The sequence below is a fragment of the Elephas maximus genome, chromosome 19 (genome assembly GCF_024166365.1).
Source record: "Elephas maximus indicus isolate mEleMax1 chromosome 19, mEleMax1 primary haplotype, whole genome shotgun sequence".
Lineage (NCBI taxonomy): Eukaryota > Metazoa > Chordata > Mammalia > Proboscidea > Elephantidae > Elephas > Elephas maximus.
The window spans coordinates 33,847,758-33,901,303 of NC_064837.1; the positions used below are offsets into that span (position 1 = coordinate 33,847,758).

The following is a 53,546-nucleotide window of genomic DNA, read 5'->3' on the forward strand; positions in this document are numbered from 1 at the left end:
GCGTTTAGAATCCGCCAGGCCCTCCTTGGAAACTCTATGAGGCAGTTCTACTCTGTCCTATAGGGTCGCTATGATGTTCAAACACTGGTGCCCCACAAAAACAGAACCTGACACAGCCTCTCAAATTTAAGTAACTAGAGTTTGAGGAGGGGAAGGTTCCTGGAGCAAGGGATGAGAAGAAGGCAAGTTGATCTGTTTGTCTTAGTTTTTTTCTACATCTTCTCAAAACGTCAAAACTTGTAGTCATAAAAATAAGTTCTATCCTTTCACCTAATAATCTCAGTCCCAGAAATTTATTCTAAAGTAACCTAAAAGTGTTCATACCTCAGTTGATAGTAATGCATATTTGTAATGCTGAAAAAAAAAGATAAACTTCCCAGAATAGTGATGGTGAGATGATTGTGATTATGAACTCAATAGATTATAAAGCCAGTAATTATAAAAGCTAAACAACTTGTAGGGAAAAATTCCATGTAAAGTTAAATGGAAAAAAGCAGACTCTAAACTGGGCATTAGGAATTTAGTTATGTGAAAATATGTATGCATAAACAAAGATGAATGGAAAGTACAAAAATGTAGTTTACCGTTAGGCCAGTGGAAGAATAATGCCATTGATTTATAATCCATTAAAATACCTTCTCTGCTTTCATAAATTTTTTATACATCAAATCCTTTAAATAACTATTCCAGGTAACTACTATAATTTTCCTTTCCTAAATTCCTAAGGCTGTCAACTGGCTTTAACCTGGTATTGCCATTTAATGTATGTGGCATAACGGAAAGAATACACATAGGCTCTGAAGGCAGACAGTCCTAGATGCCGGTCCCTTGAACTGTGCTTTCAGGTTAACAGTAGTGGAATTAAACACAACAAAATTACAAGTTCATTGATAAAGAATATGAATGTTTATAAATCAATATTCAAAATAGCTGCACACATCTGTTTTCACTTGAATAAAAAAATCACATTATGACAAATTTTATAACCTTAACTTAAAATACATGAATATTAACATTTACTAACATATTTACATATTTTTACATCAACAAATCTGAAGAAAAACAGGATATGTTACTATTTTAACACAGCTGGTTTTGACCAGTCTTGGAAAGTTGATCCAGGAATGTGCACTGCATTTAGTTAGAAAACATACTTCAACCTGTTTTGAACTCCTAGAGGACACCTACTCACACAGAATATTCCAAGGCCCCAGTTTAAAAAAAAAGAAAAAAGGAGCAGTTTTATTTAACCTTAAGGGACTACAAAACTGCTTTGTTTAAAAATATGAAAAGTCTTATGGTGTTTTTTAAGTGTATGCTTTTATTTTTCCCATAAAAATTAGTTAATTGAACATTAAACATCTACTAAAAGCTATAAATATTCTGTCATGTATGATACTTCATGATTTGAAACAGCTACAAACTAGTTCTTATATAACACCCTTATGAGGTAGGGCCAGTAGTGATCCTATTTACAATGGAGTCAAGTAAGATGTTACTATTCACTAGTTTAAGGTTGAAGTTAAATTTGTTTTCCTAAAAACCACATTTTCTTATTACCTGCCCAACTTACTTACTTACTGTTATTTTCAAAACAGTGAAGAGATTTGGTTTTTTTTGGGGGGGGGGGTCATTAAGGTATTTCTCAGAAAGCAAAGTACCTGAAACACTGGACACCTAATTTTTTTTTTAAATGAGGATTATAGGTTACCTGAATACCTCTACTTAATCAATAGAAGTTACCAGCAGAGGACTGCAAAATCTATTGGCAAGACGGTATTTTCCATATTTTAATTTTTCCTGAGGTTCAACACTATATATATTTTCCTACTCAAAGACCTTATCAAAGTAAGATATGAATTATAATCCTAATGACAAACCAAGAGCTCTTTAATCCAATGAGTTTTATTGCTCTAAATTGTTTATTTTCCCTCTCTGAACATTAGATAAGTTAATCATTATAAAAATAATTAAAAAAAAAAAAACTAAATGAGATCTTTCAGGTTCTTTGCACAAAGATGATTCTTAAAATCCCAAATTATTCAAGTATCTCCTTAAACCTATGGCTTCATATATTAGTAAACTTGAAGCAAATATGTAAAATCTTTAAGTTCTCATCTGTAATTCCATGAAAATCATTATAAAAATTATTTGCCTTCTTTAAAGCCTTCTCAACACTGTTTATTGAGAATTGGAATTCCATCTTGCATTACTATAACTTGCACTGAAAGTCTTGGAGACTTCCATTTGGGTGTTTAACTCCTAGTTTTTCCTGAATTCTCCCTTCCCTTGATCCCTTCTCCCTGCCATCACTGCAGCATTGTAGCACTCTGTTAGAAGCTGAAAGTTAAAATAAACACTAGGGCTACCCAAAGACTCATTTTTATAAGAAATCAAATTAAAGGCATGGAAGTCTTTCTTCACTTCTAAATCTAAACATGCCAGATTCACTTTGCTGTAATGAGTTTCTTAAATGTGCTCCCAAGGGGGGTAAAAAAAAAGAAAGTTCAGCTGCTACAGTATAAACATACCAGCAAACTAGATCCAAAGAACTGTCAGTCATATACAGGCAAGCATAATTCTCAGAGAGTTCTATTCATGTTGAATGGAATCATTTTAGTGATTCCAAGATACTACTATTCCCATCCAGTTTAACATTTGTTACAAGATGCAGACTCATGTGGGTATATGCAACAGCTTCATTTTTTGCTTTAATTTTTTTTTTAAATTCCACTAACACTCATGTTTATTATTTCAATTATTGTGCTTTCAATACAATGACAGAGCTGCACATCAGGATCCATGCTTCCAGTGTCTCTAGATCCATTTTTATAAGATGGATCTTTACAGAGTCCAGACCATCCACTTGGTTTCTCCTTTATTTGTTGAAGACCTAAAAACATAGGAAAGAAAAATAAATTAAGGCAAGAAATCTGGAAATGATTTTGGCCCTTTTTTTTTTTTTGAGATATTAAGCTAACTCTTGAGAAGAAGTTACTACTTACGTGTAATAATTGGATCGATGTCTCTTGTCTGAGTGGCCACATCAGAGGCACAGACTTGCCCTATTTGGATCAACAAAGACATAATATCCTCATACAATGGAGGAAATGCTCGACAGAAAGAAACCAAACTTGGCAGAGTTGGCATGAAAAAAGCGTATCGCTTGGCTTGTGTTAAAACTGTTGGAAAGAAGTGAAACAGAATTTTTTACTTTACAGATATCTATATATACAGATATATATACAATATACTAAGCACCATGCTCTGTGCTGAGGATGCTCAGTTTTCTATGACATGAGCCAGCCCCTACCTTCAGGGAGCACAGTCTAAAAACCAAAAAACCAAACTCGCTGCCGTCAACTCCAACTCACAGTGAGCCTACAGGACAGAGTAGAACTGCTCCACAGGGTTTCCAAAGAGCTGCCGTCAAGTCAACTCCAACTCACAGTGAGCCTACAGGACAGAGTAGAACTGCTCCACAGGATTTCCAAAGAGCAGCTATGGATTCAAACCGCCAACGTTTTAGTCAGCAGCCATAGCTCTTTAATCAATCATCATCCAACATACAAATTCTTATTATGTACAAGCACTGTGATAAGTGTATCACATGCATCATTTCACTCAATTCTCAAAATTTTATGAATGAGGAACGTACTATTGTGACACCAATTTTATGAGATGACTCTTAAACTTCAGAAGTTAAGAAATTTGTTCAAGGTCACACAGCCAGTTAGTAGTAGAACAGGGATTGAACTCAGACACTTCAAGATCTTAATGACTACAAATAATTATAACATAGTGAAGTGAATACAATGGAAAGAAAAATGAACAGGGTATTATGGGAGCACTGAGAAAGAATACTAGATTAACTACGCCTTAACTCAGAAGGACTGAATTATAGCTCATATCTTTTAAAGTAGTATATTTTTATACCATTTTGGTCTAAAGACCAGAGTTGGATAAAATGTTAAATATGCTTTAGAACTTAAGGAAACAATATATTTATCTCTTATTTCTACATATAATTATGTTTTTATGGAACTTTAAGTATTTGTAATAAATCACAACTTATTTTTTACTGAGATAATTATATATAGAAAGATTTGGTTTTCATTATAAAATGTGAAAAGCTTATTACATTTACTAGAAATCAATACATATTCATTCACAAAATGAAAGATACAATATGCCTACCTATTCACTTTCTCTACACTAAAAATCACACTTATAAATACGAAAACTTTCAAAAGAAGACTAATTCACAAGATAGCATAAGTTAAAACTAAGAAAAAAAAAACCAAACCCATTGCCACTGAGTTGATTCCGCCTCATAGATAATACCCCACAGAACAGAGCAGAGCTGCCCCATTGGGTTTCCGAAGAGCAGCCAGTGGACTTGAACTGTGAACCTTTAGGTTAGAAGCTGAGAAGATACATGTACTAATTTATGTTAGAAGTTGTTGATATCGGCTGGCTACACACCTGTTAGCAAAGTTCCCATGACATTGACAGCTAAGCGAGCCACACTGAGTGACTTCGGTAATGCATACTGGATACACAAGTGAGAGAGCAACTGGATAGCAAATATCTGCAATACAAAATCCAAATATTACATGTTTCTGAAGAATATTTCTAGGTATTAAAAATACAATTATAATTTTTTTTAAGTTTTAATTATAATTTTTTTATATAACTAGCAATACTGGAGGGAGATAAAAAAATTTTCTAAAGTTACAAAATGCTTATTACCTGTTTCTCAAGTTCTGGCTGTGCAATAAGCTCAGGTATGAAATCCAGACAGATGTGCATAGATGGAATACCTGCAACCGTCAGAGGCAAAAGTTCACATGGATAACCCTATCTCAACAAGAAGGGAAGAAGGGTTAGAAATAAAATAATTTTAAATCAAATACAGATAAAAATATAAAGTTTCCACTGCTTTTCTATGAAAGTTGCTGAGAAGGCTGCAGCATCCTACATCTATCCTGGCATTTCATTTTTCTGATGCGCTAGAAAAAGGATAAATTATCTGAAACACTTCATTAGATTTTTTTAAAAGTCTTTTAAAAATCTGGATTTTCCTCCAGATTGCATTTGTGTTTTCTCCGGTTTCTATATGATCTCTATTAATTTAGTATTCAATGCCCTCAAAATTAAATTCAACCGTAAAGCCTCATTCTTTGAAAACAGACCTGAAAGTGAACAAGCTTAGCAATGTTTGGATCTGCAATATACATCTGGTGCAACAGACAACAGATAAGGCACTGAACTTCTCGAAGGTTACAGAGCAAATTATCTTCTCCTTCCTCCATCTCCTTATTTGGACTGCTGGCAGTAATAACACTTTGTACATTCCTCGGCAAGCTGTCTGGATTGACACCCCTTGCTTTCTCCTCTTCAGTAGGTAAGCAAATCTCTAAGAGAATCTGGACTGCCGCACTATCCTATAAGCAAATAAAACACAGCAAATGTAAGATGTTTTTGAGAAGCTTGTCTAAGAACCAAATCTGATTTTGTTTTCACATTAACAGCAATGATAAAATAACTAGTTTCGTAAAAAAAAAGGGGGGTACTTCTAAGTGCAGAAGTGAACAATCTCTGAGGCAATGGTTCTTACCTTTTTAGAGTCATGAATCCCTTTAAAAATCTGAAGAAAACTACAGGTCTTCTCCCCATAAAAATAAACATATGTAATCACGCCCATCTAAGCAGGAAGGACTACAAAAATGAATATATGCATCTCTGAAGGATGACCATTGCCTGGGCTATAAGAAAGCAATTACTTGACCTAAGTTTTCAAGAACTTGATGATTATTAAGTAAGGCTAACCTTATTTTACAAGCATCATTCTTGGGTTGACGAGTTTTTGGTTGTTGCTACTGTTTTGTTTTTATCTGCAAACTGCCTAGGCTTGAATCCTAGATCTGCCATTTACTAAATGTGTAACCTTGAACAAGCCATTTAACCTCTCTGAGTTTCCTTCCTAATCTGTAAAAATGGAAAGGATAATACTCATCAGTTAATTATAAAGATTAAATGAGTTAAAATACATTATGAACTTATAATAGCACCCGGGATATAAAAGCATTATATAAATGTTAACTATTATGGTCCTCAATCCCTTATCTGAAATTCTTAGGGCCAGTTATGTTTTATAACTAGGAATCAAACATACTAAAGTTTTACAGCAAAACATACCACTATTCACATTAAATGGGATCCCCCCCAAAAAAGAACCAAACCTAGTGCCGAAGAGTCGGTTCCGACTCATAGCGACCCTATAGGACAGAGTAGAACTGCCCCATAGAGTTTCCAAGGAGCACGTGGTAGATTCGAACCACCAACCCTTGGGTTAGGAGCCGTAGCATTTAACCACTACGCCACCAGGGTTTATTAAATGGGATAAAAATCATAAATAGTTTCATCAATTCAGGCCAAGCCTTGCCAACAAACAAGTTTTTTCTGCCATCAGGTCAGGTTTTTCTGCCGATTGAATTACCAAAAAAAGTATCCGTTTTCATAGCTTTTTTATTTTCTGTATGCAGATAAAAGAATTGTGGACCTGTATTATTGCTCCTAGTTCCACTTATTACCAATAAGATTTCAGAAAATATATTCGAATACTAAGAAAACATTCTACACTGAGGACCTCAAATTGCTTAATATTTTATCATCTTACATCTCCTGCATTACTAAAAAATGACTACTTAAGGCTTCAGTAAAATGCTACATTGTTACAATATCGTGAAGATTATTCTTGATTTTACTAACAGTCTATATTCAAAAGGAAAGATAACACCATTATAATAGGCTCTGTAATAAAAGGACTACACAATGTATCACCCTGGTACACAGAGGGCATAACATATCATCTATTTAACTGATTTCATTAATAGGGAAGCCCTTGTCCTTTTATGGAAACCCGGGTAGTGTAGTGGTTACGAGCTACAGCTGCCAGCCAAAAGGTCAGCAGTTTGAATCCACTAGGCGCTCCTTTAGGGTTGCTATGAGTTGGAATTGACTCAACGGCAATGGGTTTTTGTCCCTTTTTGACTAGAATTTAGTTTATTACCTGAGCAGCCAGTAATGCATTTTTCAATTCTTCTCTGGTAACTTCTGGGGCATCAGTTTGTCCAACTAAACCTATTGTATTATTCTGGGAAGGCCTATCTTGCTCTGCTGTTTCCTTCAGATGAGCACTAAGGTAGGCTTTAGAAGCAAGAAGATATCCATTCAACATGTGTAAAGTAATATCCATTAGTGGGGGGCATCTGAACGCAGAAAAAACAAAAGAAAAATATATAAGAACATAAATTTATAAATTAGCCAGAATATGACCAATCTAGTTTAAGCAATTAGAGAAACCTGAATAATGAAGTGTAGTAACGCTTTTCCCACTGAAATGTTTATTCTCAAAAATAAAAAGTGTAAAATACATTTCTTATTCTCTATATTTCAAGAGGGTCTTCGGGTGCTGTAAATGGCTAACATGCTTGGCTGTGAAGGTTCGAGCCCACCCAGAGGTGCCTCAGAAGAAAGGCGTGGTGACCTACTTCTGAAAATTAGCCATTGAAAACCCTATGGAGCACACAGTTCTACTCTAACACACACAGAGGCACCGTGAGTCAAATCAACTCGACAGCAACTGGTTCCTGGTGTATTTCAAGATTCAAATAATCACTGTGATCTAATTAATCTTCTCAGCTACAGTCAAATATAATGTATACCCTGGAAGAAAGATTTGCCTTTTTAAAGAAAATGGCACTACCAGTAAATCTCTTAGCTATGAGCTTGTCAAGCAACTTTCCTCAAAGAGAAATATTCTATTATCGACAAGATGAAGGGGGCTAGAACAGAGTATTTATTCTTTTTACTCCTAACTGTTCCTTCTCAGTTCCTTTGGAGCAAGGTGGCTCCATACAGGCAGTCCCCACCTTATGAACAAGATTTGTTCCTAACTGTGCCTGTAAGTCAAATCTGTAAGTCAGTAACAGGTGCCACAGTGGTTAAGAGCTCAGCTGCTAACCAAAAGATCCGCAGCTCAGATCCACTAGCCACGCCTTGGAAACCCTATGGGGCAGTTCTACTGTGTCCTGTTAAGGGGGTTATGAGTCAGAATCAATTCAACCCCAACGGGTTTCGTTTCTTGGGAACAGGTGCTAACCTTACTTAGTGCAAAAAAGGTGCCCTGGTGGCACAGTGGTTAAAGCACTCAGCTTCTCGAACCCACCAGCCACTCCGTGGGAGAATGATGTGGCAGTCTGCTTCCGTAAAGATTTACAGCCCTAGAAACCGTATGGGGCAGTTCTACTCTGTCCTATAGGATCACTGTAAGTCAGAATTAACTTGACAACAGTGGGTGGGTTTAGTACGTCAAAAGGTCTACATGCAGGAGGTGAAGATGATTGTGTGATCTGTTGTGAGGGCAAATTTACGTAACATTAAAGGGCAAGTATAAGTTGTCCGCAAGCTGGACATTCATAACCCAGGGACTGCCTGTATTCTAAGAGTGATTCATTCAATTGTCCTGCAGAAGTTATTTACTGAGCTTCAGTTTCCTCATCTGTAAAATGGGTGTACAGTTACACATTCCTCAAAGGTTGTTATGGATTAAATTTAAATGAGACAAAAACAGATACACAAATTAAATGTAGGAAAGAAAACAAATTAAATTAGTAACCACTACAATGTCAAGCCCTTAGAAAAAGAAAAAGGAACTCCACTCGTAAGTCTCTTTTACGGAAAAAACTAGCACTCGTGATTAAATAGGCACTATAGCTCTATAACTGTGGAACACTGAAAACAACCGAAATGTCCATCAAGACGTAGATAGTAAAATGAATTGTGGCAATGTTTCTCAAAGCTGAAGATAGGAATCACCTGGAGTGTTTGTTTAAAAAAAAAAAAACTCCCAAACTCCAAACCTGTAACCCACTGCTGTTGAGTCAATTCCAACTCACTGAGACCCTATAGGACAGAGCAAAACAGCCCCATAGGGTTTCCAAGGCTGTCATCTTTACGGAAGCAGACTGCCACATCTTCCTTCCTCAGAGCGGCTGGTGGGTTCAAACAGTGGACCTTTCAGTGAACAGCCAAGTGCTTAACCACTGAGCTACTAGGGCTCCTAAATGTCAACCCAGACATTGTAAATTAGAGTTTCAAGAGCATAGGCCTGGTAATCTATATATAGAAGACGACGCATTTAAGATTTATTCATTTAAGAAAATTTGAAGAACCCTCCATACTAAAACAGAAAACATGTTGAGAAGAGTAAGTTTTTAAAAGAGGAAAATAATGCTTTTAATACTACTAATTTTTTAAAAACCATCCTAAAAGAACAGAAAACTAAATATTTCTAAATTTATAAATACATAGAAAAGTAAAGCTACATATACACACCATTATAATAGCTGAAGTTTCCTCTGGAGATGGAACTGGGATTGATCAAAAGAGATCAAGGAGGAACTTTGTTTTAGAGAGGCAGACTAGCAGATATCAAAGAGGGCAAGCCTTTTCACTTCACACATTTTCTTGTTGTTACATCTTCTATGTTATGAAACGTTTACTTATCAATGTACATTACGAAAACTTTCATACATATGTAAGAAGGAATAGTGTAACGAACCCCCAAGTATTCATCACCCAGCTTCAACAGTTATCTAGCCAGGGCTAGTCTTGTTTCATATATACTCCCACTCACTTTCTCACCACCACCACTGGGTTAGTTCAAAGAAAATCCTGGACATTATATGATTCATATGTTTATAACTTTCCATATTGTTTGGTATTTTTTAAAACCATGTGAATGATACCTTGGTGAAAAAATTTAAATTTAAAGAAATGAATAAAATTAAAAGATAACACAAAGCTACAGGGATACAATTGCCATATATGTACAAAAAGCTGATATGCTATATAGATGAAGAGTTTTTTAAATCAATAAAAAAGATAAGCATTCCAATAGAAAACTGGACTAACGTACAAAGAAGAGATACCAACAGCCAGGAAATATATAAAGATGTTCAATCTCATAAAAATATAAAGTGGGAATCCATTTTTTACCTATCAAATTGGAAAATATTACATAAAATAGTGTAGGAAGGTGTAGGAAAGAATTCAGTATCAAAGACTGCTATAAAATGGTTCAACTTTTCTGGATGGCAGAATGAAAATATGAATCAAAAGTTTTTAAAATCAGCATGTTACTTATGCCCCAATAATTCCAGTTTTCAGAATCTGTTCTAAGTAAAGACCCAGAAGTATGGGGAGCTGCACATGGAATAGTCTGCACAGCACTACTGATAACAGCAAAAATCGGGGAGAGGAAAGTCTAACAATAGAGGATTGGGTTAAGAGCAGAGCGTACCTATAAAATGGAATACTATGTAGCCAATTAATATAAGAATATCTATTAACATGAGAAACAGTTCACAAGCTGTTTAGGAAAAATCCAGGCTACAAAAACATTACATACATTATAACGGCATAATTTAGATAAAGAAAAATATGTAAATGTATAAATGGAGCTTTGTGAACCAATTTTGAGCAGATGTTCTGAGAAAATACTTAAATACCAAATTTTAAGAAGCAATTGTTCTCATGTTTGCTTGATTCAATTCAATTCCTTCAAGCAGGGAAATTAGATAATAAGTATCGTGCCTCACTCTAGTACCCTGAAGGTGGGCCAATGGACTAACATACGGAGAGGAATTCTGTTTTTTATTTCACCCCCTTGGTATGTGGCTGAACAACTAGGCACAGAAAAACATACTCTTAAGCATTGTAATCATTTGTGAAAAGGCCAAGCATTTTGTTCAGACTTGGGAAAACAAAACATGATACATAGACAAACAATTTCAAATCAATACAAAACCTTTTTTCAAAATTCATAAACTCTATAATATAAAACTTATAAAAGAATCTGCTTCCAGAACAACTGGAAGTAATTCAGGGGAAAGGGGATTCTGAACAATGATGAACTGCATTTTAGAAGTAGCTATTTTCTAGAAGTGTTATTTACTGAGTTTTACTTTTACTTTTAGGTTTAATGTCATTTATACTGATCATTCTCTTGATTCCTGTTTTCTAAGAGACCTCGAGTTCACCAACCATATCTGACTCCTTTTGCCACTTCAATAATGCCATCCCTATGGCTGATGACAGTTAAGTACATGCATAGAGTGTATCCTAGTTAGTTTTCCTGATTCCAGTTTCATTCTCCTCTAACCTGTCTAGCACAAAGCCTCTCTTCCTAGATTATCTCTAAAGTCTGCTCTTCTCAAAAATTAACCCTCCATTCCAAGCCTTTTTCATTCCAGCTTCCACACTTTCACTCCCACTATTCTTTTTCCTAGAATACTTTCCTAAATTCCTTGCCCCACCATGTAAAATCTGGTCATCTAAACCCTATCCTTCAAATTACTACTAAGGTCCCATCTCCTCCACATCTTTCCTGAACTTTTAACAGCACTCACTGACTGTACTATTCAGCCTCATATAACCATATTATTTAACTTTTCATGTATTTCTCCCAACAAGTGTATTTCTCCACGCACATAATACTCACGTTAAAGACAAGCCCTTCAACTCTGATATTGCTTAAATATAAAAAAAAAAAAAAAAAAATTTTTTTTTTTTTTTTTTTTTTTTTTTTTTTTTGCTTAAATATAGAAACTAGAAATTCAAATACAAATTATTCGAATTAACTCTGCCTTTTGAGATGAACTCACTTGAAAGCAATTGCTTGAATTTGGCAATTGGCAAGAGTTACAGCCAAATGCGAAATCAATGACACTAATCTCAGAATTAAAGATGCCAAAGTGGTTGCTGTTTTAATGCATGGAATGATTCACAATGGATCAATTTTTTTAAAAAGTCCTTTTCCACAATGCTAGCAGAAACAGTGCCATGTTTACTGGTCGTGACCCTGAGAGAGAGAACAGCCACTACTGATGGTTGCCAACACCAAGAATAACATTTCTCTTTGGGTTTAAGGCTAGGTTTCATTAATCACATATCAAATATTATACTGAATATAGAGTTCATGGATATAAACAACCAAAAAAAAAAAAACCTCCACAGGCCACACTACCAGTTATCTGCAAGAACACTAAGATAAACGTTTAAACTGAATATCTTCAATTTCTTTTGATTCTCCGAAGCAGAGCTCTATAATAAAAATGAAACTCAAATGACACATACCTGTGAACCCTCTGATCACACCTGAGGACGATGAGAGGATCTATCATCAGATCATTCTGAGTATACTTTTGTTGTCGTACAAACTTTATTGAAGGTTGCAGTGCATTGACTGTCATTACCCACAGCCTGATGAGGAAATAATCACGTTCATGAACAACTGTATTATAACTGAAACACATTTCCCGTAGCCACCCTGTCCTTTCTCTCTTAGAAAAATATACTCGGGAAAAAAATCGGAAAACAGGTGTGAAGGAACTTTGAAAATTTCAAAACTATAGAAATCTAACCTATTATTGTGTCTCTAACACAAATAACGATAAAACAGTAAACACAAAGTAGTCTCAGATTCTTCACAGTGGAATTTCATGTGGAATAACCATGGCATATAAAATAAAAACTTGAATTAGAGCCTCAGTTATACCATGTGTTATGGATTGAATTGTGTTCCCTCAAAATAAATATTTGGTGTGCATGGTATTATGACTATTATAAGTGATATTTATAGTTGAGCTATGTGATAATCCTTTGATTAAATTTTCTGTTATACACTTCCACCCAACTATAAATAACACTTATATGGTCATAATAACATGCACACTGAATAAATATTTAACAAAAATATTTGGTATAACAGCTTGGGAGAAATGAGGGAAGCGGAAGTCTATGTTGGAGGGATGAAGATGCACGGGGAGGAAGTAAGACGCAGTACTAAACCTTCATCTCGTGTAACAGGAAGTCAACAGATAACTCCTGAAATTGGAAAATCAGATGCTGCATAAGCATATTATTAAGAGAGATGAGAGAAGGGTGCATAAATGCCAGAACAAAAAGATAAAAGGGTTGAAAACAGTTGTCTCTGGGAAGCTAGAATCTAAAATGGGAAAGGAAACCTCATACACTATTTAACTTCTTAGATTATCTGCATTTATTACTTTATAATAAATTTACAATTTAAATAAATTATAAAAAACTATAAAGGTAAATTAAATTTGAATGAACCCAAAACCAAACCCACTGCCATTGAGTCAATTCCAACTCATAGTGATGCTATAGGGCAGAGAAGAACTGTCCCGTCAGGTTTCCAAGGCTGTAATCTTTACGGAAGCAGACTGCCACATCGTTCTCCCATGGAGCAGCTGGTGGGTTTGAACAGCTGACCTTTCAGTTAGCAGCTGAATGCTTTAACCACTCCGCCACCAGGGCTCCTTAAATTCTAACACTAAGTAAAAATTAAATTTAAAAGTAAAAATATCCCCAGATCTGCTGAATCAAAATCTCAGACAGTCAGGCCCAGTATTCTTTGTTTTTCAGAGCTGTCCAGGTGATTCTGATGCAATCTATGGGCCGACAAAGACTCATTTCATTAAAGACAAAATAATCCAGCGTTTCCCAAATTTTGACACACTTTGGAATCATGTGGGGAATCTTTAAAAAAATACTAATGCCTTACTCACACTCACTGACATTCTGATTTAATTGGCATGAGGTACAACCTGGCCATCAGGGCTTTTTCCTTTTTAAATAGTTCCCCATTCCCTTTTCCCCTCAGCACCTGGTAACCACAAATCTACTTTTTTCTCAATGCATTGCCTATTCTAAATATTTCATATAAGTGGGATCAGGCAATACTTGTCCTTTTGTGTCTGATTTATTTCACTTAGAGTAATGTTTTCAAGGTTTATTCATGTTATAGCATATATCAAAACTTCACTTCTCCCCCCACTGGACATACTTTTAACTCAGTACTGAAGTCATTCCTAAGGTTCACCCTTCAGCCAAAGATTAGACAGGCCCATAAAACTAAGGAGACTAAATGGGCACACCAGCTCAGGGGCAAGGATGGGAAGAAGGCAGGAGGAAACAGGAAAGGTGGTAACGGGGAGCCAAAGGTCAAGAAGGGGAGAATGTTGACATGTCATGGGGTTGGCAACCAGTGTCACAAAATAATATGTGTGGGGGAGAGGGAGGGAGGGTGGGAGAGGGTTTTTTACTGATTAATTAGTAGATAAGAACTGCTTTAGGTGAAGGGAAGGACAGTACTCAATACATGGAAGGTCAGCTCAACTGGACTGGACCAAAAGCAAAGAAGTTTCCAGGATAAAATGAATGCTTCAAAGGTCAGCGGAGCAAGGGCAGGGGTTTGGGGACCATGGTTTAAGGGGACTTCTAAGTCAACTGGCAAAATAATTCTATTATGAAAACATTCTGCATCCCACTTTGAAATGTGGCATCTGGGGTCTTAAATGCTAACAAGCGGCCATCTAAGATGCATCATTTGGTCTCAACCCACCTGGAGCAAAGGAGAATGAAGAACACCAAGGTCACACGACAACTAAGAGCCCAAGAGACAGAAAGGGCCACATGAACCAGAGACCTACATCATCCTGAGACCAGAAGAACTAGTTGGTGCCCGGCCACAATCAATGACTGCCCTGACAGGGAGCACAACAGAGAACCCCTGAGGGAGCAGGAGATCAGTGGGATGCAGACCCCAAATTCTCATAAAAAGACCATACTTAATGGTCTGACTGAGACTAGAGGAATCCCGGCGGTCATGGTCCCCAAACCTTCTGCTGGCCCAGGACAGGAACCATTCCCGAAGACAACTCATCAGACATGAAAGGGACTGGACAGTGGGTAGGAAAGAGATGCTGATGAAGAGGGGGCTAATTATATCAGGTGGACACTTGAGACTGTGTTGGCATCTCCTGTCTGGAGGGGGGATGGGAGGATAGAGAGAGTTGGAAGCTGGCAAAATTGTCACGAAAGGAGAGACTGGAAGGGCTGACTCATTAGGGGGAGAGCAAGTGGGAGTATGGAGTAAGGTATATATAAACTTATATGTGACAGTCTGACTTGATTTGTAAATGTTCACCTGAAGCTCAATAAAAGTTACTAAAAAATAAAAAAATAAAAATAAAAAATCTAAATTAAAAAAAATAATATGTATATTAATTGTTTAATGAGAAACTAATTTGCTCTGTAAACCTTCATCTAAAGTACAATTTAAAAAAAACTTCATTTCTCTTTATGGCTGAATAATATTGTATGTATACACCACATTTTGCTTATCCACTCATCAGCTGATGGACACGAGGTCATTTTCACTTGGACATCAGTATTTTTAAAAGCTCACCAGATGATTTTCATGTGCAGCCAAGTTTAAAAATGACTGCAATGATGCAAGACATAATCTATACCACAATCAGTCCCAAATGACTATAAATGAGAACCCACTGTTAAAAGAATTTTATCAAGTTGGAAATGCTTAGTTTCTATTTCTTAAGATAATGCTTTATTCTTTTCCTTAAAGTTGTTAACAATGTTTTAATCAGTAGTCTTCAAAAAGGAATTATATTGTCCAATATTCAATGACTGATATAAGTAGTCTTGTGAAATTTTTTTTCAACAATTAACTTTGGCTTATTATATACTATCATTGCTATACATTTATCTATTACATGTAACAATACACTGGAATTACCTTCTAGGCATCACAGTATTAAGAACCATCCATAGTTTATTGACTGTTTGAAGAATTCTTCGTGGAACCCCTGAATTCAATAGCTGGTTCATATTGGATGTTAATACTTCTGCATATGGTATAAGTTCACTGGCAGAGAGCAGGGTCAAATGTTCTAGAATCTGCATCACTTGTGTGTAACTTACTGGGACAGCTGAAAATGCTAAAATGAAAATTTGGCAGTCACAATCTAAATTTTATAAAGCTTTCAGAGCTGGGGATAACATTGCTCTCTCGGACTATAGGCCAAACAAAACAACATAACTACGTTAATAAAAAATAAAAGTTTCATTTCTAGGAATAGTTTTAAATAAACTTACAAATAAGGGGCTTTAAGAAAAATTCATATAAGTACAGCTGTCACTTCATGAAGATCAACAACAAAAAAAATCTCAATTTTTAAATCACATCAACAACCCAAGATGTCATTTTCTTGGTGGTTCAGTTTGATTTTAAAAATCAACTCAGAAAAATACACCCATGTACTGCTTTTGGAAGTAATGTTATTTGAAAGATTCAAACTTTTTAACTTAAAAACTACCTAGAATTGTGCTCTTCAATGCAACAGCCACTAACTATATCTGCTACTGAGCACCTGAAATGTAACTAGTCCAAACTGAGATGTGCTATAAATGTGAAACACATACCAGGTTGCAAACACTTAAGTGTGAAAAAAAGAAAGCAAAATATCTCACTCATGATTTTTATATTGATTACATGCTGAAATGATAAACAGTTGGATTATTAAGTTCAAAAAATTATATTATTAAAATTAATTTCACCTCTTTTTACTTTTATAATGTGGCTATAAGAAAGTTTAAAATTATATGCATAGCTCGCATTATATTTCTGTTTGACAGCTCTGATCTAGATGTTGCTCTATTGTATTTACTCCAGAGCAATTTAGGACCTTCCTAAAACCACACTACCTGTACTTAGTGATACAACATAGCATCTATGATGGAAAGGATATGAGCATGTCAGAAAAAAATGGTTAAAACTCCTTAAACTCAACAAGAATTACTTAAAATATATTCACCAGAGACTATTATGATAGCCCCAGGAAAATTCTGCATAATTTTAAGATTTCAATGAGCTTAGTATCTCTTTGTACTACTAACAAGGGAAAAGGTAGACTGCATGGAATAAAATCTATACATGTACTATACCTTCTTGGAGTTGTTTGGGAGAGTGGTTTTTGGCATTATTTGTCAGGAGCATTCGCCTTAACAGGGCATCAGTCCCGGTGATTTCTTCTTCACAGATCCAGTCATCCACAATACATAAATGTGGGTAGTTAGTTGCAAGAAGACGCAATAAAGCAGAATGCAAACCTTGAAAATTTACAACAAGTCAATTGGATTCTCCATTCTTAAATACCAAAGGCTTTCCCACTTTCCTCCCAATTCAGTAGTTAGGGCCAGGGGATTTGCTTAAATAAAGATGCCCAAGATATGATTCACAGTGAGTTGGCAATTACTACCTATAACAGAAGTTCTCAAGCTTTCTTCTACCCCATCCCAACATGAAAATCTCCAATCAGGTAAACCTATTTAATATAACAGTGGTTCAGGAATTGTGCAGGGAGGAAAGATTAAGGAAAAAAATGTCCATTTGGAGTAGATCATATATGGTGTCAAAAAAGGCCTCACTCAGAAATCCTGATATGCCTCTGTAGGAGAACATGCCCTCTCCTCCAACCCAGTTGCCCACTTTTGAGTGCCTAAAAGGTCTCAGGCACTTTATGTGCATTTTTTTCATTTCACCCTAATATCCTTCAAGATAAGCAATATTGCCTCCATTCTACTAAGGGAACTGAGGCTGGAAGACATCTATTAACTTTCCCAATGCCCACAAGAGGGCATATTTGTCTTCCTTCAAAAAGAGTTAATGATTAAAAGGAATGGGAAGCCTTCCTTTCAATAAATCAAAAGCCTTGTTTCTAACATTTTGTTTTAGCATAGTTTGAGTATTATGACTATTACCGTATAATATCAATAATGAGAAAATAAATGATAGTACAGTACTGTAAAATGCCTCTTTAGTTACATGAAGCACCATTATGCTAAATGCTTGGCCCGTAAGTACCCAATAACTGTTGTTGCTACTACACTATAATCATCACCATCATCAGAATAGTAAAAGAGTAGTAATCGCAGTTAAAAAAAACAAACCAAAGCCACTGTCGTAAATTCCAACACATAGCAACCCCATAGGGATTCCAAGGCTGTAAATCTTTATGGAAGCAGGCTGCCACAGCTTTCTCCTTCAGAGTGGCTAGTGGGTTTCAACTGCTGACCTTTTGGCTAGCAGCTAAGCACTTTAACTACTGCGCCACCAGGGCTCCTAGTAATAGCAGTAATAGAAAGTACTGTAGATCTGATCATCCCTTTATTATGCAACTTAGATCAAATCATACCATCGCTTAGTCCCAATAGGGATAATATCTGCTTCCTTTCTCACAGTAACTGCTTAAACATTAATGTTTCTATATTTGAAAAATCACTAACAATCAAAAGTGGTATTATTGTAAAGTTCAAATCTCTAAATGCACACAGAAATGCTACATTTACATTTAAGATTATCACAAAACAGTCACAAAATATTAGTGCAAATTAATCTACATTTCATAATCTTTGCAATTAAACATTTTAATTGACAAATGCTGTCAAATATAACATCTTCTTGAAACCAACCAAAACAACGAAAACGAAAATTCCAACTTAAAATAGAAAAAATCCGTACTCCGAAAAGTTACAAGAAAAGGTGGTTAATTCAGGAAAAAAATCTAGTTCAAAAAATATTACAGTATTTACATACTATGGGGCCCTGGCGGTACGTGGTTAAGAGCTACGGCTGCTAACCAAAAGGTTGGCAGTTTGAATCCACCAACTGCTTCTTAAAAACCTTATGGGGCAATTCTACTCTGTCCTACAAGGTTGCTATGAGTTGGAATCGACTCGACAGTAATGGGGTTTACCCATACTATGGAATACTACGGAGCAATTAAAAACAATAAGGTAGAGCTACATTACTATTATGAAAAAATCTCTAAGACAAGTGAAAAAAGCAAATCTACAGTTAAAACAAATTTACCGGTATGTGTATCTATTAGGTTCAACCACATCAAATTGCTGTTTTAGTAGGTCAAAAACAATTGCATCCTTGTAATTTCATACAGTTCAACCTATAGGAAAAAAAAGTCTGAAAAGATTTACCGAACTGAAAACAGCTGGTGTCTGTTTTTTTTTTCCCCCCTCTTTGGGGGAGTGGAGGGAGTAGGAAAGAAAAAAGACAGTAGATTTAGTGAGGGAGGTGATGAGGAATTTTACTCTTAAATTCTCTGAATTTTTGACAATGAGTACCTATAACACTTTTATAACATTATAAACAGTAAGTTTCTTAAAAATTAACTTTAGTGGTAAAAGCAAGTAAATACCTCCCAACTCCTGCTGTAGCCCTTGAGCCTGTCGAATAAGGAATTTGATAGGGATCTGATCCATCAAAGAAGAAGAATATGATTTGGGCTTTCTTTGCATGGCAGCTGTTAGTCAAAGAAAAAGTGTGAAATACATAGTCAAAAACAAATGAAATCTTAACCTTCGAACCAAATGGAAACAATGTCAAACTACTCTTAATTCACTTAAGATGTAAATATAGCACATAAAGGATGAAGAATCGCTACCAAAATAGTGAATACACAGGAAGAGCAAGAACATACCCTAAGGCCAAGATTTGTAAAGTGCCCTGAAATTGAAACTAGTGGGCAGAAAAACCATGAGTGAGAAAATCATCTGCACTAGTGTCTTACACTAAAAAAACCTGAGTCAAGACGTGCCCATAATGGGGAAAACCAAATGCAGTCAGTCACATAGCTTACAGCTTCGTGATTCCAATGTTAACTTACAAAAAAGAGCCTTTATTTAATCATATTATGTACTACAACGGTGACTGACTCTTTCAAAGTTAGGCAATATGAATTTGACTTCCTTCTCTCATACCTCCTACCTTCAGCCAGCCAACAAGTCCTTCTTAATTCTAATTCAGTGCCTACTCATCTTCTGTTTGAATACCTACTACAGCCCAGTTTCCCTGCCTCCAATTTCTCACCTCTCTAATCCATCCTTCACACTACTGCCATAGTTCTCTTATTTAAATACAGATTAGGCCAGATCATTTCTCTCTGACTCCATATCCAAATCCTTCACTGGATCCCTAGAGTCCACAGAGTAAGGATCCTTGCCAATCAACATTATCTTGCTCTGTCTCATCTCCCACCATATCCTGTATGCTTGGTACCCTCATCTCATTCCAAGGTACTCTGCTTATACACCACAGGGATATATGAGAATCTCAGGAGGGTATGTGTAATTTGGAAAAGCATACCCAATACAGTTATTCTTTTTAAATTACAAACCACAACATGTAAAGCCTGACAAGTTTTTTCTTTTGGCTGAGGACCAAGAAAGCATTTAAGAAATATTTAAGTACAAATGTTTGGATTGAGATTGAGAATCACTGCCTATACAGGGCATATACCTCTTGATTAGATATGCTGTTGTGGATATCGACTCATGGCAAGACCATGTGACAGAGCAGAATTGCCTCACAGGGTTTTCTTTATGGGGCAGATCGCCAGGTCTTTCTCCCACAGACCCACTGAGTGGATTTGAACTGACAACCTTTCAGCTAGCAGCCAAACACTAAACCATTCATGCCACCAGGGCACCTTTGATTAGATATAATGCCCCTTTAAATTAATAAACTAGCATTCTAGTTTTCCACACCCATCTTTTATGAATTGAGTAAGAATGTGTCAGAATGCAGTTGAAACAACAGTTAAGAGCATAGATCCCAGTGATAGTCTGCCTGGGTTCAAATCCCAGTTTCACCACTTATTACTTAGAGAAGTTACTTAACTTCCCTGTGCCTCAGTGTTCTCACCTGTAAAATAAAGATAACAATAGTACTCTCCATAGAATTGTTGTGATTACATTAGTTAACACGTGTAAAGTACTTACAGTAAGTGTTTGGCACAGAACCCATAAAACAGCGCCCAATAAATGTTAACTAATATTATAGATCTAGAGTCCCCAAGATCAGTTTAGGGTGAAGTATCAATATTTAAGTTTCTAGACCTATCAAAGTTAAGACAAAATCCTGAATACATTTTAATGATTCCATCAAAGAACTGGCAGCCCATGAAGCCTTGCCTAAAGCAGTTGTTTCTTTTTAACATCTCTGTGAAATACCCATTGAGGACATTCTTAATCCTCCAGTAAAAAACTAAACTACAATTATGAGAAGCCTATGAGATGATCAGTTTTATATATATACCATGAACAATCACATTCCCAAATTTATTCCAATGTATTGCTTTCAAAGGTACAAATCTAACATTTAACTTCAACTGCAACGAAACTGGAAATGTTTTAAATATTATTAACATTGTCTCTTGTTGCTTTTGTGGCATTTTAATCCTTAAAAGATGGAAAGCTCCCTAACTCATTTATAAACTTAATGTAAACTTGATACCAAAGTCTGAAAGGATGAAAGAGAAAAGGGGGAAAAAAAAGAACACTCAGGAAAAAAGGTCAATCTCACTTGCTTAAATATAAATGGAAGAATCATTTTAAAAAAAAAACAAGGAAATCAAACCCAGTACCATACTATGAGCAAGTAGGGACCACTCCAGGAATACAAGAATATTAATTATACAATGAAATATATAAAGAAACCAAACTTGATAAATGTAAAAAAAAAAAAAAGCATTTAATTGATAAATTAAAAATTATTTTAAATAAATGTCATCTAAGAATAAAAGGAATTCAGAGTTTGACTAATCCAAACTAAACATCAATACCTTTCCTACAGCCACTGACAACTTGTTAGGAGAGATTATGCAGAACATATAGGTTCTATGTAAACTACAAAATTTTGCTGACAAATGAAAAATTACTTGAGTCATAAAAAAAAATGAATTAGCAAATTCACTCATTCAACAAATAGTTATAAAGTGCTTACGATGTGCCAAGTACTATCTAGATGCTAGAGACACAGCAGTGAAAAAAGTGGACAACAAACAGCCTTCCTGAAGCTTACATTTTAATAATTAAAAAGAAAAAACACTTTATATTCCTAGGCAGGAATACAATACTGTAAGGATGTGAATTTTCTCCAAAATAATCTAGAAGTTTATCTGCAGTGGCGAAAGGCACAGGAAATGTCACACATAAAAAACAAAAAATTCAGAAACAGGTATAGGTTTGTAATAAAACTTGGGTATATATAAAAGCAACCTTCTAAAGCAGTAGGAAAAGGGTGGATTATTCATTATGCAATGTGGACAAATGACTAAGAAAAAATAAAATTGGATCTCTATTCCTGTTTTACACCAAAATAAATTCCCGGCATATCTAAATTTTAAAAATAATATAACAATATCCTAGAAGAAAACAATAGGTGATCAGTTATATAATGTTGGTGCCCTGCTTTGGAAGATTTTTCTCCCCATGAAATTCTGTAATTAAACAACACTATAAACAAATGATAACACTCAATTTGTTTATAATATAACACTCAATACTGGAAAAAGTATAGGGAAATTGGCATGTCCTATCTCACACAAATGTGGGAGTTCATACAGGTATAATGGATCTGGAAGGCAATATGGCAATTCATTTTTTTAAATCTTATGCTTTTTTATAACCTTTGAATTAGTAGTTCTATATTTTAAGAATTTGTCCTGAGGAAAAAAATAATCATGACTGTTTATAAAGTTACTTCTAAGGGTGTTCATTCCTCTATTGTTTATAACAGCAAAATTTAACAAAAATTTAAATGTCCGACAGTAAGGAATTTATTAGGCAAGTAAATGTATACATTTGTATCAAAATATTATACATAAAAGATAATGTTTTAGAAAAAAATTTTACTCTAATAGGAAAATGTTTAAAACATATTAAGTGGAAAGAGTAGATTTAAATATATTATGATTTCAACTTTGTGAAAGCTATCATACATGCAAAGACTAAAGGCTTTTCTAGCAAAATTTTAGTGGCGATTATCTCTGGGCAGTAGAATGATGGGTAGATTACACTTTCCTCGTACTTTTCTCATGCCTAAATTTTCTCCAGTAAACACACCTTTTATAAATGTTTTTATTTTAAAAACCAGCTGTTCTGCAGAAAGTAGTATATGTAAACAATTAGGTAAGTAATGAAATTTAAAATTTTTACATGGTTACTATTCTACCATATAGTCAAAAAAAAAAAAAAACCTCTTTTTGTCAAAACTTAATTTAGCTTCAGGTTTCACAGCTCTGAAACTTCAAGCTGCTAAGAAATAACATCTGCCAATGTTTGCTTAAAAGTTTCTGCATTTTAAAAAGAGGAAGTTGGAATAATTTTCTTCTCAGAGAAAAATATTAACTATCAAGTGCAAAGAAAAACTTTCAAGTTCAGGGATTCAGAGCCAGTGAACATCACAGTTTCCCAAGTACCACGGGATGTGTCTTGTTGTGCTGGTGACCAAGGAAAAATTTTCACATGTAACAGAATGACCAATGCTGAAACATAGGCCAGATTTTGTTGTTAAATGAAATTAAGCTGGAGGGTGAATTAAGCAAGAAATGCTTTTAGCTATGGTGTTTAGGATCACACTGGCAGCTTTAGAAACAGGTATAGATGACATTAATTACTATTTAACTTCAAAAACATGCAAAAACTGTTTTACCTAATTAACAAAGCTTTCAGATACACTAAGTAGGAAACGTTTTGTAAAAAAAAGTATGAAACTTCAAATGCAATGATAATGTTCAATTTTTTAATTGGGTAGTAGAGCACAAGAATTTATTCTTCTTTATTTCTAACACATTCTTTTGAATCTATACACTATTCAATTAAAATTAATATATACACATGTATTATAAATATTTAAAGACAAACTAAAAACATATGTTTGTGTGAATATATATACACATTTTTTTAAATGACTATGATATTCTAATACTTGGCTCCATCTCAAATTTCAGAATTCTATATTTGAGCTTCTGCAGCTACCTGGTGCCTACTAATAAGGTTCATTATAAGGGCCAAAACCACAAAGAGTTAACAGCGTGCTGACACTACAACACAAGGTACTAGGTAGAAATAAATTTGAGACAGTATAATTATTTTTTGTCTATGAAGGATTAAAATTCTCTCATGTTGGACATATTGTACAGTTACCTAACTCCCCTGCAGATAAGAAACTAGACAAGACGAAAAAAATCTTCTAAACCAGGGGTAAAATATCTCCAAACAAAGGCCAATCCCTCCATTTGTCCTCTACATCTCATCTCCTCTCTGCTATCAAGGACATCATTCCAGAGACTCTCCCCTCTCCTACATCACCAATTCTTCCTGCTCTATAGATTATTCCCAACAGCATACAAACATTCTCTTATCTCTCCCTTCTATTAAAGAAATCCTCCCCAACCTCATTTTCCTCTTCATTTACTGCATCATTTCTCTCCTTCCCTTTACAGTTCCTCAAAAGAGCTATCTCTACTTATTGTCTCTAATATATCTCCTCTAATTCTCTTAATTCTCTTTTAGACCCACTACAAGCAGGCTTTCGTCCTACCGCTTGAATAAAACTGTGAAATTCAAATGACCTCAAATTATATTCAGTCATTTTATCAGCTGAGCCTCAGTTCTAATCTTACTTGATCTATCAATATCATCTGACATAGGTGACCAGTCCCTCCTCATTGGAACACTCTTCCCTTTGCATCCAGGACATCTTATCTTCTTGATTTTCCTCCTACACTCCCTCCTCCCTTTATGAACTTATTTACTGTCATGATTTTAAGTACCAGATGAGTATACACTATACACTATTGCTTCCTTCACATTCCCACTTTAACGTCTAAGAGACATTGCCAATTTAGCATGTTCAAATCTGAGCTCCTGATCACTCACAAATCTGCTCCTTCTCTGATGTCTCTCATATTTCACACAACAGCCATTCTATCCTTTAGGATCAGGCCAAAAACCTCCAAGTCAACTTTGGCTCCTTTCTCTCAAACTCTATGAATCCATCAGCAAAATCTCTCAGCTCTACTTCCAAAATATATGTACAGCTACCTACCAGTCCAAACTAGCATTACGTTTTGGCTAGAATCTTGCAATAATCTAGTAACTCTCCTCTCATCTTTCAGTTCCATCTCCAATATTCAATCCAGGCTAAATTGTACTCCTAACCTAAAATCCCTAACTTTTCAATACACATCCATCAAATTGTTGTAGAAAGAATAGCAGATTCACAGTCAGGTGTACTGGTTTGGACTAAGCATGTCATTAGGAACTAGATTACATAATCTGTATAGACTCTCCCAGTTCTAAAATTTCTGAGTGATTTGTTAATTCTACATGGTATATACACAAGAGATGGCTATACTATTTATTGTACTTAAAAAAATTTTTTTTGCTAAAACATTAATTAAAATAACAACTAAAGATGTATCTTTTTCATCTGCTACAGTATTAATGATCTGAGTTCACCCTCAGAACACTTCCTAATAACTCGTTCCTGTCCTATCTATTAAATCCTAACTGTCATATTCTTTAACAGAACTCAATTTCTATATGTGGATATAAGTGGGAGACTATTACATAATGCCTATATATTAGTCCATATTTTCCCCAATATGACAAACACTACAATTACTGTTAGGGTGTCCTCTGTATAACCCTAACAATTGTAGTTAGGAAAGAAAACAGCTAAGAATTCATAATATATTTAAACACAATGTTTCAGATTAAAAATAAAGAAACTGCTCTGCCAAACACTGAAAAGTGACTTTCATTTATAGCTTTTTAAATAGTAAAATCACTCAGTTGTGGCTAAATAACCAAAACCTTAGAAGAATTTTCCCTACATTATATACTCAATACCTACAACTTTTTAATGACATCTTTAGTTTCAAATATAAAAAATAAATTAAAAACCCACTGCAGTTTAGTCTAGCAAGCCTAAAACACAGGTGAGTTTCTTGTTCAAATACAGAAAAAGCATTACTTTGTCCTGACATCTTGCATGCTAAATCTGATCTTCTGATATTATATTAAGTAGCCAAGTGTGAAAGCCCAGCTTAGTGATAACTTTAACAACAAAAGGGCAACTCTTCTGTTTTTTTCTATTGCTTTTGATTAGCCTGTTCCTCTTCATACTAATAGAAGGAAGGTAGGGCAAAGACTGAAATCAATTTTTTTTTTTTTTTTTACCTCCTTAGGTTTATCTTATAACTTATATTTAGTTTCTACAAACAAGTTCACTAAAATTGTTAAACTACAGGCAATTCAGTTACCTATTAATTTAGTCTGCTAAAAGGAAGACTGAGCCATAAGGAGTGATTACGTGCCTACATGTGCATGTATATATACATCAGATTATACAACACTTACGTGGCAAAAAATATAAAATAATGCTGGAGCTTGTTGGAACACTTGGCCTTATTTTCTTATATAACAGCTTGGAAAGTAACAAAATATAAGCAAATAAAATGAACTATTGCTGGGACCATTTCGCTATGCACAACTTACCTAAAGTCTTTGTGTTTGCTAGGAGAGCTTCCTCATAAGACAGTACATAGTAGAGCACCAAAAGCTGTGCTGTGATACTGAAACGCTGATTAAGGCGAATGCTGTCACCCTGGAGGTAATATTATAAACACTTTAAAACACTCTCAAATTTCATGAGTGCTTTTCAGATAGAAAAAACATTCAAAATAATACTATTCGGTGTTGCTGCTTCCAAGATCAGATAAAACGGGAGAAATGTTGCTGTGTTCGTATTAAACTCAGAGACAATTTCAAGTTTAAATGAAATTTGAGATGGCATGGAAGATGAAAGGCAGCATGCTTAACTGGTCTTTAAGGCAAAAAAAGACTTCTGCTGTTACTTAACAGCAGTCCCATCGGACTGTTTCTAAAAGGCTCAAAGGGGTCTAAAGTATTACCTGAAACTATCATGAAGAAAATAACTCCTAAAATAAGTATTGCATATTTAACCAGAGTGGTGAAAAATACAAGAGCTTTTTCCTTCTAACAGAATTGGGAGAAAAAACTTTTTCATCAGATTCTTCATAAATTAAATCTAGGTATACTTTTTTTTTTTTGAACCAAAACAAAGCTGTGTGGAATGTGCTGAAATGTCGTACAGTCTTTGTCAAACACATACTCTCAGGGCACCCCTCAGGCTTGGAAATTGAACTTTTTAAAAGAATTCTTCAAAAGTGCCTATTTGACAAACTACTTGTAACTAACACCATTCTTTTTTCAGTTTTTACAGTTGTTTGATGAAATTTAATCCCACTTTAATTTCTGAACCGCCTGGAAGTTCTCTAAAAGTACAGGAATAAATATGGAATAAGAATAATAAACTAAAAGGAAAATACACTAATAGATGTAAAGAACCACTCGTTTTACCCCAATGACTCCTTGGAAAACATTAAGTATCTCCTGTTCTGTGACTGGCTGATTTGTGGCTTCTGGATTAGATTTAGATGCAGGAGTAAGTACAGAATTTATGTACACATCAATCAGAGGAAGTAATTGAGGATGGAGTGGAGTGGAGGTTTCACACAGCTGTCTATAAATCCAGTCCTAAAAAAAGAAGGTTATAAGCACTGAATCAATTACGGCAATAAAAAAAATCAAGGGAAATTATAAAAACACATGCATATTTTTACATAATTTATGCATCAATGAAACACATTAACTGTTAACTCATTGCTGTCAAGTTGATTCCAACTCATAGCAACCCAATAGGACAAGAGTAGAATTGTCCCATAGGGTCTCCCAGGCTGTCATCTTTACAGAAGCAGACTGCCACATCTTTCTCCCACGGGGTAACTGGTGGGTTCAAACTGCTGACCTTTTGGTTAGCAGCCAAGCACCTAACCACTGCACCACCAGGGTGCCTCATTAACTGGTAGCAGTTTCAAATATGTTATCTAGTTTCACCATTGCCTTTGGTTTAAAAATAAGAGCTACCTTTATATCCTGAGAATATTGTCTAGTGAAAGATAAACATTACCTAACTGATAAGAAGCTTGGCTTTGGATTTTTAACCTATTAAAGTACAAAAAACATTTTACGTCCCTACTACATCTGCATTTAGAGTACGACGTGTTGTGGTGGTGGATCCCACTGCAATAAGGAACTTGGGGAGCAGGAAAGTTCTTCACAGCAAATGCTCAGGCAGATTAAGGAAGTGGCTTTGACAAGGACTTGTAGGAGACTATCACTTAACTAGTATATTCAGATGGAGCACATGCAGTAATGTTGGCCATACAGTTGGACACTTAATTCTTAGCTAGCTTATGAAAAATATAAAGAAACAGAAGATACAATTAGCTGGAAAATAATCTCATTGCATCATAAAACCAAGGACAATTAAAAGTAATGCATCACATATATACTATTCCTTGTTCTTTATAAATAAAAGAGCTCCTAGAAAGGGTTCAAACAGACTTCTTTACCTCCAGGGTTTCAGTCTTTTCTTTAAAGGACTTTTAACTGTTTGATATAGCCAACTGTAACAAATTGAAAACATACCAAAATGTAGGTGCTGGGTGTCCTTATCGTAAATCTACAAATGCTGGTCATGGCTAACCAACAACTTTCCCAGTTTGGTGAGAAAAAGAAAAATACAGAAAATGGCAATTATCTTACTAAGGTTTGATGAAATAGCCATATGCTATTACTGAGAATTTAGATGAATTAACAAAACTGTGTATTTTGTAAATAACTTAACAGTTATATTGTTTTTAAAAAATCTGAAATTAGGTTCCTAGTTATTTAAATGACCAGCAACTTAGCTTAATATTATATACTTCACACACAAAGCCCACACTGACGGCCTCCAAACTGAAACAGCACTGGGAGAAAAAGCATTAACCTAGGTTGTAGCTTGAAATATAAATAAGGTCATACTTTTATTGACACTTTGTGCTTAGTAAAGGAGCGACTCCTAAGAAGCTGGTAAATACAATGAATGGGCAAAAACCCAGTAATATTTGCACTTAGGTTGCTGGTGACAGGGACTCGAACTGCATGAGCTGTGACAACCTGAAAAGGAAAAATAGTATTAACACATACGATAGGATCAAATATAAAATCATTCCTAAAAGAGAGGACTGGTAGGCAGACTATTAATACAAGAGTAGACCTTAGGAATGAATGATGAAAACTGTTACATGTTTTAATTATTTTTGAAAGATGAGGTAGCATATCTATAGGAATCTGTAAAGTTCTCTAATTTTTTAATTTGTTTTTAAACACAGTATGTTCAAGGTGATGTGAAGTTTTAGATAGATGATAGATAAATAGGTAATTTCAGATCGTATAATCTGGGTTCAATGAATTCGAAGAAATCACCTTATCTTCTGAGTATATTTTCTATTACAAAATGGGATAATATTGCCTTAGCTGCCTCAAACTTTTGTGGTGAGAAAGAAAAAAATTTGGGGGGGACAAACATTATATGAATTGCAAAGTATCATATAAACGTAACAGGAGTTTTTATCATTAGTCTCAATGTATCATACATAGACCTCTGTCTTTCAAAGATCTCCCTGAAGTTGTTTTCTAGTTGGTTCAAATTTAAAGACATAAAAAATAACTTATGAGTCTCCTAATTTGGGGATGGGGGAGAGATGATGGTAGAGTTTAGTATAGGGTTAAGGATATTAAAAACCCTACAAAAAGCAACAATTATGCATATATGAGTATTTTCAAGCATTTCACCTTTTAAGACTTTTTTTTATATTTAAAGATTTTAATTGACAAATGAATTTTATAATCAGTTTTCACTTTTAGCACAGCCTCCTTTACTAAAAAAATATCCTTGGGCTTATTCGAAGACAAAAATAATAAGGACAAATAAGAACGTGTAAATACAAGAAAAGGAATTTAGACTCTAGTTTATAAACCAATTTAAAATGGGCCTTACAGGTTAAAAATTTAAATAGGTCTCTATTTTACTTTTCCCCTGACAAATGCAAGTGATTACCACATTGAGTGCATCAATATCTAACAGCAGACTATATTCAAAGTCTCCAAAAATATGTAAATTTAAAACAGGCTTTGGTATGTAATAAGTAGCTCTAAAAGTATATTTTTAAATGGATTATTCTTTACAGAAGTTTCAAAGATGAAATAAGTCATTACTAGAAATGGAAAAAAAATAAAGGCCACACTATTCTTTTAAGCTGAGATATAGAAGTTTTCACTCCAAAGAAAGCTATAAAAGAACCTAAGAATAAAAAGAAGTACCTGCTCAGTAAAAATTTCCTGTGTGAAGATAGTCTTCATCCTGCTCAAGGAGCTTGGCTTAATTACAATCTGAAATAACCGAAAGAATTAAAATAGCATATGGAATATTATATATGAAGCACAATTTTCTCTGGTAAATCTATTATCTAAAATGGCCCTGATATATAAAACTAACATTCAGATACTCTACCCTATTTCAAAAGTGGCATCACAAACCCAACATTAAAGTGTTTTTCCTCAGAAACAGAACCAACATATGAAACCATTTAGTAGACGTCATTATCGGCATTTCAAGTCAGTGGTGGGAACTGGGTTATTCAATAAATGGAGCTGGGATAATTACCTTTGCATGGGGGGAAATATAAATATATACATATATATATTCACATATATGACAGCATACATCAAAATAAATTCCAAATGGATTAAAGATTTAAATGTAAAACAAAAGAACTAGAAGAAAATATAGGTGACTATATGAACCTTAGGTAGGAAAAACTTTCTAAGCACAATAGCAAAAACCGCAAAATAAGCAATTACTATACATTTAAAAATTTCCACATGGCAAATTTAAATGGCAAAAAAGGGAATGGCAAAGTTAAATGGAAAAATAGACTGGGAAAAACCATTTGCCACACATTGTACTTCTCCACTTTTAAAGACATTAAGGATTATAATATGCATCACTGATTTAACAGTAGTTTTTCAAGGGAAAAAAAAAAACACTACCACATAAACATTACACATCAACTGTAAAATGAATATCAGTTTCAATGATGGAAAAAATATATGTTTTAAAATCAATGAAATATGGTATTTAAGGCATAATGGCATATCTTTAGTATATAAAGAGCCCTTTTGAGTCAGTGAAAAAAAAACATAAAAATTCCCACAGGACATGGGTAGGCTTTACACAAAAGAAATAAGCCAGCAAAGACACAGATTTTTAAAACTTCAATTTCATTAGTAACCAAAGAAATGCAAAATAAATGAGGCCATTTTTCATCAATCAAATTTGCAAAGTCTAAAAACAACGGTAATGTCCAGTGATGGTGAGAGTTTAGGAAAACCAGCGTTCTCATTTACTAACGGTAACAACTTAAACTGGTATAATCTTTCTGGAAGATAATCTGAAATACTTATTAAACATCTTAATATAACCATACTCTTTTACTTAATAATTCTACTTCTAGAACTTTATCCTAAGAAAATAATCACAGAAATGCATGAAGATGTCCAGGTGTCAGCGCCTGTGTATATTTACATAAATGAGGATGCTCATCTAGGCATTATCAGAATTAAAAACTACCTAAATGGCAAATAATAAATGACCTATTAACAAATGAATGATCAATCCATATGACAGAATACTAGGCAGCCATTAAAAATTATATTTGTTGACATCAGAATTAAGTTTTTCAAAATTACAAAATATGTCAATTTATCATTTTAAAGAAAGAACACCAGAATGTTAACAGTAGTACACCTGGTATCTCTGAATGTTAAAATTTTAAGATATTTTCCCTTTCTTCTGTTTCCCAAATTTTCTGCACTGAGCATCTATTATTCTTTAAATAAATGTTCTGAAAATACACTTTTTCCCAATAACCAAAAACCAAACCCAGTGCCATCAAGTCGATTCCGACTCACAGTGACCCCAATAGCTCCTGACAAAATTTAAAACTATTAAACAGTTTAAATTTCTTCAAAATGAAAATAATCTGGTCACTTTACACTACAAGAAAATGCCCACCTTAGAAGTACCTTCTTTTAGAAAGAAGATTAAAGAAAATTACCTTCATCCCCAAAGTGGAACAGACCAAGTCAATGATAGCACTAAGTTGGTTGCTATGAAAGTACATAGCCACCAATAATAACATCTCCCCAAAAGAAGCAGAGACGCCTGAAGTACTGTTGAAACAGAAGAGAAAATATAAATTTCCAAAGACAGAATAAGAAAAGCTTTCTCACTTAACTAAAACAAATGAAGTCATCTTACCTCTCAAAATAAGCTTCTTCTTTTATCATCCAGCTTAGCCATATCACCATTAGCTGCTCCTGTTCTGGCGTACTGTATAAAACATGCCAGAATGGCACTACTTTAAGTCAGATATACCAGCATGTGAATAGAAAGCTTCTGAGATTATTTTTGGTAGAAATTATTTTTTTCCTTTCCTATTTTGAAATATCAAGTCAAACCAATTGCTTGTTGAATTGAGTCAATAATTGTCATTGAGTAGTTCTAGAGATCAAGAATGAGGACTTCTGCCTTTCTTCACGAATCTGAACAGTCAGACCCTCTCAAGGTCTTAGTTACTGCATTTGCAAATTGGAGAAAGTAAACTTCCTCACGTTTCTACAAAAGGCAAAGGCCCTTTGGGATTAAAATGTTAGAAGAATCATATTAACAGCTGTTACTTGCTTCACACAGAAGAAAATCCAGTGTTAAAAGTTAAGTACCAAAAAGCCATAGACTTAAACATTCACCAAAAACACAATAAAAACAGTATTTAAAAACAAAAGTCACAGACTGAGTACTAGGACAGAAACACATTAGTCAATCAGTCTACTGCTGAAAAGTATTACCCAGTGAAAACCTTATGAATAGCCCAAGATTAGACATGCCAATAAAACAAAATGAGACTAAATCTGCACACCAGCACAGGGGCAAGGGCGAGAAGGCAGGAGGGTACAGGAAAACTGGTAATGGGGAACTCAAGGTTGAGAAGGGGAGAGTGTTGACATGTCATAGGGTTGGCAACCAATGTCACAAAATAATATGTGTATTGTTTAATGAGAAACCAGTTTGCTCTGTAAACCATCATCCAAAGTACAATTAAAAAAATAAAATAAGTAAAAAGAAAAAAAGAACAGCTAAAGGCTCACCAGATACGAAAAACGGTTATAAAAATATTCTAATGACCAATGACTTTTTTAAGGAAATTCCTAGATTTAGAACAAAAGAGGGGTTTTAGAAATTAAAATTAAATTCTATTTAGAAATTAAAAACTGAATAGTACTAGAAGGTAAAGCTTAGGACAAATCCTAAAAAGTAAAGAATGACAATCTTTGACGATTACAATGGAGGGGAGGGGTGGGAATGGAAAAACACGTAACAGACAATAGGTAAGTGGAAACTTTGGTGAAGGGTAAGATAGTACACAATATCTTTGACGGTTATGATGGAGGGGAGGGGTGGGAATGGAAAAACACTTAATAGATAAGAGGAAACTTTGGTGAAAGGTAAGACAGTACACAATACCGGGGAAGCCAGCACAACCTACACAAAGCAAGGCCATGGTAGCTCCATAGACACATCCAAACTCCCTGACAGACTGAACTGCTGGGCTGAGGGCTGTAGGACCATGATCTCGGGGAATATCTAGCTCAATTGGCATAACATAGTTTATAAAAAATATGTTCTACATTCTACCTTGTTGAGTAGCTTAAAAGCCTGTAAACGGCCATCTAGGATACTCCACTGGTCTCATCCCTTCAGGAGCAAGGAAGAATAAAGAAAACTAAAGATCCAAGGGAGAGATTAGTCCAAAGGACTAAAGGACTACATCCACCACGGCCTCCTCAAGACTGAGTCAAGTAAAACTAGATGGTGCCTGGCTACCACCACTGACTGCTCTGACAGGGATCACAATAGAGGCTCCCAGACACAGCTGGAGAAAAATGTAGAACAAAATTCTAACTCAAAAAGAAAGACCAGACTTGCTGGCCTGACAGAGACTAGAGAAACCCTGAGACTATGGCCCCAGACACCCTTTCAGCTCAGTAACGAGGTCACTCCTGAGGTTCACCCTTCAGGCAAAGATTGAACAGGCCCACGGAACAAAACAAGACTAAAGGGGTATACCAGCCCTGGGGCAGGGAGTGGAAGGCAGGAAGGAACAGGAAAGCTGGTAATAGGGAATCCAGGGTTGAAAAGGGAAAGTGCTGACATGTCATGGGGTTGTTAAGCAATGTCATAGAACTATGCGTGTCCTGTTTGATGAGAAACTAGTTTGTTCTGTAAACCTTCATCTAAAGTACAATAAAAAAAGAAAACCACCAGCTTAAAAATAAAATAAAAATATAAACGAAAAAGGCTATATGCTGCCTACAAGAGACACACCTTAGAGACACAAACAAAAACGCAAAGGATGGAAAAAATACATCAAGCAAACAACAATCAAAAAAGAGCAGGAGTGGCAATATTAATTTCTGACAAAATAGACTTTAAAGTTAAATCCACCACAAAGGATAAGGAAGGACACTATATAATGATTAAAGGGACAATATACCAGGAGGATATAACCATATTAAATATTTATGAACCCAGTGACAGGGCTGCAAGATACATAAACTCTTACAGCACTGAAAAATGAGACAGACAGCTCCACAATTATAGTAGGAGACTTCAACACACCACTTTTGGTGAAGGGCAGGACATCCAGAAAGCAGCTCAGTAAAGACATGGAAGATCTAATTCCCACAATCAACCAACTTGACCTTATAGACATATGTAGAACACTCCATCCAACAGCAGCCAAGTATACTTTCTTTTCTAGTGCACACAGAACATTCTCTAGAATGGATCACATATTAGGTCATAAAGCAAGCCTTAGCAGAATCCAAAACATCGAAATGTGACAAAGCATCTTCTCTGACCATAAGGCCATAAAAGTAGAAATCAACAACAGAAAAAGCAAGGAAAATAAATCAAACATTTGGAAACTGAACAATATCCTCCTCAAAAAAGACTGGGTTATAGAAGACATTAAGGATGGAATAAAGAAATTCATGGAATCCAATGAGAATGAAAACATTTCCTATCAGAACCTTTGGGACACAGCAAAAGCAGTGCTCAGAGATCAATTTATATCAATAAGTGCACACATCCAAAAAGAAGAAAGGGCCAAAATCAAAGAATTATCCCTACGACTTGAACAAATAGAAAGAGAGCAACAAAAGAAACCCTCAGGCACCAGAAGAAAGCAAATAAAAATTAGGGCAGAATTAAATGAAACAGAAAACAGAAAAACAACTGAAAGAATGAACAAGACCAAAAGCTGGTTCTTTGAAAAAAATTAACAAAATTGATAAACCATTGACCAATCTGACAAAAGAAAAACAGGAGGAAGCAAATAACCTGAATAAGAAATGAGATGGGTGATATTACAACAGACCGAAATCAAAATCAAAAGAATCATACCAGATTACTAAGAAAAATTGTACTCTAGCAAATTTGAAAACCTAGAAGAAATGGATGAATTCCTAGAAACACACTACCCACCCAAACTAACACAAACAGAGGTAGAACAACTAAACAGACCCATAACAACAGATTGAAAAGGTACTCAAAAAGCTCCCAACAAAATATATATATATAACAAAAAAAAAAAAAATGAGTGATTTCTTCTCGGAGTGATGAAAATGTTCTAAAATTAGATTATAGTGACAGTTATGTAACTAAATATTTTAAAAGTCATTGAATAGTACACTCTAAGTGGGTAAATTTTAAGGTAAGTAAATTATATCTCAAAGCTGGTTTTAAAAATGTAGTACAAAACAAAGGTAGGGGAAATAGGAAGGAATAAGAAAATTACATGATCATTTCAGGAAGTCCAATATTCAAATAAGAAGTTTTAGACTGAAACCCTAAGGACATTACTGACAAAATAATTAAAGAAAATTTCCTAGAGCTGAAGGACATCAGTTTCCAGACTGAAAGGGCTTACAGAGTACTCAGGAAAATGGACAAAAACAAACTCACGCCAAGTCACGCTACTAAGAAATTTCAAAATACTAGAGACAAAAAACTCATCCTGATTTTAAAAAAATAGGCCATTTGCCATGAAGGGAAATGAAATATATACTACAACATGGATGAACCTTGAAAACATGCTAAGTGAAATAAATCAAACACAAAAGGAAAAAATTGTATGACTCCACTTACGTGAATACCTGAACTATCAAATGCATAGAGACAAAAATTATTAGCGTTTACCAGGTGCCAGGGGGAGAAGTGAGAACTATATTACTGAAAGGGGTAATGAGTTTCTATTAAGGGTGATGCGACACATCTGGAAATGGATGGTAGTGATGGTAGTACAACATGGTGATGTAATTATTATCACAAATTGTACACTTAATAATGGTTAAAATATGGGATGCACACCTCAAATTCTCGTAAAAAGACCAGACTTAATGGTCTGACTGAGACTGGAAGGACACTGGAGGTCATGGTCCGCAGACCTTCTGTTAGCCAAGACAGGAACCATTCCCAAAGCCAACTCTTCAGACAGGGATTGGACTGGACTATGGGATAGAAAATGATACTGGTGAGGAGTGAGCTTCTTAGATCAAGTAGACACATAAGACTATGTGGTCAGCTCCTGTCTAGAGGGGAGATGAGAGGGCAGAGGTGGTCAGAAGCTGGCCGAACGGACACGAAAAGAGAGTGGAGGAAAGGAGTGTGCTATCTCATGGGGGGAAGGGAGAACTAGGAATATATAGCAAGGCGTATATAGATTTTTGCATGAGAGACTGACTTGATCTGTAAACCTTCACTTAAAGCACAATAAAAATTTTAAAAAAAAGAACAAAATAGACAGACACATGTGGGAAGACAGACGACATGTGAGGACCTGTCTACAAGTGAATGAATGCCAAAGATTGCCAGCAGACACCAGGAACCAGGAAAGAGGCCCGTAGGAGGAATATATGTGGCTGAGACCCTGATTTGTACTTTTAGCCTCTAGAACTGTGAGAAAATAAATTTCTATTCTTTAAACCAATAAAAGAAAAAAGTTTAAAATGGCAAACTTTTCGTTATATATATTTTACCTCAATAATAAAATAAAAGGAATACAAGTGCCTCCACCTTAAAAAAAAAAAAGGATCAGGATCAGAATGATGTCAGATTTCTCAACAGCAACATTAGAAATTACGAGATAATGGAGTAACACTTTCAAAATTCTCAAAGACAAGTTCTTCCAACAAAGAATTCTATACCCCACCAAACTATCAACAAGTGTCAGAGTGGAATAAAGACATTTTCAGAAATATCCAGTCTCAAAAGAATTTACCTCCCACACACCCTCCCTAAGAAGCAAAAAGAAGGAGTGAAAAAAAAAAGATGAAGACGTGAAATGGAAGAAATAGGAGAGCCAAGAACAGAGAGGTGAAGCAAGTCCCAAAATGACGATAAAGAGCAATTCAAGGGTGACCACGTTCAGCAGGTAAGCAGTCCAGATTGGAGCAGGTCAAAATGCTCTAGGAGAGATTTCTTCGAGAACATAAAACTGACAGAATATCCAACGAATGTGAATATCCTGAGGAGAATTAGATTGCCAGAGGGTTTGAGGCTGCATTTATGATAAACACATATAACACCAAGCAAATAAAAAAAAATTTTTTTTTAATAAAAAGACAGAATAGTTACTTATTCAAAAAACAAAAGTTCTGCAGGATAGAAAAGCAATTATCTACTGCATGGTTAAGCTCTTACATAATCATAACTGTATAAACAAATATATATAGGTCTAACCAAAATTGTAACTACTCGGAGGATGGGAGAACAGGAAGGATATAATGGATGTGTTGGGGACAGACAGAAGAAAGATAACTAATTCTTCATCTTCTATACTGGAAAGTCAACAAAAAATACCTAAAATTGAAAAAGCAAGATGGAAAAACATATTATACAATAAACATGTTATTTAAAGACGTAGTAGTAAAAAAAAAAAAAAAAAAGAATCAGCTGAAAGAGGTTCCTTCAAGGAAAGAAAAATAGGGAGGAGGGGAGTGAGGGCTGTTATGCCATTTAACAAACCTTTAACAACACTTTGGCTCCTTTAAACACATGCGTATGAAACTTTAATATATTAAATAACTAGCATAGAGTAAGTTGGAAACCCTGGTCGCGCAGTGATTAAGAATTCGACTGCTAACCAAAAGGTCAGGAGTTCAAATCCACCAGGCACTCCTTGGAAACCCTATGGGGCAGTTCTTCTGTCCTGTAGGGTTGCTACGAGTTGGAATCAACTTGACGGCAACAGGTTTGTTTGTTTTTTTTCAATATAGTAAGTACTACTGACATCCTTTTATTTAAAAAGATAATACAACTGGCCATCCCTAGGCTGGTTTTTGTAGTTAGCTCCTAATCTAATGTTATACATAAAATCCATGCATTCTAATAAATAAATGAAAGACTTTGAGAAAAGAGAGCAAGGTATATAGTAAGGTACCTGACTAGTGTAGAAAAGGCGAGTAGCATACAAAAGGAAAGTGAAACAAAGCGAACGCCAGCTGGCGTAGCAGGAGGACGGCTCGTCATCAATTGCAATAACTGTTCAGCTTCTTCCTCAGTTGGTCTAAAAAGAAATACATTATTAGGCTTTACTCTATAGTTGAGGGAGAGAAGAAGAAAAAGCGAACTTCTCAAAGTTTAACATTTTCAGATACAAATTTTTAACTTTATAATGATACTTCAGTATTCACGGAAACCCTGGTGGCGTAGTGGTTAAGTGCTACAGCTGCTAACCAGGAGGTCTGTAGTTCAAATCTGCCAGGCGCTCCTTGGAAACTCTATGGGGCAATTCTACTCTGTCCTATAGGGTCACTATGAGTCGGAATCAACTCAACGGCAGTGGGTTTTTGGGTCAGTATTCATACAATCTTTAACATCTTAAGTTGTCAAAAGTAAATCTTTAGAGATTTTACATCTACAGTGTGTTTCCTCATACAAAATACAGACAATCCTCACTTTGCACGGTAGTGTGGGACCATAAAAATGACAATGCAAGCTAAAACCATGCAGGTGATCTTAATAATCAATAGGATAAGTTATGATTGTTCCCTGCCTTTTAAAAGTTTGATCAAGCATTAAAAACTCTGTTTAAAAGCATAGGGAAATGAAAAATATTAAAACTAGTATTTATTTAATATACTAATTGAAAACATTAGATACGTTGAAAACTAAAGTGTTTTATTTCTTTGTAAAAAAAACTTATCAAGTAATTTGAACAGCCCTTGCTTCATTTTCATCATATAATTCATGAGACCAAGTGAGCTCCTTTTCTATGCTTTGGTGAACTATCATATTTCCTTCTAAGTTTGGATCAGCTTCCAACATTTTATCCTTTACACTTTCAATGTTGTGAAGCATCTCTGCAAGTTCCTTTAATGTGAAGATCTGTGCTAGCATTAGTTCTTCTTGGATACCTTCATCCTTCTTGCCACAATCACCTTCCTCATTTATGACAAGTTCACCTTTGCTAAGTTCCTCTGGCTACATACCTAGAATCTCTTGAATGGTGGCAGTATCAACATTCCCATGGTCAGCTATTTCTTCTATTTACATTTGGTTCAAATGTCACTTCCAGTGTTAACACTTTTTGTTTCCTTAACACACTTTCATCTTTATTGGCCAATTCTCTCTTTCAATTATCCATTTTAAAATTTCAAGTGGGTTCATCACTGAGAGACAAGGAGGTAACATAGTTACACACTTTGCTGTCTGTACATGAGCGGAATAACAGATGCACAGTGAGCAATTGCTCACAAACTTTGACAGAAGTGATGTGATGGTCAATGATCACAATATGCATCCGTTATTTACATAGTGATTTGTGACCTGAAGAGCTCACAATGGAGTCTGTACGTAATGCAATCACTTGGTTGATATACTGTGGTAACTGAAATTTGAACCATGGTGTTGGGGAACTGCTGTTATTTAATTGCAGTAACGAATATTCATGCATCTTAGAACCGCACAAAGTGAGGACTGTATGTAACAGTTGAGGACATTATACATATGAGGTGTAATGATTTAGAAACCTTGCGCTTAATACAAGCACATCAGAGCAAGGAATAGGTAAGGTATCAATCACAAATTGAAGCACAGGTAATGTATAAATCACAGATCATTCATTATAGTCTTACCAAGCTGTGGTAAAATCATAGGTTTCTTTATACTGTGATTAGAAATGGATAAACTGCCTGGGTCCCTACATATCTACATAATTTTATTCACAAATCAGAAACTCTGGTGGTGTAGTGCTTAAGAGCTACGGCTGCTAACCAAAAGGTCGGCAGTTTGAACCCACCAGGCACTCCTTGGAAACCCTATGGGGCAGTTCTACTCTGTCCTTTAGGGTCGCTATGAGTCAGAACCAACTCAATGGCAACGAGTATATTTACAAATCAGACCAAAGTAATGGATATGCCTCGGCAAGGAACGCTCTGCCTTAGGACTTCATTCTTGATATAGGCCAGCCTATACCTGTACCAAATAGAAAACTTGCCTTTGGCTCACTGTCTTGGGATTAGAAATAAGGAAGTAAAGTGACAAAAAGATAAAATATCAAATTATTGAATACTTGAGTCCAGCGATCCCCATCAAAGCACAGTACAGACGTAAGAGTGCACTGGCTTTCACAACATGCTCTTCTTTCAGCCCCGAATACACAGACACATTGGGCTCCATCTCCACATCAGCTTCTTCCACAATGCGGGTGCTTCTTACTGTGGGGAGAATGCCCATCAACTCCAGAAGAAGCTGCCTTCTCATTTGCCAAAGGACAGAACTGCTGTTCTCTCTTTTTCTCTGAAAGAAATACCGGCCACAAAAGGAAGGAAGCATAGAGTACTTATAAATGAAAAGGAAGCTCAAACAAAGCTCCCCAGTCAAAACATCTGAAATTGACCCATCTGGGCAGGATGTCATAACTGCATAAATCAATCAAGTCAACTCAAAACCCAACTTCACTACTTCATTTGAACAATACTGTCTATTCATCCTGAGATTGGCTGTAGAAGGAAGATTAAATGAAAGACAATTTGAACTCTAAGGTATTTTTTAAATAGTACTTTCAATTACATAATAACTAACAGTAATATGTGATATAATAGAAAATGCTCAAATTTTGGAGACAGAGATTTTGGGTTTAAACTCCACCTCTGCTATTAACTGATTATGTACTTTTAGATATATTAGTCAATCTCTCTGAACTCCAATTTCCTTAATGACAAAGAAATGGATATTAAATTCTGATATTTAAGTCACAGAGTTGTTGTGATTAAGAGTTTACAAGTCTATCGCTCCCACAGTTCTTCAGGCAGGGACAATGTCTTAGTCATTTCTTTCTCTGCAGGGCCTAACACTGTGCCTGACATACAGCAAATCACTGTGTCTGTTAAATCGACAAATGAATCAATGAAAAAACACAATGCATATGAAGGCAGTTCTAAGCTTTTAAAGGGCTATGTCAATGTTAGTTTATTATTTTTAGAGTGTTTCCAAGTAAATGGTAAACCTGCTTTACTATTAAATTAAGTTCAAAAAAGAAATGTTTATCATATACAAACGACATTACAAACAAGATGAGCATGTCAAGTGCTTAGAACAAGTACCTTTAAAAGGAGCAAAGCTTATAACAGATACATGAGGAAATGCTTACAATGATCAGCCATTAGAGAAATGCAAATCAAAACTACAACGAGATTCCATCTCACTCCAACAAGGCTGGCATTAATCCAAAAAACACAAAATAAGAAAAGTTGGAGAGGTTGTGGAGAGACTAGAACACTTACACACTCCTGGTGGGAACTGCTGCACAATACTAAAGTTACTAAATATATTAATAATTTGTTTTGATGATCTAATACAGCAGTTCTCATGAGTCTGACTCCAGAACACTAAGGATTCCCAAGACTCATTGAGGGAGTATAGAAAATCCAAAGTATTTCCTTAATAACACAAAGACATTATTTAACTTTTTCACTTATGTTCTCTCCCAACTGTACATGCAGTTTTCCAAAGATTTCTATTAAATCAGACCTTAAAAAATGTAAAACAAGACCACTCTCTCAATAATTTTTTTTGTTTCAGGAAACAGTTATTTTTCATAAAAATTATATATTATTTAGGACCACATTTAGTATGTTTATTATTGCTATGCTTAAAAACATTAAATAAATATTTCCAAATTTTTCATTTTAATTCCTAATATGCTAATATTGATAGATAAAAACCACACAAATGAAAGCTCTTTGGTATCTTCAGTGATTTTAATAATATAAAGGGTTCTTGAGATCAAGGAGTTTGAGGACCACTGGTCCAATGACATCATCCTAAAACTGTTTCTTCCTGTTTTAGTAATTGACAGTATATCCTGACCCTTAGCCTATACAGACATAAATTTATTCCTCACCTGCTGTCCATTTCGAATAAAAGTTCCAAACCAAGTCCGGACTTTTGCATTTGTTCCAAGAAGCAAACCACTAACAAAACAAACCAAGTCACTCACTCCATCTTCACAAGCTTCATTTTTAGTATGATCCAATGTCAAAGCCACTCCAAGACCAGGCAAGTGACACTCTTCCACCTAACATGCAGAGAAAACAAACCGAACTCAATTTCTTAAGGAAAAGGGCTCTGATGTTTCAGAATCTAAAGCAATTTTGCCCACTGCCCACTGCCATCAATTCCAACTCATAGTAACCCCACAGGTTTCCTTCCCAAAGTTATAAATCTCTATGGAAGCAGACTGCCACATCTTTCTCCCGTTGAATCACTGATGGTTTCAAATTACCAATTTTTTGGTTAGCAGCAAAGCATTTTAACCACTGCACTACCAAACCAAAAAAAAACCAAACCCGTTGCCATCGAGTCAATTCTGACTCCTATACTGACCCTGTAAGACAGAGTAGAACTGCCCCATAGAGTTTCCAAGGAGCACCTGATGGATTCCAACTGCTGACCTTTTGGTTAGCAGCCACTGCACTTAACTACTATACATACCACCAGGGTTTCCCACTGCACTACCAGGGCTTCTTAAAGCAAGTTTAGAGGTATTTCACAAAACATGAAAATCTAGAAAGTAATGCAATCTAGTATATCACTACCATTCTCAACCCCTACAAGATCTTCAAGCCATCTTAAATTAAGTTCTTTTAATTAATTTTAATTAAGGCTTTTGTTTCATAAAAACAATGAAATCGCTTACCACCATGCCTCGAACTTTGAGGGCCTGAGATGGATTCATTTTACATAAAAAGCGTAAGGCATCTGTCCGGCGTCTTCCTCCAAGACTTTCCTCATCTTGTCGTTCTCCATTCTTGATTAGGCCTCTACAAACTGAACATTTAAGAACCTCTCTTACTTCAGGCTTTGTAAGTATTATATTAGAAACAATTTATTCAGTCTTAAGAACCACTCATTTATGCAAATTAGACATTATAGAAGATCGGGGAACTTGAAAAATAGCATTAGAAATCGGCCGAAATAAAGCAAAGAGTGAAAAGAGACTAAAAATGAACACTGACTGTGGGACAATATCAAGCAGTCAAACATACTTGTAATGAAAGTCTCAGAAAAGTAGATAGAATGGAACAGAAAAAAATATTTGAAGAAATAAAGGGTGAATTTTTTTTCAAATTTGATGAAATCTATAAACTCACAGATCCAAGAAATTCAATGAGTCCCAGGTAGGATAAACACAAAGAAGATCATACCAACACACATCACAATCAAATTTTTTTAAAACAGTGATAAAGAGAAAATCTTAAAAGCAGCTGGCGGCGGGGGGAGGGGGGAGCACTACCTACAGAGAAACAAAAGATTAAAAATTACCATAGACCATAGAATGACACCTTTAAATAGCTAAAAGAAAATGTCAACCTAAAATCTTAAGCCTAGTGAAAAAAATTTAAAAAACAAGGAAACAAGTGTTGGTGAGGATGTGAAGAAACTGGAACCCTCATGCTTTGCTGGTGGAAATGTAAAATGGTCCAGTCACCATAGAAAATATTTTGGCAGTTCCTCAAAAAGTTACACACAGAATTACCTATGACCCAGCAATTCCATTCCTAGATACATACCCAAAAGAATTGAAAACAGGGGCTCAAACAGATACTTGTACAACAATGTTCATTACAGCATTAATCAAAACAGCCAAAATGTGGTAATAATCCAAATATACACCAATGGGTTTACACACAATACATTTACACACAAATGGAATATCATGCAGCCAAAAAAGGAATGAAGTTCTGATACAAGCTACAACATGGATGAACCTTGAAAACATTATACTAAGTGAAGTAAGTTGGACATAAAAGGACAAATATTGTATGATTTCACTTATATGAGGTATTTACAATAGGCAAATTCATGGAGGCAGAAAATAGAATGGAGGTTACCAGGAGCTAGGGGAAGGGAAAGGGGAATTATTGTTTAAGGGATATAGAGTTTCTGTATGGGATGATAAAAAAAGACCCGAAAACGGGTAATAGTGATTGTTACACAATACTGTGAATGTACTTAATGCCACTACATTGTATACTCAAAAATGGTTAAGATGATACATTTTGTTACATATACTTTACACAATAAAAAAATTTAGTAAATATAAAGACAAAACAATAACATAAATATAAGCTGTGGGGTTTACAACACATGTGGAAGTAAAATCTATGACAACAATGACACAAAGTACAGAAAGGGAAAAATATATGTGAAGAGGTATATGATCATTTATAAGTAGATTGCCATAAGTTAAAGACACATACTATGAATCCTAGAATAACCCCTAAAATATAAAGCAAAGAAGTAGAGCTAATAAGGCAGTAAAAAAAAATGGAATCCCAAAAAAATCTCAACCTAAATTGAGAGAAAAAGAAAAGGGAACAAAGGTGGAACAAATAGAAAACAAACAGCAAGATCATGGATTTAAACCTACCTATTTTCTTTTTTTTTATCACAATCACATTAAATGTAACTAGTCTGAACACTCCAATTAAAAGACAGAAATTGTCAGATAGATTTAAAAAAGCAAATACACCTGACTATAAGAAATCCACTTTAAATAGAAAGCACAGATTAAAAATAAAAGATGGGAAAAAATATATACCACACAAGCACTAGTCGTAAGGAAGATGACATGGCTTTATTAGTACCAGACAAAGTAAACTTCAAAGAGTATTACTAGGAATAAAGAAAAGCACTTCGTAATAAAAATAAATAAATAGGCAAAAGGTTCAGTTCATCAAGAAGGCATAACAATCCTAAATGCCCATGGACCTGTTACATAAGTCAAAAATGATATTGGCCCCAAGTTGTTTACTTCTCCACAGCAAACTGAAGTCCATTACCACAAAAGCCCTGCCAGTGCCAAACTCAAACCTGCACACATCCAATTGTTTTAAAAATTGCCCAAATAAGCATATTTTTAGCCACTTAGAGCTTTCCTGCTTTTACATACTCTATGAAACTGTACCCAACATCTGGTAGCCATACATAAGATAAAATCCTGTAGTTATAAGGGCCCTAAGATGCCACTAGGTCCCTGGGTGGCACAAGCAGTTTGCTACTGACTACTAACTTAAAGGTTGGAAGTTCAAACCCACCCAATGGTGCCACAGAAGAAAAGGCCTGGCTACCTTCTGTAAAGACTACAGCTAAGAAAACCCTGTAGAGCAGCTCTACTCTGTGACACATAGAGTCCCACAAGTCAGCATCAACTTCAAAACAATGGACTTGGTTTTTTTGGTTTAAGGTGTTACTGTCTTTGGCACTCTCTGACCCAGTGACTCCCCATCTTTCTGCAGGAACACCCCATGAAAATGCACCCAAGTCCTGCCTCCCTTCTCCTCTACCCTTTCTGGTGGTTCCCTGCACCACTTGCCTCTGGAAGACCTCCTGCTGTGGGGGACCACCTCCTATATGTGGCTGTCAATGCATCAGCCCCAGTAAACAACATGTGCAAAGCTGCTATCTCTTATATCTTTTTCTTTGATTGGTTCCAAATGCCCTTGAACTCACTACAGGACTCAACAGCAGAGCTTCAAAACACATGAAGCAAAAACTGACAGTAACTGAAAGAACAAATTGACAAATCCACAATAATGTTTGGAGGCATGAACACTCATTTCTCAGTAACTAAGAGAACAAGTAGACTGAAAATCAGCAAGGACATAGTTTACTCACGGCTTTCAAATATTATGTGATATTTAATAACTCTTTTAGAAAAATAAGGGAAATACTATTATCTTCATTTTACAGATGAGAAGTTAAGTATTTTGATGACCCCAGATCCAGTGTTTTTTTCTTCCCTGGCTCCCACTTCACAAATTGCCTTGCTCAACAAACATATGTTGTTTTTATTTTTTATATCACGTAGACCCAAATGTGGTTCACAATAACCTTCAATCACTAATAGTTTGAAATAGAGGTGAAAAATTTTGTTGATTTTCCTCAATTTCTACCTTGTACTGTTGATGCTGACATTTCTGATTACGATACATCTCATATTGTTCTCTGGCTATTTCACAGATGTACACCTCCTCCCCTTTGCTCCTTGAGCAGAAGAATTATATCTTCTAGTTCTTTGGTATTTTTTTATTGTCCTATTGAAGTATTGGTGTAGCATTATTTCACTACATACTCTCTGTACTAAAATTTGAAATCTCAATGCAATTTTGAAATCTCTAAACTTAATATTTCTACAATGTACACTCACTAAATAACTTTCAGAATGTAAAATCTCAAAATCCCATAAATGTTTCTTCTTAGCGCAAAAAGAAAAGAAAACCCCCTATATATGCCAAGCAAATCTCTTCAATATCTCATTTTTAAATTCTATTTACCTTCATTAAAACTATCGGGAACATTGGCCACCAAGAGACACAAGAACCAGGCACCATTTCTAACATGAAGCAAGGCTTCAGCTACGTCAACTATAGGAAGCAGGGAAGGGAGCTCTATAAGAAAATAAAGACAGTGTTACTACCAAGGAATGGTATTTCATTGTATTATACATTAAATGTCATTTGGCATTTCACAGATATTATCTGAAATCATTTAAATTAAGGTAATTTCTTTTCACAGTCTAAAGCTGCGCTGTCCAATAGGATAGCCACTAGCCACAGGTGGCTATTTAAATTAAATAAAATTTAAAACAGTTCAGTTCCTCAATTACACTATTCATGTTTCAAGCACCCCACAGCCATATGTGGCTAGTGGCTACTGTGCTGGACAGCACAATACAAGATATTTCCTCACTGCAGAAAGTTCTATTAGATAATGCTGGTCTAAGAATCATTTTCATGAAAATCTTTACATTTTTATGTCCTTTATCTTATAACTCTGATCACACATGGTTATTATAAAGAATCTAGAAAATACAATAAAGTGGAAAGAAAAAATTTATTATCAACTCTATTCCCATCCATCACAGTTAATAATTTGCAATTATGTTATTTTAATGTCCCCATGGGTACTGTTTTTGTTTTCAATTTAAACAAAACTTGGCTTATATCCTACTCACCATTTTGCCGTTTGCATTTATCACTTATATATTATTTTCCAAAATCATTAAATTTCTTCAAATGTATCGTTTTAATGGCTGCATAATATATCATACTATAAAAATAATATAACTTACTTAATTACTACCCTATTATTAGTCATCTTTACTTAAACTTTTTAGGTACATTTTTATTAGATTGTCCTTAAAATAACACAACAGTCCAAGTTAAGAAGTTATGTAGTATTATTTAACCAGAAACTATTATCGAAAAGTACATCTTGGCATTTACTACAGTACCTGCTTGTAAAATACAAAGTACATCTGCAGCTTCCTCCAAATAAACTGGACTCTCAAAGAGCTCAGAAGACTTGAAAAAAAACTCCCCGTTGGATTCAGATACCTAAAAGAAGAAAAGAAAAATGATGAACTCTACTAAGTTTACCTTACTTTTAAATTAAATCCCTTACTTGTAAAAAAAATTGTGCATATTGAACTCATAGACCATGCCTCTTAGCATGTAACTAATACACTGAGGCAGGATATGCAGTATTTGATCAATTTTAACTAGTTTAACCACAGTTAGTAGTCACAGAGTTATTACTTACACACAGCAGTATCAGTCTTAAGAAGCGATTTCTACTACATATTTGCAGACATCCTAAATTAAAGGATAAGATGTGTCAAAGAAATGAGCTAGGACTGCTGCCTACACAAATTGTAGCTCCAAGAAAGCCAAAAAAAAAAAAAACTGTAAACTTAAAGCAGTATGGTAAACATAAATTTCAAGTTCATTCTGAATGAACTGTAGGAAAAAACAAAGAATAAAAACCTAGGCCAACAAACATGCCTACAACTTTTTTGAAAACTTCCTACAGTAGCTTCAACATCACATATGCAAAAGAGTACTAAAAACTGAAACACTGGAAGCCTCCCACAGAAGAAAGGTCATTTATATTAGTTAAGTATTAAGAAAAAGATGTAGAAAAAATATTAGTTGAAATTAAAGAATATCGATATAGTACCAAACAGCAATTGAAATAAATTTTTTTCTTTCTTTGCTCAGTGCGAACAATTGTTTTTTTCTTTTTATTGTGCTTTAGATTGAAGTTTACAACTCAAGTTAATTTCTCATTCAAAAATTTATACACATATTGTTTTCGAAAGAAATTTTTAAAAGATTTATAACATATTTTAAAAACTTTATCTAAAACTGGCTCAAAACCCCCTTGAAGCATTTTCTTTTGAAACAGAATTTAGTCTCCCTGTCCACAATTTATAAAACTGAACTTTATTTATTAGAAATGAACTAATCCCAACTTCTAACAATAAATAATGTTTGCCTCCGAAACTCTGGGCCTAATCTCATGTAACCAAAAAAAAAAAAAAAAAGCCAAAACCATTGCCGTCGAGTTGAATCCAACTCATAACGACCCTATAGGACAGAGTAGAACTGCCCCATAAGGTTTCCAAGGAGCACTTGGTGGATTCAAACTGCCAACCTCTTGGTTAGCAGCCATAGCTCTTAACACTATGTCACCAGCGTTTCCTAATCTCATATAAGCCATCTTAACGTGAAGATCCAATTTATTTCTTTATATAGCAGACCCTCGACATTCACAAATTTAAAATTCAGAGTTTCCATTAACCATAGTTACCCAATGGTTCAAGACATAAAGGAATCACTAATTTTGCTGAAGAGAAAAGTTGAATAGGCTTCATTAGCATACAGGAGCAATTTCATTAGCTAATGAGTGAAGCCAGTCAATCATACTACATCCACCTCTCAAAGCAGCTTTGACACTGTCTACAGAGTTACACATGAGATAATGCTCATTCAGGGTCTAAAGGAATCACACACATTTTTGCTATACCTCACTAAACTTTATGGGAGAAATTATATACAATAAAAGTATTATTAAATTTGATAATGTGTTCAAGTCTTGAAATGTATTTCTTTAAAAGTCAAGAAGCCATTGTATATGTCCAACAAGGTGGATTTTTGCAAGTGTTTTACAGAAAACTCAGTTATAATAAATTATACAATTTGTATTTCCATATCGATAAATAATAGCTTCTCGAAACCCTTAGAATACAGAAATAAAGAATAGACATAAATGAGAAAAATAACTAGAGAAAGAAAACCTTTAAAAGCAGGCATTTAATATCCTTTCAGCCGCTGAAAGGAAAACACTTGCATATCAAATAGAAGAGAGGATACAACCTGTGTGCCTTCTTGCCTGTTTCTGTCTACCTTCTATGTGATAATCATGCATATTTTAAGCTATGATTAAAAGAAATGCACCTTGTTCATAATTGCCAACAGTTCACTAAGCACAAGACGCAGTCGACGAGGTGAATCACTGTGTTCGAACTCTAACGTCAGTCCATGCTGAAGCTGTGAAACCAGGATGCTCTCTCCACTGCCTCCTCCAAGTTTATGCCTAAGTATAAACATGTTAAACAATTATTAGAACACTGGCATGGAAACAGTAGTGCAAAAATTATCTTGTATTGAAATAATCTACAAAAGAATCTATGGATTCTGAATGCTCTCTATTATTCTGAAATTCTATTTAGTTTGCCTATCTCAGGGATTCACAATCTATATAAAGACTTCATCACAACTGACAGTTAACATCCACTTCCATTAACAACAGTGGCTCACTACTGGATTCACAATGGGCAGGGAAGGACATAACATCTGCCCAGAACCTTAGGGAATCAATGTAAACTTAAAAAGCCTCCGAGGTGATTCCAATAAATCTTTCTACTCTAGGAGAATTTCTACTCTACCCACATCCCATCAAGCGTAACTGGCCTAACCAGTTTAACCCAAATACAAATCATGTACATGCCAAATTTCCTTACAAATTTTATGAGCTTCGAAAGATTCTAGAATTTAACTATAAATAGAAAAGATCTAAGTAAAATGCCCTCCAAAGTTTAGATTCTCACTCTTTTCTTTTTCTGGAGGAATGCATCCAATAAAAAGCTCTAAAAGCTCTGAAAAACATTTGATTCTCTCTTCTTTGGCAAAAGAAAGTAAATCCCAATCCACAGATTATACAATAACTTTACCTAAGCTGCTGTTCTTTGCTGGCATCCTGTTCTAAAGCATGGAAGTCCACAGACAACAATGCAACAATGGAGTTGACTGCTTCCACTCCAGACAAAAGGCGAAGGATAAGTTTTTTATCCTGAGCCCAGCTTTGGCTCTGGTCAGCAGGAGCACAAAGTGCCATCCGCACCAAACAGGGCAGGAGAAGTCTTAATTCGGGATCACTTAAAGATGCCAGACGAACAACATCCACCTTCTGCATCGCCTCAAAAGCAAAAGGGCTGACAAACTGAAGGCTTGTACACTCAGTCATTATCACTGTTAATCCTAAGGATAAACAAACAAAAAAATGAAAGCAAGGGTGTTAAATCCCACATGTATGAATGCCCCTCTTTTTAAAAACCCTGAAAAAAAGAGGTCCCTGTATTGGCACTGTTCCTGGCACATATCTAAATGCAAGGTTTGTCGGTCTCCCTGTTTCTACTGTCATCTGGAAGAAGTAACGGGACCAAGGAAATATTTCTAGTTTGTACCTAAGTCCCAATCCAAGACTTTATCCACTATGCCAGTCAATACAGTGGTACATAACACTCGACTACCTTACACTACATGGATCATTATTTAAAAAGCTGAAGTCCTGCCTTCTGCCCATTGTGGGATGCCCAAACACAAGCAAGTAAAGTTCTTTCATATCAACTCCAGAAGCTATGTAAATTAAATGAATGGCCATAGTTTAGAACGCCCGTTTCCAGCAGCTCTTTAGTCTCACATGCTCACCCGACATATGTAAACTGATGGTATTCTCTCTCCCACCCTCCAAGAGTCGGTGGAAGCATTGGTAAATCACCGCAGTGGTTAGAAGCGGCGGTGCCCGACAGAAGACTATGGAGTCCCTAAAACTATCCTATGTCCCTGTGTTACTAGGTTAAAAAAAAAAAAAGGCAACTGTATAGGTGCAATTATAGGAGAAAGATGAGTCCCACTTGGGCACTTCTGTGTCCTCGGTCGTCAGAGGCAATGAAAAAGAAAAGGCAGTGAACCAGTAGCCAAAGCCATCCGCCCTCAGACCAGCAGACTAGCGGAATCGTAGGCAGAAACGCCGTTTTGCTTTTAAGCAGAAGTAGCTGGCCTTTTAACAGAGGGGCGGGCTGACGGAGCAGAGACGCCGAGACCTGTGTGCTCTAAGTCTCGTCCTGGGCACAACGACAACCAGCCCCTAAGGCGGAGAAAAGTCAGGCGGGCTGCAGGCCAGAACGCTTCGTACCTTAAGATCTACCCTCCAGCCTCCCGGAACCCCCACCCCACCTCCCCGTCCTAGAGGCGGGTCGCGGCACAAACGCAGAGCGCGGTCCGAAGTTGGGCCTAGGCGATAGTCCGGATCCCCAACTCTAGTTGGACCTCGAGCAGACCCAAGCACCAAGAGCCCAGACGTCGGGACAACCGGGTCGATGGTACGATGGGGGCAGGATGGGGACAATGCACACGACCAGAACGGAAACTGGAGGGACGGGAAAGCGGAGGAAACTGCTTCAACCTGCGCCCAGCACCTTCATTCATCCCCAGTGTCTGACTCCTGTCGGCCACCGTACTGCATTGAGAGGAAGAGTGGCTGCGAGAGGAAGCCTAGAGACGTCAACGCGGATGCGACGGCGCGCATGTGCGCTCACGCCCTTTCCGCCCCTCCGCTTGCCCTGCCCAAATTCATCCCGAAGAGTTGAAGCAGTAGTCCTAGTCCCTTTTCCGCAGCCTACCAGCTGTGTCGTTTCGGATGAGTTATTAAGCCCGCCAGAGCTGCAGTGTCTTCATCAAAGAATTCTTGTGGCATTCAAATGACATAGCATAAGTAAAATGTTAAAGTTGTCGCGGAACGCTCTAACGGAACTAGACTAGACTTCTGTCTCTGCCGATGCCATCCGCCGCTGTAGTTTTAGAATCCCAGGATTTGTTAGAGACATGAAAAGTAATCTACGCCCGCACCTTCTCCTTCCGCTGTCGACCTCACATCCACCGTCAGAAAATAAAAATCTTCCTTTCAGAGTTTTCAATTTAGAGTCTATAGATCCTTAGAGGACCATGGATGGAGTTTAAGGAATTCCCTGAAGTCCGCAAAATTGTGTTTGACACTTCTGAAGAGAGGCCAAAACTCCCAACAACTTATCAAAAGGAGTCTGATCACCCAAAAAAGATTAAGAGCCACTGAGTCTCTGTATCCACCACCCATCTGTCAGTTTGTCTATGGTGGCTTGCATGGAAGCTCACCCACCAGTATTTCAAATACCAGCAGGGTCATCTATTGTAGACTGAATTTCAGTGGAGCTTGCAGACCCAGAGACTAAAAAAAAAAGCCTGGCTATCTACTTCTGAAAATTAGCTAATGAAAACCTTACAGATAACAACAGAACATTGTCCAATAGAGTGCCGGAACATAAACCCTTCAGGTTGGAAAAAAAAAAAAAAAAACCCCAAACCTGTTGCCATCCAGTTGGTTCTGACTCTTAGTGACCCTATAGGACAGAGTAAAACTGCCCCATAGAGTTTCCCAAGAGCGGCTGGTGGATTCCAACTGCCAACCTTTTGGTTAGCAACCAAGCTCTTAACCACACCACCAGGGCTCCTTCAAATTGGAAGGAACACAAAATACAGTGGCCAAATCAAGGGACTCAAGCATATCAACAATCCTGAAGATAGTGCAAGACCAGGCAATGTTTTGTTTTGTACATGGGATCCATGAGTCAACTAACAACAACAGTCTATGTATCTCCATATTATTTCTTCTTCTTGGTTAATTAACATGTACTTACCACATTCCTCTTACCAGGTATTGTGCAAGGAGCTAGGAAAAAAAATATGGAGATACAGAACATTAATAGTTTCCAAGGCTTTGACATAGGGAATCATCTCTTTAAAAATAAGGTCTGACATATTAGGTCATAAAACAAACCTTTCCAGAATCCAAAACATCGAAATATTACAAAGCATCTTCTCAGACCACAAGGCAATAAACCTAGAAATCAATAACAGAAAAACTAGAGGAAAGAAATCAAATACTTGGAAACTGAACAATACCCTCCTGAAAAAAGACTGGGTTATAGAAGACATCAAGGAGGGAATAAGGAAATTCATAGAATGCAACGAGA

General features: G+C 35.7%; 1 protein-coding gene across 6 annotated transcripts; it reads right to left on the bottom strand.

Annotated features, from left to right (window-relative positions):
• Positions 1–938: 938 nt before the first annotated feature.
• INTS2 (integrator complex subunit 2) lies at positions 939–52,007 on the bottom strand. Of its 6 annotated transcripts, none has more exons than XM_049860131.1 (25): positions 51,957–52,007; positions 50,430–50,736; positions 49,654–49,792; positions 47,649–47,751; positions 46,690–46,803; positions 43,050–43,180; positions 42,255–42,428; positions 40,422–40,648; positions 38,289–38,414; positions 32,048–32,119; positions 31,845–31,959; positions 30,049–30,117; positions 28,708–28,842; positions 27,199–27,375; positions 26,314–26,422; positions 19,167–19,271; positions 16,897–17,061; positions 15,689–15,890; positions 12,205–12,330; positions 7,076–7,274; positions 5,196–5,447; positions 4,753–4,860; positions 4,486–4,591; positions 3,006–3,182; positions 939–2,893 (listed from the first exon to the last, which is right to left on the bottom strand). In XM_049860131.1, the coding sequence occupies exons 1-25, from the start codon at positions 51,964–51,966 to the stop codon at positions 2,724–2,726; spliced, it is 3,618 nt and encodes a 1,205-aa protein (XP_049716088.1). In that variant the 5' UTR covers positions 51,967–52,007; the 3' UTR covers positions 939–2,723. The 6 variants fall into 6 exon arrangements, with proteins under 6 accessions (XP_049716088.1, XP_049716087.1, XP_049716091.1 ...); XM_049860130.1 differs by having other exon boundaries at positions 51,944–51,995; XM_049860134.1 differs by lacking the exon at positions 51,957–52,007 and adding an exon at positions 51,715–51,952.
• Positions 52,008–53,546: the final 1,539 nt, after the last annotated feature.

Bases quoted from the DNA above. Each gene is read 5' to 3' on its own strand.
- INTS2 (XM_049860130.1), bottom strand. The intron at 19,272-26,313 runs GTAAGTTGTGCA...TTTGACTAACAG, and splicing joins AGCAAACACAAAGACTTTAG to CTGCCATGCAAAGAAAGCCC. The intron at 15,891-16,896 runs GTATAGTACATG...TTTTCATTTTAG, and splicing joins TCCCAAACAACTCCAAGAAG to CATTTTCAGCTGTCCCAGTA.